Raw genomic sequence first — 56,199 nt, 5'->3', positions numbered from 1 at the left:
TCCTGCTCACATGCCTGGATTAATCAATATGATATCTGATAATAAGCTTGTTATTATGAATTACAAGCATGTACAAATGTATGTGTGTGAGCATAAGAACATTGCATGATCTTTGGAAGGAGTTTGCTTTAGGAGAGGAGTAGATAAAATCTGTATGGTATTTATGGCCACCTTTCTGTGTATGAAGGCTAGTCTTATCCTACTGTTTATCAAGAAACTATCTCATAGTTTGTCAAAAGACTTGAACCTAGCTATCTCCACTTATTTGTCGAAGAGACTTCCTTAAGGTTTATAACACCTTAGGGATTCAAGGATAGGAAAGCCATGGTGGTAAGAGTGAGTGTAATGATCTTTGGTCAGGACATTCCTTACAATTAGTGAGCTTTGGAAATCAAGTAATACGGGCAAAGCCTAATTTATATCATAGCCCATGGTTTCAATAAGAGGAAATAAGGAGGTTATAAGGAGGAATCGATCATGTATATGTTTATCTGACATATCACATGGTTGTTAAGTTTATGGCGAGTCATGATAGTTAATTGTGCCATTGTCATATTATTATTTGTATTGTGGCAGTATGCATTATTATTATTGATTGTATTGTTTTCTCATGATTGTTTGTATTGTGGCAACATGTCTTACAATGTGATTATGTGGAAAATTTGATAATAGATTAATACTGAAATTATAATATACAAGTGTTAATATGATTTTGTGAAATTGAGCATGTAACTTTCTTTTAGACTTACACTTTACTATTGTTTGTGATTTTGGAAAGTATTTTAGGCTCTAGAATATTATATGTGAGTTGATCATATATTGATAGTGCCAAAATACTAGTGCAAATATAAGGGATATTGTTATGTTGTTGAAATTAGAATTTAATTATTTCTGTGATGGTAGCACCTTCCCCTTCTATTTTTGGTATTTAAAGGGTTAAGTTAAGGATGAAATTTAATATTGTTGAGATTATGTGCAAGTGGTATGTTTATAGGTAGTTCTTAGTCTATTAAGTGTATATATGGTGTTAGTTGTAGCTTTTTGCCACATGCGTGAGGTTTTAGACATTCTTGAGTTGTGAAAAGTGTGAAAAGTTATGAGAATATGTTTGGGTGTCCAACTTTCTTATGAAAAAAATTTTGGAAGTAAAACCCATACCATTAACTAATTTATAAAAGAGCTTTATGTAGATAGCTAGATCACCTTATTTAGATATTAGACGGAGAAATAGGGCAAGTCAAAAGTTGCCTTGGGTTGCTGTCATTTGACAACCAAAATGCTTTCTAATTTGTGCAACACACCATGATGTGTGGCACAAAGAGGGGTATCTGTGACGTAAGTGCACATGCAGTAGTGTGCCACCCTGTTTTCCACTTCTTATTATTTTTCAACTAATTTGGGACCTTTTCACTCCCTTGAGGTATCCGATGTTTCAGAAACATAATTTTACTTTGACTTAAGATTTATTGTATGATGTTTAGGCAATTTAAAATTTATGAAAACTTGGGATTCTGTTTCTACAAATTACAAACTTGGTAATCTAAATGGCTGAGCCTATGATTGCCTTGATTTTGGAGTTAAGGGTAAATTAGTAAAGGTAACCTTACTTCTTAACCTATGGACTTTATAGCCACACAGCTTGATAAAGAGGACATAAATAAAGTATTACTATGGAACAAAGGAATCAAAGCCATGAAAGTAGAACCAATAGATGGAGTACTCCGAGAATCAGTAAACATAACTGGAAAGGAAGAATAATGCTTCTTAAAGTACAAACAACCCGGAGCCACTGCATGAAACAAGGAGTAAGGCTCCTGCACTAGCACCTAATGAAACAGTCAAGGAGGGCCACGTCATCCAAGCCATCCACATGATTAGCCAACCCCATAAAGTCCTGATAATAAGCATTAAATGAGTCAATCATAGAAAGCTTAAAAAGCTTGAGGTACGGGTAGTCCAAAGGGAAAGGACTAAAATGATCCTCAATGTCACAAGTGAGGTCAAACCAATTAGTAATCTTAAGGCCTTGACTAACACATGAAACTAAGGAACAATGGGGCCATCAAATGAACAAAGGAAATTGATAAATGGTGAGCATTTAGTGGTCATAAGAATAAAAGAATTGCTCAACATAAAAATCTAATTGAGGGGATTAGAACTATCAAAGAATGGAAATTCGAGCTTCACTTGACGGAGTTGAAATAGTTGAGGTGGTGCTGTCACAGACAAAGACTTGCCAGAAGGGTGAGTGGAAACCTATTGGGGAAGTTAGGTAAAATTCTAATTGATAGACTCCAACTACGTGTAATGGCATGCATCAAAGTCTCCAAATGGTCAAATCGAGAATCCGTGAAAGTGCATTGGTCTAGCATGTGGGAGTCATACTCATCAAGATAATTAGAGAGACATTTAAACTCAACAGCTTACTTCTTCGAATGCATGCCATTAGCCATCACTATAGGGCTTGAACCAAATTTTAAAACGATTTTTATGCATCCAACTATTTAAAACTCAAAACTTATATAATTAATCTAATTTGGGGCTTGAAATAAGTCCAATAGACTAGTATACACCTGATTAATCATTTAAATATATAATAACACACCAAACACAAAATTCGGCCACTTAATATTAGTTTCACCCAATATGGCCAACTTTACAAAATTATAATAAACATCACTTGGCCTTTGTATTACTCTATAACCTATTAAGTTTACACCACCACTATATATATACAACATTCCTTGCACTTATATTAGTATTTTAGCCCTTTACCACAAAAATCACCACATATTCATAACATATACAACCTAAGGCTAAAATACAATATAGCATGACATAATACAAGTGCAAATAATAAAATGTTATGCATTTCCAGTTGACAACATATGGTATCATATATTTAAGTTTAGTACACAACTTAAATAAATCAGGCATTACAATCAGTGTAGCTATTCAGTTAATCCTTGCCTGATTCTTTCCCTTGCTCATACTAGCGGTAGAACCTTTAAAATAATAACCATGGGGTGAGATAAAAATCTTAATAACTAAAATAATTTACATTATAAATTAACATGCTAAGTGATAAATAAGCTTTAAAATATGCATAACAAACATACAATGTACAAATCATCATAATTACAATGCATGATCAGTATTCATCTAATCCTTCAATACTCTCAACTGAACTAGTAGGCTATTTCACATAACCAAACCATGTGTCTGGTCTCCAAGCTCACTATCCATGGTAGGACTACCTAGCCAAGGCATCCTAAATCACTTCTGGACTATAGGTTCTTCCTATTATGAGTAATTAGGGTGTTATTACTGCAACATCACTTCCTTCAAATATTAAAGAGCATGGCCTCCAACTTCGCATCCTTTTGGGTACTAAGGAGAAATATAAGCTACACCTGGAGTCTTGAGGTGCTGCAATGCCATATCGATTTTATCTCTACTAACTCCACTAAGGTAACCTCCCACCTACTAACATGCTGTATTTCACTACATATCTCTGCTTGACCATGCATGACAACTTTCCTGACAAGTATAATGAATACTCTTATCACTTATTTCAAAAACATGAAGTTTCCCCAATCAATACGCTACATTTTCTAAAATACTTATCTTTTATTATATATATTTATATATATGACCAATGATACAAAATCAACTTGTGAATAACTTTTACAAGATAATAAATGATGTAAATATCTAGTTAGCTCAACCCTTTTGTTACTAAAGGATTACCCATGGTATTAAATTCCTCTTAGGTCACAGCAAGGTTTCCCATGTAAAACCTCCATTTAAACATAAATTAGCCCACATTTAACTTTAAAGTAGAACTGCCATGACATTTATAACTAATTTAATAATAAAAGATGTCATGGAAAGAAAAGAATCAACTTTGGTTATATGAAAACTCAAAAAGGCTAATTACGAAAACCCCATAGAGATAGGATCCTATAAATCATTAAATCTCAAAATTGAGTTTAAAGGTCATTTAACCATTTAAATTAGAGTAAAACTATTTGGGAAGTAAAAAACAATTAGAGTTAAAAACAAGTTAAAAATGAGGTAAAAGGGTTATTTTTGCTTAACAAAGGCACTTAACTGTAGCCAGAGCACATTAAGCCGAGGCCAACACTTCCAGAGAAGATTTGGCTATGGCTAATTCCCTTTGGCTGCGGCCAAATGGTCTTAACCACTCTTTTAGCTATGGCTAACAATCCATAAGCCACGGCCAAAGATATGATAACTACCAACTACTAACATCCAATGTGTATAACTTTTAACTCAGATCTTCGATTAAGGTGATTCAAGCACCTACACATTAAAAATTTCATAATCTAGCTAATGGTTTTATTTTTCATGTCAATCTGATATCAAATGAAGAATTTAGACACCTAAAACCATAATTTCACATTTTTTCCCTAAATTATTAACCAAGTGTCCAAATCTCAGATCATAAACATTAGCCTACACAAGGGCTTGAACCATACTCAATAATTCCTAATACACTTATCTAACTATTCACAAGTATCAAATAACTCTTAATACAAGAGTTAATCACCCAACCACTATAAGGTACATGATAAGGGTTAGAAATAAATTCTTTGCATTTAAGCTAAATAATCACTCAAAACATGTTAAACTCATCTAACTTGTAAAGATATACTTGTTCAAACTATCTTGGCACACTATCATAGTCAAATTAGCAGTTTAGGCCCTACTATGGCCAAGACAATCTAAAAATAACAAATTCAATATTTAAGGCTACAAATGCAAGTGGACTTCAAAAAACATAAGTTAATATGAAAGACCCCTAGTTGGAAAATATATATTCAAATTACACATCAAAAGATAAAACTAGAGACATTATAATTGATTACTCAATTTCTAACTTCAGAGACCTCCCTTTTGCACTTAGCTTAATCCTCGCCCGTAAACATTAAACTATAGGAGTGAGATAAATATCTCAGTACCTTAATTTAATCAAGCATATTAAAGTATGGCAATCACAATAATTAAGCATTTAACATCACATAAAGAAAACCAAAATTATTCATACATCTTTATATGTGTTTTACATGATGAAATGCAACCGCCTTAGACCACTCCTTATATCATCTGACCAAATTCATTGACTATTATTTCATATAGGTCTAGCTCATGTGACCGGACTAGCCCCACTCTCCAATTGTGAAGGGTCACCCGGCCAAAGGCTTCCACACTTACTCTTGAATCATGAATTTCCTTACTCGAATTTCAAGATGTCATAAGTGCCTGACCTGCATCATCCAATCTAGGACCAGTGATATTGAGCATCATGCCTGAACCTATGTCATACCCATAGGTTGTTGGTAATACTAAGCACATATTGTAAAGAAGTATGCCAATCATTGTGCACAAACTCAGTGAAGGCTACACCACATGGATTTTCTATCATAAACCTCTACTATGCTAGGTGAATTCCCCTTATTATGATCATGCATGTCAATCAATAAATGTGAATATAAGCTCATGCATGTCATAGTAATTTGTCATCTTTATAATTTCTAGAACTTGCATGCTTATCACAGTTTACATCATATTATAATTTACAATAGCTTATTATATAATCAACTTATAACCAATCCAGGCCCACAATTCATATTTCAAATATTAAATAACATCTATAGAAACATAATAATCAAACATGTCATCACAATATGCATGCTTACCACATCTCTTCTAACATCATCAATTATGACCACTCATGATGATACACATTTATCTCATAGGCAATCTAGCCTTCACATCTCATGTTCCAATTACATAGCATCTATATAAATATAATCACCAAACACTTCATCGCAATGAGTCATGTTTCATATTTAGTAATAGTTCAAAATCAATATCTTCATCCATAAGCTCATTTTGCCCATTCAAGCCACCCATAAGAATGCGTAAAGTATAAATGCAGACACAATAAAGATACGATACCTTAAATTCTTGGTAACCTCAACTCTTGATTTACCAATCAAAAGTACCCATGAATACAATGGAGCCTCTAATAAGCTCAATAGCACCAATAAAGGTCAATCTACAATCAAACACATCAATAGTCATTTGACTAATTATCCTTAATTAACTCTAATCAAAGCCTAAACCTAAAAATCTCATTGTGGTCATCTACCTACAACCAAATCCATTTTTAGGTTCTATTTAATTCACTTAGACTCCTATTAATCTAATTGACACCATTAATAACTCATAACCTCCTTAGCTCAACCAATTAGCTTTAGGTTTAGTCTAAACCTTACTTTAAAATCTTAAAACATCATTAGCATCATAAATCAAAGCTTAGACACCCTCAATAAACACCCATTAATCCCTTTGAAGTTAGAATTCTAGGAAAAATCACAACGCATTTTTGAATTTCCAAAGAACTCCCCAAAAAACAATGATGAAAATGCACAATAGAGGAAGAGAAGAGGTTGTAGGCACTTATCCAAGTGACTAGAAGCTCTAAATAAACTAAATTGGATGCCCATAACAAACCCTAGTAAAGTTCTCCTCGTTCACTTTCAGACTCCCACTTAACTCTCTAATTCTCTGAGCTAAAATGCGAATCTGAAGGCTTAAAAATTGAGTTTTGGCTATGACTAAAGACCAAAATAAAGGAATAAAGTCAGATTATGAGGCATACACTATAGCGTGCAATACATGCATCGTGGCATGTGGCACATGGTCACATGCCCTGACCTTCTCTGTACCATGCGTTGTGGCGTGATATGCAATGCAATGCGAGGCACAAGCCCTTTTTGCTGCTATCATTTGATAGCACACAAGACGAATTTCTGATGTATGCCATTTTCACAAATGACATCCAATCAGAGTAATTCAAGTGCCCATACAAGTAACTAATGAGACAAGTTTGGACTTGATCCAACAGTCCAATCAAAATTTGAAAACCTGAGTGCAAAGTCACTTTATAAAAAATCTCGCTCAAATCATTCGCATTGTCTCATTGTCTATTATAGGCCTTGAACTAAGTCCAAAAGGACCTTATACACCTGATTAATAACTTTATATAGCACATATACATTAAATTACAATTTTGGCTATTCAACAGCCCATTTCCACAAACACAAACATTGCAAAAACTTGGTACAAAAACATTTCTCTGGCTATTTCACTACAATATCACCACCAATTCACTTTATAATCGCCACTAGTATATTTATAACACATTCACAACTAAATCTTAGCCCCAATTACTCATTTCAACATACATTTTTATATATGGGCTAAGATTCACAAAATCACTACAATTATCAACGGATCACAACTTTAATCATGCATGCAATTCCCTATGGTAACTTATACACATAATATCCCAAAAGATTAGGTTCATTAAACACAAACTTTGATTTTACACAGCTTTAAGAACTTGAAGCCAGTTCTAACTCTTTTCCCTTGCCTTGCTCACTACTAGGACTTGTAAAATATAACCACGGGGGTAAGATAAAAATTTCAGTAATAGAATAACTCTCTACTATCACTATATTATATGCAACTACAGGCAAGTATGACATAATATATAATAAAGCATAGCATTTGGTATAGATTTCACCTCAAATCACTTTATCAATATAGTCATTTGCCATTCCCACCACTTCCACAATTCATAACATATTTCACCACTAATATAGTATATAGCATGATTACTACCAATCGAACCTCCAAATCACCCCGACTCAAATCATAAGCTCACCCTAAATTAATGCACACATTCATTGATCCTAAGCACTCTTTTAGTGATAGGATCACCCAGCTAAAGGTGTTCTATCTCACTTTTGAACTATGGTTTCCCCTATTACACATATGGGGTGTCGTTAACTTTGACATCTTATCACATTGATACTAAGGAGTCTACATCTCCAATACACCCTCAATAGGCACTAAGGAGATACAATTCTCCAACACCACACCCCGTCGAGCACTAAGGAGAATAATACTATATAGTCTTTCTCTACTTCCTATGGGTGAACTCCTACCCCTATAATCATGCTTTAGTACCAGTCACAGATTCATATTCACCATTATATATACAAATATATATATATATATATACATAATATGTATAAAGTATAGAATCACACGTTTTTACTTGTTTGTTTGATCAAAATCTATTTCCATGCAACAATCATGCCATGCCACGCCATAAACATGCTCAGTTTAAAATAGTTTCATATACTAGATAGCATACTTTTATATAGTTACAATAAATAGTCAAACAGAGGAAGTTATTTGGTTACCTCAACCCTTCTGTCACTAGAGGGTTTACTGTGGACTTTCAATTACCACTGTAGCTCTCAACAAGCTTTCTTCTTCTACAACTTATTGGATGAATACACCAATCTACACACAATTAGCACTATTAGTCAATTGATTCAATTGTTCAATAACACTTAATTGTCAGTTAAAGCTATAACTAGCTATCAATTTCTTTCCACTTAGTTAATTAATAAGGTCACTACTACTCAATTATCACTTTACATCACCTCAAACGATCCCATTTCGCTTAAACATGATTTTCACCCTAATTTTCTCTTAATTTAAGGCTAATTGAGCTTATAGGTTTAAAGCTCTATCATTCAACTCTAAACTAGTCACAAAGCTTTAATTTAACTCTCGAGAACCCTTTTATTACTATAAGGTAAGAAAACAAACCCCTTAAATTTCCCTGATTCAATTTCTCTATAACTCATACCAAGAGAAATTATAGTAGAATTGGAGACAAAGGTTTACAAAGCATACTCGATAAGTTACTGGCCAGAGATGCCTTCCAATGATCCAGAAATGCTTTCCCTAGCAACCAAAGCCTTCCTCTCCTCTCTCTTTCATGTTTCTCTTCCCTTCCCTTCTAAACTCTCATGCAAATTCATGACTTATTAAGTCACTTTCTATGCAATGCACTGCAGTGCAAGTAGCATCAGCTGCGGCACATGGCACAACAAGAAAAATTCTTATCGCTCACACATGCTTCGTTCCAAGATGCAGTTTTTCCACCCATATTTATCCATTCAATACTCCAAATAGTAAAAACATCAAGTAATCATCAAAATCTCTAATCCTTTATTAATTACTATTCACCTATAATTAGTAACTAATTACAGGATTAGAAAATCAAGATGTTACAAATGGAGTCCAATACCACCTAGGATCCAATCTAAGCACTAATTAAGGTTCGATAGACCCATTAGCCATCCGTACATTATCTTTTAATCCAAGTTAACTTTTAATTAACTAATTTGTCCTTAATAACCCAATTAGCCTAAGTTAAATTTTCAAATGTTACAACCCACACCTCAATTTACAATAACAAGTACTATATGTTAATTTTCAATTAACACAAGCACTATTAACTACCTATACCACCCCATTTCTCTTTCTTTTCTTTTCACTCCTATTCTCAACAAAGAAGCTAGTCAAAGTTACAACTAATTCACACAATCCTTCAAGCTTCCCTCTAACTCTATCATAACATATCACTTAATATCCTAAATTGTCACACTTCAAAAGAAGCTTGATCTAACTCATTCCAATTAACATCTAGCTTCATATTAATACTTATCCAAGGTTAAGAAACTTAAATCAACTTTTAGAGGCACTTGAAATCTTTAAAAATATAGATTCATAGCTTCATCAATTTAGAGCAAATTTACCCAATTCCAAAATCCATGAAAAATGAGATGTAGAGATAGTAAAGAGAAGTGGGAAACTTACCCAAGAGTTTAAAAGTCCAAATTAGCTTCCAAATTTCCTTAAATTGAAGCCCTAGTAGTGGTCAAACTTTTCTCCTTTGAGCTTGTGTTTTCCCTTAACCAATTCTGCCTCTTTCTAATGATTTTACAACTTTAACTGTCAGGGTTGTGCCATGTGCCATAGCGTAGGGCACACATGATGTAGAGAGCAAAATCTCACTTTTTCTCCCCTCGATCCATCCCGATCTAATCTAACTTCCATGTTAGCCTAATTTAGAGTCATATATGACTTAAAAGCCAATTAACAACTTAAAAATAGAATTAACTTAATTAATCTTTTTTAATAAATTTCTCCCTTAATTAGTAATAAATTTCAAACTAAAAACTTCAGATGTTACATTACTTGAGGCAACTTATAACATAGGATGTCTTTGTGTGCCAATCCTATGATAGGATTTCTAGTGCACAAACATCCAAATCAAATATGCCATGCCCACATAGTCACGACAAAGTGCCAAGTATGAAGCAAAGGAGATAAAGTTTGCATGATGGTAGTCCCATCAAATGTGAGTGGGAGATGTTGGAATTTATAGATCTACCCTTAATGGGAATCAATCCATTATGTTAGAGTAATTAGGGGATCTAATATTATTCCAAAAATCATGAATATTGATCGAAATCAAGAATTAATGCGAGATTGATTTTTGATTGAATTTTAAAATAAGAAATATTCCTTGGAAATCATAGTGATTATTCCAATAAGTTATTCCAACAAGGCGATTTAATGTCGATTAGGTTTTTTTTCCTATGGTGGCCTCTCTTTACTATAAATAAAGGAGGATAGTTGAAGGAAGAACTCAACCTAGAGTTTTTTCATGGGTTCTCTCTTAGTGTTTATTCTTCCTTTCCCTCTCTCTCTTCGATACATTTGTTGTACACTTTAATTTAAACTCTAGTAGTCTAAACTCTTGTGGGTATTTGAGTAGATTCTACTGTGCCCACATTTAGTAAGATTCTAACCTGAGTCCATTATTTGATTTATTATATATGTTTAATATTCCTTCAACCCTAGCACAACAACTAAATGTATGGGGGTTTTAGAAGGTCTTAATCTTTATTGTGGCACTAAGCTCTCTAAATCAATGTCTACTCTGATTTCATATAAGATTTAACACTCATTGAGCATAACAACTCAAATAGGAACCTACTCTTCGAAATTATTAGGAAAATCAAAGATCTCATTATAAAAGACTGAGTGACCACCTTTGACTTGTCTATAGAGAAGCAAATAAATACACTGACCTGCTTGCTTAGTAGGCATCTTAAGATAACTTTGGTATTATGATTTTAGACTATCCATCACTAGACTATAGAAACATTATGGTTTCAGACATGACTTGATTTTTGTCTTTTTACACGAAATTTTCATGATCTTGTATTAAAAAAATATTTTCAAAAACATTTTCATATGTTAGAAGATAGGTTGATGCATTAAAAAGCTTCTAGAGCCAAAAATAACTTGGGAATGAGATATTTTCACATGTTGAAAAGGTTATGGAGTTACCAACAGGGGTTAATCTAGTGAAAAATGTTAATCCCTCATAAGGTGGCAAGTTAAGGTTCAAATCTCCTGCTAAAAAAAGTACCAACATTTAGTGCTCTACTATATCTCAAATAAGATTACTCCCAATAAGAGTATACCTATAAGCAATTAAAAAGTTGAAAGGCTAAGGAGTTTGGAAAAACATTGTGATATGTTTTAAAACTATTTTTAAATCCAACTATGTTTTAAACCACGTTATAAAAAAAATTTATATAACTACAAAGCTCTCAATCTCAATTATTCATTTACTAGGGATGATTCTAATTGATAAATTAAATTAAAAGACCTCTTCATAGCAAAGTGTTATTGACTAGCTTTTCCATTGTTGGATTTAAGGTGGCCTTGTCTTAAAATAAAAAATTGCAACGATCAACCACATATATTCAAAGCACATAGTTGTCCTCACCCACTCCGGCCCAAAAAAAAAAGCAAAAAATAAACACAAGATTGCCAAAACTTCACTTATGCCATATCTCTTATAAATGTCCTTTCCTCATTTGTCAAAGATGCATGACAAAATGTTGTTCATGGAAGATTGTCTTTTATACGTTAAATTGAAAATGTTAGCAATTCATGATTTGTATAGTCCAACCAGTAAGTGGTGGAGCCACATGCATGTGAGCAATGGAGAAAATTGCATGGTGTGTAAAATTTACAATCTTATACCATAGTTTTATAATTTTAAATAATAAAATCCAACTACATTAAATTAAGCCATATTTTTGGGTAAAAGATTTCTTTTCTTTCAAACTAAAACTCTATCAACTTTTTTAACACAATTTCGCCCAAACAAATCCTCAATATATTTTTCCTATATAAAAATATGCATAATTTTACTTATGTTATTATATTTTTTGTCTAATGTAATTATTTTTAAAAATTATTATATTATTTTTTAAATGATTGATTTTTAAATTAAGTTGCCTTACACCCCTTGAATCCAGGTCTTGGCTTCGCTATTACAACAAGTTGGACTTACAGTTAAACTGATGACGTAATAATTAAATTAAAAAAATTATATATAATAACATAAATTGAAGAAATAAATATAAAATTGCTACATAACTTAAAAACAAAACTAAATATTCTAAGTTAATTCTAAGTTAATAAGTTTCATGATACAACATAATATCAAATGATTTAATATCAATGCTCACAATAGATATTCCTATACTAATTTAGATTTTTTTTTTACTTGAATATTTATTTAGATTAAGACATATAAAAAGAATGAAAATGATTTATCAAAAAAGGTGCCCCAAAAATGAAAACGAAGGTATTATTTTGATATAGGATTAAAATTGAAACAAAATTCATCTTTACTTTCTTAAAGTATTTGAAAATTGAGGGAGGGTTTTTTAGGGTTAAAATTGGAACAAAGTGAAAAAAATTGAGCCATTTAGTTTTCATAAAACTGCTCCATTTCATGATTTTTTAACAGATCCCAGTCTAACCACTAGCTTAGAGCAGCCCGATCTAGTTCAAAAGCTAAAACAATTGGGGTTCAAATCAAGCCAAAACAAGGATTGGCCAGCAGTCCAAACTAGTTAAACTGTTCAGTCTGATTTTAAAATCATTGCTTTAAATAGAAAAACTCCTTAATTCCCTTTTGTGGATTAAGTTGATATAAACCAATATTTTATTATTACTTTAAGGAGTCTTGCTCTTAGTTCTCTTTTGTGGATTAAGTTGATATAAATCAATAATAAAATAAAATATAAAATTTATTATTAGCTTAAGGAGTCTTGCTTTTTTAAATATTAAAGCAAGACTCCTTAATTCCCTTTTGTGGATTAAGTTGATATAAATCAGTAATAAGATCTAAGGTAGTATTCTAATTAAAAATTAAGAAGTCAATATAAAAATTATACAATAAATGAGTTATAAATATACTATCAATAATTAAAATAAATTCTTGCTCATTCCCTAGCACCAATTGTTCTCTTTCCTAGTAATTTTTTCCTTGCTTCTAATAAAAGAACTCAAATTTAATAGACAACGAAATGAATGTCAAAGCCAGAAAATAATTATCCACGTTTCTTTTATTTAGATTATTCTTGAAAAATTGGAATTCAAATTTGCTCCCTCAAAATTATGAGCTAGAGTATTTAATATATAATGCTTAGCCAGTCATGGTAAATAAAAAGTACAGTACATTTATTGAATCTTTTCCTTTCTAGAATTATTGATTCTTAATAGTAGAGTAAAAAATAAAGACTTAGTTTAAAAGCCCTTTTTAAATAAAAATTTAAATTTTAAAAAGAATTTTTTTAAAGTAACTGAGCTTGAGGGCTTAATCCTTTAAACCCTTACAAAAAAAGATTCGAGTTCAGGTGACCCTTCAAATCGTATTATATTATTATTAATTTTTTTGTGGAACACACATTTGAAGTCAAGAACTTACTTACCTGAAGCCCTGATCCTACACGCATTTTATTATTATTAATTTTAATTTATTTTAAAATTAATTTAATATAATTTAATAAATATCAGTATAAAATTTTTAATATTTTTTATTTTTTTATGATTATTATGTTTGTGTATTTATAAAAAATGAACTGCTTTTTTTAATTAAGATTTAAATTTTATTACTAAATTTTTAAATGTGTGGTGTTAAATTTTTAAAGATTATAATGGTTTTAATTTTAAAATATTTTAATTAATTTTTAATATTTAATTTTATTTTAATTTTTTTAAAATATGGCTTGCAGGCCGATACTCAATCTTCTAAATAAAAATTAAACCTAAAAATAATAGAAAAATAAAAAATTAGATTTAAGAGCTCTAGTTTGTATGGATCAGGCCATGTGGAGCCCTCAGCGGATTCATTATCCAACTCTATTTGGCAGGGACACCGTGTCGTCAGCAGGTAACGTTGAGTCATCCATCAGCTGTTCATTGATTTTGTCTTTTTGTTATATTTGTTGTTATCTTGTCATTGATCTATTGGAACGTTATAATACTATTATATTAGAAAAGTCAGATTTTTTCCTATTTCTTCTTTTTAATTTTTAATTAATTTGTGAAGGCTATGTCGAACTTGATGGATGATAAATATTCCTTCCGCTCAAATAAATTTGGTTTTCTTGATCCCAGTTCCACAGAAGGTTTTCTTTTTCTGCTCTTGTTTGGTTATGGATTCATGAATCAAGTAGATTTGGCAAGAACACATGGCTCTGGTGAAGATTTGCTGGGTTGTTGTAGTTTCAGCTTTAATTCTTCTGTTTCATCATGCTTCCCCTGTGATAGCTGGGGACATAGTTCATGAAGATGATTCAACTCCGAAGAAGCCTGGATGCGAGAATCAGTTTGTGCTGGTATATCCAAATTATTCTTTTCTCTATGTGACTGTTTCTGATTTTAACCGAAAGACTGCTGGTGCTGCTTAATTTGCTTGTTTTTTTAAAGGATTGACTGGGTTAATGTTTCTGATGAATTGAGAATTATGAAAATGTGCATGTTTAATACGTTGAATCGCGAGCAGTATCATATGGAGAAAGGAGAAGAAAACGTGATCTGCAATCATGAAAACAAATGTTTGGAATCACGGATTGTACACTGGGAAATGAGCTGCCGTTTGTTCCTTTCTCCCTTTTTTTTTTTTTAACTTTTTTCCTTTTTCCCTAATTTTGGTCAGTGAGACACTTCTTAGCATGGATTCAACTTCACTGGTTGTGCTTTACGCTTTCTGTGTTGAGCAGTAATCTTGTAATCGCTTTTTGAGCTGCTTGTCTATTTTGTCCAATTTGATATTTGAGACCAAATAGTTTACTGATTATGTTTATGGTTCAAGTAGTTATTATGGTGAACTACATTCTCTACTTGCCGCAGGTAAAAGTGCAAACTTGGGTCAATGGTATAGAGGATGCCGAATTTGTTGGTGTGGGTGCCAGATTTGGCACAACCATTGTTTCAAAAGAGAAAAATGCTCGGCACACTCGCCTTATTCTTTCAGACCCTCGAGATTGTTGCAGTCCACCAAAGAATAAGGTTTTTCTTCCCCATATATAACATGACCATTTGTACATTGGTCACACATGTTGCACAGTACTAAGTGTTATCAATTTTACTCTTTGCATAATCTGTTAGCTTGCAGGAGATGTCATCATGGTGGATAGAGGCAACTGTAAATTCACAACAAAAGCAAATAATGCTGAAAATGCTAATGCTTCAGCTATCCTCATTAGAAACAACCAAAAAGGTGCAGCTTTTTTTTCCCCCTTTTCCTTTTCCCTTTTTTTTCGAATGTCCAAGTGGCATTTGTTGATCAGTTTTGCAGAAAATTATGGAAGTTGCTTCATGGGCACATTGAGTATACCATATCTGTTATGGTTTTCTTACTAGCCCAGTATCTTTTTTAGCCAAAAATAATTCAGTCCACATTGTCATGGCTCAATGGGGTTCACCAAAAAAATAAAATACAAGGAATAACTCCAGGTAGCCCTGGTGGGTTGACAAAAGCTGCCATGGATTGCTAAGTATGAAAGGAAAAATGATGGTTAAGCTGGGCACATTCATCACCCAACAAGAATTCATTCTTACCAAAAATGTCACCTTACAGTGTCAGCTACACGCTTCTGGTAGGAGCTCAGGACAAATATCAAGAGGAAAAATCTATTAAATTAACTAGGGCAAGAATCTCACTCTAATGAACTTAATAGTCAAATAGGAGAATCTCCAAGGGAAAATAGGGTTTATTTCTCAATGATATCATGCTGTTATAGAAGCTAGGATATTTATAATAGAATTTACATGTAAACAAATCAAATAATGCAGAATAATAGCCTAAAAATCAGGGAATAACTGACTAGTATGTTGGTCCCTCACTAACAGAGTTGAGGTCCTATTATTCAGCTACTAACAGCAAAACAAAACAACAATTAATTAAAATAACAGCAAATAATTAATTTAAATCAGATAAATCCCTCATAATTTAAATGACAGCATCAGTTTCTGTTATCTTCCTCCTCTTTCTGCGCTGATAAGTGATTAGGGGTCTGTTATGCTGACTTGGACCCTTATCATTACCCCCCTGGAAAAATGACTTGTCCTCAAGGTGAAAACTGGGAAATTGCTGTGCAAACAAGTCATAATCTTCCAACTTGATTCTTCCTCAGGTCTAGACCCCCATTTGATTAACAGCTCCAATTGGGGTCCCTTCCAGTGGTGAGATAGAACAATTTCAGGCTCCAAAACAAGCTCAAAATCAGCTGACAATGGCAAATCTGCTGGAGGATCAAGGGGAGGCATCCTGTGAGCTGGTCACAATAATGAAACATGAATGACTGGATGAATTTTAGCTGTTGAAGGTAGCTGCAATTCATAGGCCACTGATCCAATTTTGCGAATGATGGTGTAAGGTCTGAAGAAAACAAGGTGAAAGCTTATCACACTTCTTATAGGACAATGAATGCTGCCTGGAAGGTTGTATTCTCAAGCAAGCCACATCCCGCACCTTAAAATAGAGCTCACGCCGATGTTGATCTGCATGAATCTTCATTTTGTTTTGGGCTTTGTTCAAATTATCCCTGCGAAGTTGCAGCATATGGTCTCTAGTTTCCAATTGGTGAGCAAGCTCAACAATGTGAGTGAAGAATTTGGGCAAAAAGATGATTATTCTATTCACAACTAGGGTTTTTATCTAGGTTTAACCACACAGCACTTTTGGTTAATCCCTAGAATCAAGGTAAAATCAAAAAGATATTTACAAGATCAATTAGAATCTTATCTAATTAATAAGATATAATAGGAAAGAAATAAGAGTCTAAGATGGCAGACTTGTGCTTCTTCAACCCTAATTATTCTTAAACCCTAACATGTTTGGGCTTAACCTAATGGGCCCAAGATGTCATATTCCAACACTCCCCCTCAAGTTGATGAATAGATATTAGTCATTCCCAGCTTGTCACTTAGTTCTTCAAAACGTTCTCTTGCAAGTGGCTTGGTCATGATGTTGGCAATCTGATCTTTTGAAGGTATATAGGCCAAGTCAATGACTTTTGTTTCAACTTTCTTAGTTATAAAATGGCGATCGATCTCCACATGTTTGGTTCTATCGTGATGTACCAGATCATGCGAAATCTTTACTGCTGACATGTTATCACACCATACCTTGTAAGGTCCCTTTATTTCAATGTGTAGCTCCTTTACGAGTCTTATGATCCACATTCCTTCACGTATGTCTAGAGCTAGAGATTTGTACTTTGATTCTGCTGAGCTTCCCTCCAAGTCACAAGATTGCCCCAAACAAAGGTACAATATCGAGTAGTAGAGCGTTTGTTAACTACAGAGCCACCCCAATCTGCATCAGTGTAGACATCTGCATTCTTGTCTCCTTTTCTAAAGAATAGTCCTTTTCCAGGTGTCTTCTTTAAGTATCTTAGAATCTTGAAAGCTACTTCCATGTGATCTTTACATGGGTCAGTTAAGAATTGACTGACCACACCAACTGCAAAACTCATGTCTGGCCTCGTGTGGGATAAATCAATGAGTTTTCCCACTAGTCTCTGGTACCTCCCTTTGCCTACAAGTGATCCTTCTTTTCCTTTCTTTCTTTTCAAGTTCTTTTTGTAATTGGTCTCCATAGGTATATCCATAGGCTTTGACCCTAACAACCTTGTTTCCATCAATAAATCAAGTGTATATTTTCTTTCTGAGACACTGATCCCCTTTTCTAGTCTTGCTACTTCTAGACCCAAGAAGTATCTTAGGTTTCCAAGGTTTTTAACTTCAAATTCCTTGGCCAGATTTGCCTTCAATTTTTCAATCTCTTCTAAGTCATTTTCTGTCAATACAATATCATCTACGTACACAACTAGGGTAGCAACTTTATCACAGTTATGTTTCACAAACAAAGTATGATCTGGTTGACACTGAGTATAACAACAACAACAAGCCTTTATCCCACTAGGTGGGGTCGGTTACATGGATTGCAAGACGCCATTGTGCTCTATCGTTTATCAAGCTTTTAGGAATATTATTAATTAAGAGATCGCGTTCAACAACTTCCAAGAGTGTTCTCTTAGGCCTTCCTCTACCTCTCTTAATCGGACTCAAAGTTATATGTTCCACTCTTCTCATTGGTGCCTCCCTTGGTCTTCGTTGTACATGCCCAAACCATCTCAACCGATTTTCTACCATTTTTTCCTCAATAGGTGCCACCCTCACTTTTTCGCGTATGTGCTCATTTCGAATTTTATCTTTACGTGTATGTCCGCACATCCATCGTAACATTCTCATCTCTGCTACTCTAACTTTATGCTCTTGCTGTCCCGTTAGAGCCCAGCATTCACTACTATATAACATTGTCAGTCTGATAGCAGTGCGATAAAAGTTTCCTTTAAGTTTATTAGGCACCTTACGGTCACAAATAAATCCTTTAGCTTTTCTCCAATTAAACCACCCAGCTTGAATTCTATGTGAAATATCTCCACTGATTTCGCCATCATTTTGAATAATGGCTCCCAAATATCTAAACTTTTCCACTTGAGGTATAATTTGATCTCCCAATTTCACTTCCAAATTATTTTCAAATAGTCCTTTACCAAATTTACAGTATAAATATTCCGTCTTACTTCTACTCAGACGAAAACCTTTCGATTCCAATGTCCTCCTCCATAACTCAAGTTTGCAATTAACCTCTTCTCTTGTCTCTGCTATAAGAACTATATCATTCGCGAAGAGCATACATTTCGGGATTTCCTCTTGAATATGTTCTGTCAAAACATTTAAAATCAAGTTGAACAAATAAGGACTCAGAGATGATCCCTGATGTAGTCCAATCTTTATAGGAAAATCCTTTGTTTGACCACTAGGCGTTCTTATACTAGTTTTTACCCCCTCATACATATCTTGTATGGCTTTAATATAAGCAATCCGTACTCCCTTTTTTTTCAATGCTTTCCAAAGCACTTCTCTTGGTATACGGTCATAAGCTTTTTCCAAATCAATAAAAACCATGTGTAGATCTTTATCTTTACAACGATACTTTTTCATTAATACCCTTAGTAGATAAATCGCCTCTGTAGTTGATCTACCTGGCATAAAACCAAATTGATTCTCAGAAATACTTGTCTCCAATCTCAACCTGTGCTCAATTACTTTCTCCCACAATTTCATTGTGTGGCTCATGAGTTTAATCCCTCTATAGTTAGTACAATTCTGAATATCTCCTTTATTTTTATAAATAGGAATTAATGTACTTCTCCTCCACTCATCAGGCATTTTCTCGGACCGTAAAATCACATTAAATAACTTAATTAACCATCTCACCCCTTCTTCACCTAAACATTTCCACGCTTCGATAGATATACAATCAGGTCAGTTGGCTCTATCATTTGCCATTTTCTTAAGAGCTTCCTTTACCTCCTTATCACGTATTATTCGATAGAATGACAAATTTTGTTCTCCTTCACCAGTTTTCTAAATCCTCCAAGTTACTAGATGAATCCTCTCCATCATTGAAAAGTTTGGAAAAGTAAGTCTCCCATCTATTTTTAATTTCATCATCTGTAATTAAAATTCTTCCCTCTTCATCCTTAATACACCTTACCTGTTCTAGATCTCTTGATTTTCTTTCCTTACTCTTGGCAATCTTATAAATATTTTGCTCTCCTTCCTTCGTCTCAAGGTTCTTATAAAATTCTTCAAAAGCTTTAGAACGAGCTTCACCCACAGCTCTCTTAGTTTCTTTCTTAGCCATACGGTACCTCTCCCAATTTTCCTCATGGTTACACAAATATATGGCTTTAAAACAGTTCTTTTTATACTTGATTTTGTCCTGTACACTATTATTCCACCACCAAGACTCCTTATCTCTCGGACCAGAACCTTTCGATTCGCCCAAAACTACTTTTGCAACCTTCCGTATCTTTTTAGCCATATCCTCCCATATGATGTTAGCACTTTCCTGAGATTCCCAAATTCCTTTATCTAAAAGATTTCGCTTGAAAATATCTTGCTTCTCACCTTTTAATTGCCACCACCTAATCCTTGGTGTTACTACTTGTCGACGTTTTTGGATTTTACTCATAATACACACATCAAGGACTAGGACCCTATGTTGTGTCGTTACAGCATCTCCGGGGATCACCTTACAATTTTTACAAAGTCTTCTATCTGTGTTCCTAACCAAAAGAAAATCAACCTGTGACCTTGAGGCTCCACTTTTGTAAGTGATGAGATGCTCATCTCTCTTCTTGAAACAAGTGTTGGCAATCTTAAAATCATACGCCAATGAGAAATCAAGAAGAGTTTGTCCTTCATTGTTTAGCTCTCCAAAACCAAAACCACCATACACCCTCGCATACTGACCAGCTTCCCTCCCGACATGCCCATTAAAGTCTCCTCCAATAAAAATCTTTTCATTCTGTGGTATGTGTCGAATCAACCCCTCCAGATCCTCCCAAAATAATTCCTTAAGACTGGCTTCTGTCCCGACTTGTTGCGCATAAGCGCTAACAATATTAACAGTCTCACGTCCAATTATCATTTTTAAAGAAATAATTCTGTCTCCAATTCTGTTAACTTCTACAATGTTCTTCTTCCAGTCCTTATCTATAATGATGCCTACTCCATTGCGAGCACTTACTTTCTCTGTATACCAAAGTTTGAAACCTTGAATATCCTTAGCTTCTTCTCCACGTCATTTTGTTTCTTGCAGGCAAAAGATATTGATTTTTCTTTGAATCATAACCCCTACAACCTCTACAGATTTACAATTTAATGTCCCAACATTCCAAGTACCAAATCTAATTTTGCTCTTATGGACTAACTTCTTTAGCCGCGTGCGTCCAGAATGACGCGGTAGCCCTTGCTCATTTAACACTACATCCGGGCGCCGATGCAGCGGCTCGGTTGACACTGAGTATAACCATACTCTTTGACTACTCGTGTAAAACGCCCAAACTAGGCCTAAGGGGATTGTTTTAGAACATATAAAGATTTTTGCAATTTACAAACTTGTCTAGGTCTTCCACTTCCCTTTAGCCCAAGTGGTAATTCCATGTAAACTTCCTCCTCTAGGTCACCATTTAAGAATGCATTTTTCACATCTAGTTGTAGTAACGGCCAATCAAGCTTTGCAGCTAGTGATAAAAGAACCTTAATGGTGTTGAACTTGGCAACTGGAGCAAATGTCTCTTTGTAATTTATGCCTTGAGTTTGGGTGTATCCTTTGGCTACGAGTCTTGCTTTGTACTTGTTGACAGTCCCATTAAGGTTGTATTTGATGGTGAACACCCACTTACAACCCACAGTAGTTTTCCCTTTGGGTAGATTGGTAACACTCCAAGTTTGATTCTTTTTTAATGCTCGCAACTCCTCTTGTATTGCTGCTGTCCATTTAGGATCTTCTTTTGCTTCCTCAAAGGTTTCTGGTATTTTTTCATTAGTCATGTTAGCCATAAAGGATTCCATAGGACGAGAGAGTTTCTTATAAGAAACATACTTATAAATAGGATGCTGAGTGCATGTTCGTTTGCCTTTCCTTAAGGCAATTGGCCAACATAAGTCTTCAAAACTTGCCTCCGGTTTGGATCTTGGACTTGCATAGGAATATTTTGGTCACTACCTTCACTCACATTCTGTTTAGTGCCCATGTTCTGCCTAGATTGTGATTGATCCTCCAATATAGTGCCCTTATTTCACTTGATGTAAGGTTCTTTCTCTTGCATACAAGGTTGTTCCACCCTTGTCTCATTAGTACCAGAATTTTCCAGAATATCTTCCTCTATATTAGGTTTAGATGAGGTGATATTAGGTTTGGATGGTACAATTTGAGGTGATTGAGGGTCATTTGATATTGTAGGAAGAGGAGGTGGTGTTGTAATTGGTGCAGGGTCAAGAGGGGGTTCAGGTGGCATTTGGGACCTACTAGATTCAATACTGAGGCTACTAGATGCAAGTTTATCAAAATTACTATTTTCAAAACAAATTAACCATTCATTATTGGTCTCACTCTTCCCTTGAATGGGGAATTTTTGAAAAGATGGTTGATCTTCACAAAACCGAGCATTCATAGTGATATAAAATTTATGAGTGGAAGGTGAATAACACTCGTAACCCTGTTGAGAGGCTGCATACCCTAAAAAAATGCATTTGATAGCTCTTGGGTCCAATTTTCCTTTATGCTCATCATACACAAAAACAGTGCAGCCAAAAATTCTGAGGTATGTTTAGCAATAGGTGAGAGTTTTGAAAAACTTCTTGAAAACTTTGTACAGGGGTTTGAAATTTTAAAATTCTCTGGGGCATTTGATTTATTAAATATGCTGCAGTTAAGACAGCTTCACCCCAAAACATTTTTGGAACATTATTGGTAAGCATTAAAGCCCTTGAAACTTCTAAAAGGTGTCTGTTTTTCCTTTCAACTATACCATTTTGTTGTGGAGTGTTAACAGAAGAGGTTTGATGATGAATCCCTTTTTCAAACAAGTATTTTTGAAAGGTTGTACTAGTGTACTCACAGCCATTATCACTTCTCAATATTTGAATTGAAGATTTAAATTGATTTTGTACAAAAACATGAAAGCGTTGAAAAGTATCAAGTGCTTCATATTTGTTTTTCATCAACAATACCCAAGTTAGGCGAGTGTGATCATCAATAAAAGTGATAAACCATCTAGCATTATTTTTAGTTGAAATTCTAGAAGGTTCCCATATGTCACTGTGTATCAGTGCAAAAGGTTGGGATGGTTTATAAGGATGAGGTAGATACTAGTTTTGGATTTGTTTGGCAAAGTAGCAAAAATCACAGTGGAAAGAGGAGGGATTTATTTTATTAAAAAAAATCTAGAAATAACAATTTCATATAATTGAGACTTGGGTGGCCTAACCTATAATGCCACAACATCAACTCATTATCTGATGAAGTAGAGCAAGCAACAGCATTTGCTACTTTATTTCTCTCTCCCTTTCCTCTCAAGCATTAGAGACCATCCCATTCTTTAGCATTGTCAATCATCCTCTCCGAAGCCAAATCCTGAAAAATACAATGAGTGTCAAAGAATGTAGCACTACAACCAAGCTCCTTAGAAATTTGTTTCACAGAAACCAAATTGCATTCAATTTCAGGCACATAAAATACATTTCCTAGTTTAATATCTTGTGAAATTATCACAGTTCCAGCCCCTTCAACCTTGGCATACTTCCCAATAGGAACTTTGACATGAGGATATGCAAATTCAGTTTTAAACTCACTGAATAATTCCTTAAAACCAGTAATATGGTGAGTGGCACTAGAATCGACTATCCAAATGTTCTTGGATGTTGTGTGGGTGCTAAGTGCAGCTATGAGAGACATACCTGCCTGTGCAAGAGTAACGAATGGGTTAGAATTCTCATTGGATTGAGGAGTACAACAACAACAACAACAACAAGCCTTTATCCCACTAGGTGGGGTCGGCTACATGGATTGCAAGACGCCATTGTGCTCTATCATTTATTAAGCTTTTAGAAATATTATTAATTAAGAGATCACGTTCAACAACTTCTAAGAGTGTTCTCTTAGGCCTTTCTCTACCTCTCTTAATCGGACTCAAAGTTATATGTTCCACTCTTCTCACTGGTGCCTCCCTTGGTCTTCTTTATACATGCCCAAACCATCTCAACCGATTTTCTACCATTTTTTCCTCAATAGGTGCCACCCTCACTTTTTCGCGTATGTGCTCATTTCGAATTTTATCTTTACGTGTATGTCCGCACATCCATCGTAACATTCTCATCTCTGCTACTCCAACTTTATGCTCTTGCTGTCCCGTTAGAGCCCAGCATTCACTACTATATAACATTGCCGGTCTGATAGCAGTACGATAAAACTTTCCTTTAAGTTTATTAGGCACCTTACGGTTACAAATAACTCCTTTAGCTTTTCTCCAATTAAACCACCCAGCTTGAATTCTATGTGAAATATCTCCACTGATTTCGCCATCATTTTGAATAATGGCTCCCAAATATCTAAACTTTTCCACTTGAGGTATAATTTGATCTCCCAATTTCACTTCCAAATTATTTTCAAATAGTCCTTTACTAAATTTACAATATAAATATTCCGTCTTACTTGACGAAAACCTTTCGATTCCAATGTCCTCCTCCATAACTCAAGTTTGCAATTAACCTCTTCTCTTGTCTCTGCTATAAGAACTATATCATCCGCGAAGAGCATACATTTCGGGATTTCCTCTTGAATATGTTCTGTCAAAACATTTAAAATCAAGTTGAACAAATAAGGACTCAGAGATGATCCCTGATGTAGTCCAATCTTTATAGGAAAATCCTTTGTTTGACCACTAGGCGTTCTTATACTAGTTTTTACCCCCTCATACATATCTTGTATGGCTTTAATATAAGCAATCCGTACTCCCTTTTTTTCCAACACTTTCCAAAGCACTTCTCTTGGTATACGGTCATAAGCTTTTTCCAAATCAATAAAAACCATGTGTAGATCTTTATCTTTACAACGATACTTTTCCATTAATCCCCTTAGTAGATAAATCGCCTCTGTAGTTGATCTACCTGGCATAAAACCAAATTGATTCTCAGAAATACTTGTCTCCAATCTCAACCTGTGCTCAATTACTTTCTCCCACAATTTCATTGTGTGGCTCATGAGTTTAATCCCTCTATAGTTAGTACAATTCTGAATATCTCCTTTATTTTTATAAATAGGAATTAATGTACTCCTCCTCCACTCATCAGGCATTTTCTTGGATCGTAAAATCACATTAAATAACTTAGTTAACCATCTCACCCCTTCTTCACCTAAACATTTCCACGCTTCGATAGATATACAATCAGGTCCGTTGGCTCTACCATTTGCCATTTTCTTAAGAGCTTCCTTTACCTCCTTATCACGTATTATTCGATAGAATGACAAATTTTGTTCTCCTTCACCAGTTACTAAATCCTCCAAGTTACTAGATGAATCCTTTCCATCATTGAAAAGTTTAGAAAAATAAGTCTCCCATCTATTTTTAATTTTATCATCTGTAACTAAAATTCTTCCCTCTTCATCCTTAATACACCTTACCTGTTCTAGATCTCTTGATTTTCTTTCCCTACTCTTGGCAATCTTATAAATATTTTGCTCTCCTTCCTTCGTCTCAAGGTTCTTATAAAATTCTTCAAAATCTTATAATTTTATCATTGGATTGAGGAGTAACTTCATGTTTTTCTAAAAGCCTCTTGAGTATTGTGATTTCCTCTTGGCTTAATGGCTGTTATTCAGATGTAGGACCAGTATATAGTCCTCGAGCTTCACCTCTATCTTTTTGCTTATTGAGGTTGGGCAATTTCTCGTGAAGTTTCCAGCATTTATCCTTAGTGTGACCACTCTTGTTGCAGTGATCACACCAAAGTGGAGAGCGTTTACCCTTGGCTATCATAGCAGAAGATTCCGAGTTAGTACTAGGAGTAGAGGAAGAATTAAGGTTTGTACCTTGCACTAATTCTTTCCAACTTTCCTCAAATTTGATGGTGTTGACAGTATCTTTAAGGGAAGGTAAAGGTTTCTGTCCCTTGATCCTCCCCTGTACATCTTTAAATTTGTCATTCAACCCCAAGAGAAATTTATACGTGTGTTCCCATTCTACAATTTGACGATAGAGTGTTGCATTAGCATGACTGGTCTGTTGATAGACTTCATAGAGATCTATCTGCTGCCAGATTCGCATAAGGGTGCTATAAAATTGAGTGACTGATTTATCTCCTTGCCTCAGGTCTTTTAGGGCTTGTTTCAATTGAAACATTGCTGTTGGGTTCTCCTTGACAGCATAAGTGCGTTTCACTAAGTCCTATATCTCCTGTGCTGTTGAGGCAAGCATGTAGTTGCTGCTAACTTCCATAGTCATGGAGTTCACAAGCCAACTCATCACCATATTATTTTCTGGTATCCACATGCAGTAGGTAGGATCGCTTGATTTTGGTTCTTTTGCTTCTCCAGTCAGGTACTTTTCCTTTCCTTTCCCTTGGATGAACATCAGAATATTGTGGGACCATAGTAGGTAGTTGTTTTCAGTCAATTTGTGAGTGACCATAACATGTGGGAAGCCATCACTACTTGTCATGGCTTGTTGTTTTCGAATTGATGCACTTTCTATGTGCGATATCTTGGATGTGAACTCACACTGCCGAATTGCATTGGCCCAGGAAGTCAAGAGTCAAACGCACTGATAACATGAAGAATGTGGGCACAAAGATGATTATTCTATTCACAACTAGGGTATTTATCTAGGTTTAACCACAGCACTTTCAGTTAATCCCTAGAATCAACGTAAAAATCAAAGAGATATTTGCAAGATCAATTAGAATCTTGTCTAATTAATAAGATATAATAGGAAAGAAATAAGAGTCTAAGACGGCAAACTTGTGCTTCTTCAACCCTAACAAGTTTGGGCTTAACCTAATGGGCCCAAGATGTTGTATTCCAGCAGTGAGTTTCACCCTTAATGAAAGGACGAAGTGGAGGCGGGTTCCTACCTTATAAAACTTTAAAGGGGGTAGTATTGGCATAAACATGGAAACTAGTGTTGAATGAGAATTCAGCCCAACATAAGAATTTACTCCAAGAACGTGGTTGCTCGTGCGCAAAACACCGTAGATATGTCTCAAGGCAACAGTTTACCACTTTGGTCTAGCCATTAGTCTAAGGGTGGTATACAGCACTCATCCAAAGGCAAAGACTTAGCTTAAATAACTCCTTCCAAAAAGAACCCAAGAAAAGCGGGTCTCGATCTAAGAGAATAGAATTAGGCATGCCTTACAACTGAACAATTTCCTCACAAAAATGAGCAGCCACTGATTTTGCAGTATAGGGATGTGAAAGGGGAATAAAATGATAATATTTACTCAACCTATCAACTACCACAAGAATAGTATCATAACCACCAGATTTGGGTAACCCAAGAATAAAATCAAGAGAGATATTCTCCCAAATATGCTTAGGAACCAGTAAAGGTAGCAGCAGATTAGCTAGAGATAGAGTTTCATATTTGTTCTTTGGGCAAGTAAAGCATTGTTCAACTGAAGCTTTTACATCATATTTCATTTTAGGCCAGTAATGAATGCTTGAGAGTTTTTAAGAAGCCACCATGACCCCTAGAAGGTGTCACATGTGCCTCTTGCAGTAGCTTGGCGTGAAGAAAGGAGCTCCGGGGAATGACCAAGCGCCCATTAAAATATAATTGTGCTCAACCAGATTGTTACCAGGACAAGAACTGGGATTATCTTTCAAAGCAGCAACAATAAGAGCTGTGAAAGAGTCTGTTGTCAATGCCTCTTGTAATTCTAAGAAATCCAAAGACATAGGAGCCACCATGTTAAGAAAATATGCATGTTGTGGCCTTCTAGATAGTGCATCAGCCCCAATATTCTCCTTACCAGCCTTGTACACAATGGAGAACTTAAATGGAAGGAGCTTAAGGATGAGACACTGTTGAGTATTTGTTAAAGTTCTTTGCTGCAATAGCTGCTATGATCAGTTTTTACTGTAAAATGCCTCCCTAACAAATAATGACACCATTTTCGAAGTGCTGACACTAAAGCTAACAATTCCCTATCATAAGCAGATTGAAACTTGTTAGAGAAAGATAACCCCTTGTTGTAAAAGGCAATGGGATGGTCCTACTGCATGAGGATAGCCCCTACACCTTCCATTGAAGCATCACACTCTACAACAAACTCCTTTGTGAACTCAAGAAGTTTTAAAACAGGGGCTGTAATAAGATAAAGCTTAAGCTTTTCAAAAGCTCTTTGAGCTTTCGGGGTCCAGCAAAAAACATTCTTCTTAGTTAATTTAGTGAGGGGATGAGCAATAATGCCATAGTTCTTGAAAAGCCTCCGGTAATAATGGTGAGCCAAAGAAAGCCTCAAAGCTCAATAACATTTGTAGGTACTAGCCATTCACTTATGGTACTGATCTTTTCAAAGTTCGTTTCCACTCCCTGTGCTAAAACTTTATCTCCTAAGAAGGACACACGAGTCTGCCTAAACTCACAATTCTTGAAGTTGACATAATACGATTGTTGCTACAAAGTAGTAAACACCAATCGGAGGTGATCTTCATGCTGTTTGGAGTGGGACTGTAAAATAGGATGTCATCAAAGACCAACACAAATTTTTGAAGAGAAGGATGGAAAAGATCATTCATGCTGCTTGAAAAGTTGCTAGTGCGTTTCTCAGTTTGAAGGGCATTATGATGAATTCATATTGTCCGCTTTAAGCTCAAAATGCTGTTTTATAAATATTAGCTGGCCAGACTCGTATTTGGTAATACCCGGAGCAGAGGTCAATCTTCGAAAAATAAGTTGCTATGTGTAACTCATCTAGTAAGTTCATCAATGTTGGGAATCGAGTATTTGTTTGGGACCATGATCTAGTTCAAGGTCTTGTAGTCCACACAAAACCTCCAAGAGTCATCGTTTTTCTTTACTAATAAAGTCAGACTGGCGAAAGGGCTTGAATTCGGTTGTGTGAAACCTTTCTATAATAATTCATCCACCTTCTGCTCAATCTCAGTCTTCTAGAAATAAGGATAGCGATAAGGACACAAGTTAGGAGGTTGAGCTCCCTGTAGAAGATGGATGGCATGAAAGTGATCTCTGAAAGGTGGCAGAGTGGTTGGTTAGCAGACAAACCATCAAATTCAACCATGAGCTAGTCCACATCCAATGACTTGGCATTGGGAGACCTAACATGAGTTCAGTAGAAAACATGGAATGAAGACTAGCTTTCTAGTTTAAGGTTGGAAGTACTCCTTGAAGCTTATTCCTCTTGCCATCAACGTAGAAAATTAAAAACATCTCATTCCAGTTAGCTTGAATTGTGTTTAGCGAGGCCAACCATTTGATTCCCAGAACTAAATCAGTGCCGGCAAGAGAAAAGGGGAAAAAATCCTATTTAAGTGACAAACCTAGTAATTTTACTTCAACATCTTTGCACACCTTAGTGCATAAAATGACCTGGGTATCTCCAATTTGAACCCAAAGGTAGACATAGACTCTGTGGTTATACTCATTTCTTCCACCAAGGAGTCAGAGATGAAATTATGTGTGGAGCCACTATCCACTAAGAGCAACATGTGATAGGTTTGAACCAACCCACTAAGCTTCATGGTGGTAATTGTTGAATTACCCAATATCGCTAAAAGATATCTTAGCTACCTTAGAAATCTCGCCCTCTGTTGCTAGTAAATCTTCGATGGTCTTTGAAATGTGTTGCCCATCTTCATCAATCTCCATGAGTGAGAGAGAAGTTGACTTGCAGTGGTGCCCGGGCAGAAAGAGCTTCCCACAATGAAAACAAAGTTCCTTATCCTTGTAGTGCTACTGTTCGGTGTTTGAGAGAAAATGGCATGGCGTGGTGGTGTTAGCTGGTTGCAAAATCAAAGAAGACGCGACATAGCTCTTGATCGCATTCGGCAAGAAAGCTGTGGCAAAACCCTGTTGGTTAGGTGCGAGCATGCTGGAGGCATTAGTGAACTGAGTTTGGGTCAAAGAAGAGTTGGGCTTGGGCCTATGATGCAGTTGTGCCTTTTTCTCATATTCTAGGGCTAAACTAGTAGCCTTATACACTGTGCGAGGCTTCTGAAGATGCACATCAGATTTCAAGTCATCTCTGAGACCTCCGAAAAAGATGCCTAAGAGGCAGTGCTCTGGCCAATTATGAACTTGTGCAACTCGCTTAGCAAATTCCTAACGATATTCTCACACTGATCTGGTCTGCTTAATGGTGGCAAGGTGTTCATTAGAATTTTGATGCTCTAAAAGACCATAGTGTTCTAACTAACTCATAAATAAACCAAGGTGCACTTTAAATTTATCCATGAGAATAAATTCAAAGCACCTCCTTCTAAATACATGGAACCCACATGAACCTGAGTCTTCCAATGTCTGATAATACCTGAAATATTTCTTAGCCTTTAGAATCCAACCACGTGGGTCATCTCCATTGAATTTTGGAAATTCAATTTTGGTGTGTGGTGGACGTGGACCTCTTCTATAGTCTGACTCTTCATCATTGTCTTCGTCCTAGTGTGAGCGTCTATGATAGCTTCCCTCTGGTCTTTTACCTTTGCTAGTAAATACCTCAAGTGCCTCAACCTTCTCTTATAATAAGTCAAGTGTTTCTAGTCTGGAGGCAATGATGGCTAAAGGGTCGGATGCAAACGGGTTTTCATTAGGCTGACCATAGGGTGGGTTGTTAAAGGAGTTGGCAAGGTCAGTTTTATTTTTGGAGTGTGTGGTCACCATATTGATCAAATGAGGCTTGGATACTAATTTGGTAGAAGCTTAGGACAAATATGAAGAAAGGGGAAAACTCTATTAAATTAACTAGAGCAAGACTCTCACTCTAATGAACTTAATGGCCAAATAGGAGAATCTCCAAGGGAAAATAGGGTTTATTTCTCAATGATATCATGTTGTTGCAGAAGCTAGGATATTTATAATAGAATTTACAACTAAACAAATCAAATAATGCAGAATAATAGCCTAAAAATCAGGGAATAACTGACTAGTGTGTTGGTACCTCACTAACAGTGTTGAGGTCCTATTATTCAGCTACTAACAACAAAATAAAACCACAGTTAATTAAAATAACAGCAAATAATTAATTTAAATCAGATAAATCCCTCATAATCTGCATGACAGCATCAGTTTCTGTTATCTTCCTCCTCTTTCTGCGTTGATAAGTCATTAGGGGTCTGTTATGCTGACTTGGACCCTTATCACTTTCTTTCCCCTGAGCTCACAGAGAAAAGAACTTGTATCCCAAATGCTCTAAGCAATCCATTGTCTTCTTAAATGAAGTTAAAACATTTTAAAAATATTTAAAATATTAAACTTCAATTCTGATGAAAATGCTGAGGCCCACAGTTTATTTTCATTAATTATTTTATCAAAATTTTTTCTGTTGTATGCAGAGCTTTACAAGATGGTTTGTGAACCAGATGAAACTGATTTAGATATACACATACCCGCTGTAATGCTCCCACAAGATGCAGGTACAAGGTTGGAGAAAATGCTGATGACTACTTCATATGGTGAGGATTTTTTTTAGTTTTCATTTTGGATGGTGATAGTATGCTTTTGGCATCTTCACATGCAAAATCTTTGTATCTAATGCTATTTCTGTTTCCTCTTTTAACCTCCTGTGGGAGTGGGAAGATGGATTCTCAGAATAATGTACAGAAAGCTTTCTAAACCTTTTCCTTTCTACAGTGTCCGTGCAGCTATACTCTCCACCTCGACCAGCTGTTGACATAGCAGAAGTATTTCTATGGTTGATGGCAGTTGGTACCATACTATGTGCATCTTGTTGGTCAGCATGGAGGGTCAGAGAAGCAGCTATTGATCAGGACAAGCTACTAAAGGTCAGTTATGTTTTCATATAACTTCAGTCTTTCTCTTTTCCATATACTGTTGCTGATCTAACTACTTAACAACAATTTTTTTTCCCTAGGATGCAGCAGATGAAATCCCAAACACTGAAGATCGGGGTGTCAGTGGAGTTGTGTATATAAATGCAAAAACTGCTGTTCTTTTTGTAGTGGTTGCTTCATGTTTCCTGTTTATGCTATACAAACTCATGTCATCATGGTTCATTGAAGTCTTGGTTGTTCTCTTCTGTATTGGTGGGATTGAGGTACATAACATCCCTGCTTTCAAAATCAGTTTAATGTTCCAAAAGTATTCTTCTATATGAAAAGAAATTCCGTATTTGCATGTTATATCCATGTAATTTATGAGTGCACTTTAGTTGCCTGCTATATCCTTGATGTCCTTCTCCTAATCATCTCTAACCTCATAGTTTCTTGTATCCGCAGGGCTTGCAAACTTGCTTGGCCGCTTTATTGTCAAGGTGTGATAACTTGTTATCTAGCCTATGGCTCTCAATTGTTTCTTCAATCTTAGCATCCAGAAAGTAATATACTGGGCTTTAATTTTGGAAACAATTCCTGTGTCTTTATCTGAAAAGTTGACTTTTTGTTGCATAGAGAATTAATGTCCTTTTTCCAGATGAAGTTCTATTTGTTAATTTCATCTGGGCGGACATGTGAATGGTGCTGCCTACCTTTTTTTCCTCCTCATTTTGGCCTTGTTTTCCCCATATCATATGGACTTTGTACATTTCTTCATTTAATATAAGATGATTTTACCTAGGAAAACCAAGATTGACCTCTGAATAATGAAGCATGGCCTGTTAATGAGCTGAAGATTTCGTGTGAAAAAGAATAAATGAAAAATATTACTCATTTGTTTTGACATAAGGTCAGATGGTATATTTTCGACTGAAGACAATTCCTATGAACAGGACTGAATTGCTGGGAATTGGTTTCCTATGTGACTTGCAAACTTATTCAATTCTTTGCTGAATTTAGTCCAATCGGTATTTAATTTTATGATATGCAGGGAGTGGGATAATATTGCATGAAGTAAACAATCATGGAGTAGGATTGCAGTTCTTATTATCATATGCAGAATGACATCAAAAGTGGATGGTCTTACTGCATTTTGAACCAAAGAAGTGTCATATCAGTATTTTAAAATTGAAATGATTAATTGTTAAAGGAGTGATAAATTATTAAAGGGTTTACTTGCTATTGTGAGAGAGATTGTGAATATGAAAGTTGAGAATGCTTTGCTCTTTTGTTAGAAGCATCAGTTCATGAATGCTTTTTCATCTTCTAAATTACATGTTCTTTTAATTTAATCCTCCACTTTAGTACTGCTTGTTTCCAATTTTTACCTTTTGTTTCCCATTCAGGTGGTTCAAACATGCTAGCGAGTCATATATCAAAGTACCTTTGTTTGGAGCTATCTCATACCTGACATTGGCTATTTCTCCATTCTGCATAGCATATGCTGTTCTCTGGGCAGTTTATCGCAGTGTCTCTTTTGCCTGGATAGGCCAAGATATACTTGTAAGGAAACTTCTCTTCTCTAGCTGTTATTCCCCGTCATATTCCCCCTCGTCAGTCATCTTGCAGATAATGAACTATTGATGTTTAACTTTTCTCACTTTTTTTATTTACTTGTGGACCAGAATTTCTTTAAGTACCATATATATATATATATAATATTGAGTTTCTTCCAATTGTTAATACAGAGTTGAGAAGCTATCATCTTGTCTTTACTATGGCTTTCGTTTAATTGCCTCTTTTCTTTCCTTGGTTGTACAAACAGGGCATTGCACTAATAATTGCGGTTCTCCAGATTGTTCATATACCTAACCTCAAGGTAATAATTGAGCTCAAACTTACCCCTGAGCTGTGGCCATTCCTGAACTTCATGCTTTTAAGTAACATCTTTGGATATGCATGTTGATGTGAACTAGATGTTTTGGCAATTTTAGAGATACATTTATTCTAAATATCAGTGAAGCTAGCCATGCATTTATTTGCTCTATGTATCTGGTGTTTTGTTGTTTCTATTTCTCAAGACCTGTTCGTATGGTCAATCAAGAAAGTTAAATAGGCAAAGTAGAGTTAGTATGAAATATATGAGGATATGATATTGTTTCTTTATTGTCTTCCTCTCAGTCGATTGATTCAATTAATGTGCGAAGACTGAAACAAAGGTTTTTCACATTTAATCTTCCTTTGTTTTAATTAGAATGCCTTATCATCATTTACCAGTCTGGCTTGTAATTAATATTTTGTTGTTATAAACACTGGTTAAAGTCAATGTTCGACTATCATGTTAGATTTGAGGATAATGATCTTCCCACATGTCAAGTGTTTGAACCGATATTGAGATAAACACTGGTTAAATGTTGTGCTTGTTGACATAACTGAAGATAGCTTGTCCTATATTGAAGATGGGAGTTTAGGAGATAACGCAATGGTATTGAGCTATACAGGACCAAAATGTTAAGATGAATGCTGTTTTCTTTGTAATTGTCAATCAATACTAATACATCTTACTCGTCCTAATGTGTTGATTTTTTTAGGGTATATAAAATGTTCCTTGATGGAAAATAAAATTCTTATTTCTACGCTTGATTGTTTTATGAACTAGGTTGGCACAGTTCTTCTTGGTTGTGCCTTTCTGTATGACCTCTTTTGGGTGTTTGTGTCCAAGAAGTTGTTCAGTGAAAGTGTGATGATTGTGGTTAGTCTTCTAACTCTTATTTACTCTAAATTGTGACAATCACTAATACCATAATGGCATAGTAATTTGAGTTGTTTATATTACTTTCAATAGGTAGCTCGAGGAGATAAAAGTGGAGAAGATGGTATTCCAATGCTCCTGAAGTTCCCACGCATATTTGATCCATGGGGCGGTTACAGCATAATAGGATTTGGAGACATCCTTTTGCCAGGAACACTAGTAGCATTCGCACTCAGGTTATACCTCCTCCCTAGTTGGATTTGGATTCTCTTCATACCCTCTTTTAATTCCTACCTCCATGCTCCATCACATCCATCCATTTAATTATTTGTTTGATTTAATGGTATAAGATTGCTAGTTATGGCATTTAAATAAATATGTTATTCATTTAATAAATATCATAAAGAAACATTATGATCTTATTTTTAAAAGCATTTAAGTGATCATAATAAATAATATATTTATTCTAATGCCATAATTAGTAATCTTATACCATTAAACCAAATAAATAATTAATACTGACGGATCATATTAAGTATGGAAATGTGTTGAGGGAGGGTATGGAGAAAATCCAAATCTCCCTTTTCTGTTGCAAATTTCAAGCATATCTCATCATCAACGTCGATCTACACTAGATGTGATACATGGGAATTAGGAATAACAGGGATAAGTAGGGGAATTTGGCATAAAAGGGTAGTTTTGGTGTTTGGCTATATTCTCTATAAATAGGGTCTTACGAATGTAATGGGGTCTTGTGAATGAAACTACTATTTTCTGTCTTTATTTCCCTAATCACCCTTATTATTCCTAATTCACGTCTCAAATAATAGATATAAAAAGGAAATAGAGACAGCAAATAGTAATTTCATTCACAAGATCCCATTGCATTCTTAAGGTTAAGACCCTATTTATAAAGAATATAACCAAATACCCAAACTACCACTTTAGCCCAAATTCTCCTAATTACCCCTAATTCCCATGTATAATGATGGCTAATGACTTGTACTATTAAGAAGAACTGCAGTCTGTTTAAAACTCATTTTAATCTTGAAATTAGTTGATTGTAACACACAACAATGCCATGGCCATAACAAAAATATGCGCACGCACAACAATGCCCAAATATTATGAATTGAAAACTGACATGTCTTCTGCGCATTTTCAGAAATTTTACTTTGAGAGTAGGCTAACCTTGAAAGGAAGGAAATGGATTGTTGTTGTTTTCTTAACAGGTCCTTTTCCTGCATTGTAATTACCGGGAAAAAAAAGGTTATATTTCTTTTGTGTACTTATATCCGTAAATTCTTTCTTTACAATTACTGCAATTGCATGGATTACATCTGTTTGCACAAATACCTCCATGATCCCCTCCCATTAATATGTAAAAGCCCAATAATTATATCTTCAGTTGATATGGAAAGGGGTTCACCATCATCAATAGCAAAAGACGAGATTCGAAGATAAGTAAATGAGCTTCTACTTGAACCTTCAAAATAAAGGCACATGAACTGTCACTTGATACTATCAAAGTCTTCATTGAATCTCTTACAAACCACCGGATGTAAACATATAGCACACTCTTCTCCTAAATGGGTTGGAATGCCTATGTGCCTAATCTGTGCAGAGTAGGCACTCTATTCATCAATATGGATGGTTTTTACATAGTATAGCAATTCAGGTCAACCAATCTGGTTGAACCAATAAAATGTTAAATTGGTGTCTTGACTGAAATAAAATACTTTGTTTATAATCAGTTTGATTATGGTTTGACTGCGATTTTGACCATTAATCATTGAATCAGTGCCTTGACTGGTCTGAAAAGTCTATGGATAAAAAACAGGTAGTGATCACTGGCTTTATGGGCCATTCTTGCAGGTATGATTGGCTGGCAAACAGGAGCCTCCGAGGTGGATACTTCTTGTGGGCAATGTTTGCATATGGCTTTGGTGAGAATTGCTGGACCCACCTCGCTTGACTATTATTGACTTGAATAACTGATTTTCAAATATTGGAAACAAATTATTGTTTTCTTATTTGATGATTGATTCGCTGTGCAAATTGGCAGGTCTACTGACTACTTATGTGGCACTGAACTTGATGGACGGACATGGCCAACCAGCTCTGCTCTATATTGTTCCATTCACTCTTGGTAGAATAAATAGTTTTGGATCTACATTCATTTATGAAATTGCTGAACAGATTTGGCTTTTGCACTCACTCTGTCCTAAATATAAGTCAATTTGAGACACTATTACATATATCAATAAAGCACAATGATGACACTTTACAAATTTAATTTTTCAAAACAAAAATTATAAATTTTTAAAAATGCCCTTCATTTAAATATAACTTTAAATCTATACACTTAATCATTTTATTTTATTTTTTTCACTTGAAGGGTAATATTAGAAAAACATTATTAATGGAATCATATTTTTTATCAAATTGTCTTGTATTTTGAGACAATAAAATACTTCCAAAGTTGTCATATAATTTTAGATAAAGAGAGTAATTATGAATCATATGGTATGCTCATAGTTTCACATATCAATGCAGGGACCTTTTTGACATTGGGAAGGAGGAGAGGAGATCTGAGGAATTTGTGGACCAGAGGGGAACCAGAAATACCTTGTCCACATGTCAGACTCCAACAGATTGATGAAGTAAACAATGGATGATGTTTGAACCTTGAATTGTGTGTAATATATTAAATCTACGTAATGCATCACTAATCATCATAACATTGGGACCAAAACCAGCTTGTCAAGGCCTAGTATCAGGTAATTGTATGGAATCATTCCTTTAAAGGAAGTCAGGGCTCTCACATAACAGATCAACAATCTGCTTGTGTTTGAGAAATTTTGACTCACTGGGTTGCTTAGAGCTTAGTGTACTATCACTCCTACCTCAATTGTCGTTGACTATCGAAATTGTATTTCGGTCATTTCAACCATGGCGAAAGTCCCAGAACATTAAGTTAATATCATATGTTGAAAAATGAGTTGAAAATATCAATATAAATAATTGCAAATAGGAGCTTCAACTGAAAATGAGTATTTAAGTATTAAGTGTAACTTTTAGATTGTAATAACATGGTTATAACTATCTAAATTGATATTTATAATTTATTTTTTTAAAAATTCTGTAGGGTATTTTTTTGTTATTAATTTTTTGGGACTTAACTATCATTTTTTTTAAAACATAAGAAGTAAATTTTGCCCAGTAAGTAATGGCCAATTCTCTTCCAATTAAATAGCTGCATACATGAGCTGGGGTTTAAAATTAAATCTCTAATTACTTGTTTAAGTAATAATTTTTTATCATTCATGCTAATTTTAGTTGATAATATTTTTCTTTAGTGCAATTAACATGAGAATGAAAACGAAAGGGGGAAAGCAAATGATGCTAAAAATAATGCCAGGCCAAATGCCAATGGTTTTCATGAGTTCCAGAATCATGTTCCTGGCAGTTTTCACGTACTTGTAAAAGTATATAGAAGTATTTACCCAAAAAAGAAAAAAAGGATATTGAAGACCCTGTTCGTGAAGAATAGAGTAGTAGGGAACAAAAATTGAAAATGTCAATTAACGGTGTGTAGCTGGTAGTTCCATTTTGCCTTCTTTTTTTTTCATTCTTTTGGTCATGAACATTAATCGTTTATAGTCTCTGTGTCATTAACATCAATCAAATGTTGCTAATACAATGACTCGTTGGTCAGATAAATCTGGAAGGGAAAATCACTGTCAAGCCTCACACAATAGAGGAAATTTTAAGAAATTACAAATGGTTCTGAAGTTCATGTCTTTAATGATAATTGTCAATTATTATTAAAAAATTGTTAATTATTGTTGTTTAGCTGTCAACTGAACAACTCTACTAACAACTATTCAGCGCTAATTAACAATTTTAATATAACGAATTGATAATTTTAGCAAAGGAATGGGATTTTAAAGTAATTTTATGATGTCATGATTTTTTTTTTTTTTAAATTTAGATTGCTTGTGTGACATCTGACAATAATTTTCTCAATCTAGAATGAGATGGAAGCAGAAAGGAAAATGCAGTGAATAAAGAGCCTAGCCTCACATGAAATGGAAAGCTTAAAATGCAGCCTTTTCCTTCAGTGTCACATGTGAAATGATCAGGCCAAAATAGTCACACGTGAAATGAATGGAGAATGTTAGAAAATATGCTTTGTGTTTGTGTCGCACTTGGAAATGCGACGTGGACGGTGCGAGAGCGGAGGTTCCGACTTTCGGAAGGAAGACCGAAAAAAATGGGAGTCGCCACCAAAATTTTAAGGGAAATCTTGAGAAACCATTTAAAGGAGGATAAGGGTGGTTTGCAAAAATAGAGAACAGGTTCGAGAGTCAGTTGAGTGTGGGAAAGGTGTTAGGCACCCCACAACACCCGTTCGTCAGAACGGTTACCCGAAGTTTGTTGTGCTATATTAATATGGTTTTAAAATTATTCTAATTATCTTTTTTATATTCATGTGTTTGATATAAAAATGATAAGAATTAAGTGAGAAATATTTATTTATTTACGGGGAGGACTTAACTCAGAATCTGACTCTAAGGTCTACGTACCCTGTGATGGGATCAAAGTCCACGTAGTTCGGGCTTTATAAGTTGTTGGTGAAAATATTTTTTAAAGAGAAATTAATTAAAAATAATTTACCATTTTGCAAATAAAATAATTTTTGAAAATTCGGTGTGTGTGTTTTAAATTGTAAAAAGTGATTTAATTTTAATCATTTTCTCAATTTTTGATTTTTTTGAAATAAAGAAAAGAGTTTTAAAATTATTTTTTATTTCTATTTTTTGATTGAACATTTAATTGTTATACCTGCAGAGCCTTATTGGCTCACACGATAATACAATTATTCTAAATATCTGCGGAGATTTTAAAATCTCTCACAATAAAAGAATTAAATTTATTTATATGTTAATAATAATTTATTCAAGCATGCATATATATATATATATATGTATATATATTTTAGAGAATTTTAATCATCATACCTGCAAAGCCTTATTAGCTTTTACGGTAATACGATTATCCTAAATATCTGCGGGGATTCAAAATCCTCACACCATAAAGGATTAAATATTATATATTTAAGAAAAATATTTTAATATGTAATTATATAATTTGTATTTTTTTTATAAAAAATCTTAATCGCTATACCTACGAAGTCTTATTGACTTTCACGGTAAGATAATTATTCTAGAGGTCTATGGATATTTAAAAATCTCATATGACTAAAAGATTTAATGCATTAATTTAATTAATTAATTATATTATAAAAAAATTTATAATTTTATTTACAAAATTTATTTATTTATTTATTTTGTGAGTTAATGACCACGACATTTGCAAGGACTTATTATCCTTCACAACGAGGCAATTAAGCTGAATATCTATGAAGTTTTTTTTAAAATCTCTCATGATATCATTCAAATGTTTTAATTGATTATATATGTGAAATAATAGGAACAAACTCCTTCATTTAACCACACATTTAAAATCTCCATATGTAAATGATGTCATGCAAAATCAAAATTATCTTCAAGAATTAATCAATTATTATTAAATGGAAATTAAACACAAAATAATGTATGACTTTGAGAAATAAAGAAATTTAAGTTAGAAAACAAACTTGAATCTACTTATCACTTAGCTCAACAATAAAATTTTTGTTCAAAATGTTAGAATAAAAAAAAAACATCATGCGAAAATATTATAACTAAATCAACCTCATTTGTAAAAGCATAGAAATACATGTTAGAGCATATTTAAGGTATGCAACATAATTTAGAGAAAAAAAAAACATAGTGATACAAAACTATTTTCTTTTCAAGTATTTTCTTAAATATTCCCTATCCATATGTAAACTTTCAAAATTCCAAAATTCTTTATTTCAAATACAAGAAAGTATCATCAAGGATCTAATATATTTATTCTTCTAACATGTTTAAAATAAAAATTCTATATATAATTAAAATATTGAAAATAAATTTTAACACAAGTTGATTAAAATTCTCCTTCACACACGCCCCAAACAAACCTTCTGAAACCGAAAACGGGAGTAAACCTAACGCTCAATTTTGTACATGTAAAAGGTCAGGAAGTTATTAACCTTTCTCAAATGTCTGCTACTGTCCTTGTGATGATGGGAAACTCAGGCGGATATCATTCTCATTCTCCTTCCCTCTTGAACTTTGCTGTCCTCGGCGTACTTGTCTGGTTGGTGAAGATCTTCGTTGAGGTAAGGAGCTCCAACTTTGCTCTGCAGCTTTTCGTCGATGGAAACGACTAGTTAGCTCCCAGTCACGATTCTGAAATGGAATGTTTCTCTTTCGGTCAGCTCCGGTCTCTGTTTCTTGTTCCCAACTCTCTCCGTCCTCCTCTAGCTTTGTTTTCTTCTTCTTTTCTTCTCCCTCTCTTCTCCTCTTTTCGTTCGTTCCCCTGCCCCTGTTTTCTTCTTCTTTTTCTCCCCTCCTCGGTGCTCTTGTTTTCTGCATTTTTATACTCTAAGTCTCTCCCTCTTGGTCTCCTCTTTTCTTCCTTTTCTGCCTTTTCTTTTAATGCTCTGTTTTTCTGCACCTTTTTTCTGTGCATGCGTGTGCCGAAAGCTCCCTCATTTCTGGCTTTTTTGCATGAGTGGTGCTTCCTCCTTTTTCTCTGCTCTACATTCCATTTTTTTACAGTAGCTCTCCACGTCTCCCGGTCGCGTGTTTCATGTGCAAACGTTAGCCTCTGTTTTTTTTTGCTTTTTTTCTGCTGCTACTCTCTCTTCTTTTTCATACGTGTGCCCTCTTACTCTGCCTCTAACTTCTGCTGCGTTCCTGCTGTGCGTGTGTTCTTTGTGTCTGTCCGGTCTATCTCGCGTGTGTGTGTGTTCTCTGTGTCTGTCTGATCTCGCGTTTGTTGTGTGCTTCCTTCTTTTTTTTTTGTTTTGTCACGTCTCCTCTGATCCTGCTGAAAAGGCTTGAGTCTTTTGGCTATGTGTGTATGCTTCCTTCGCTTGTCTGGTGTTTCTGGAATGAAGGACTAGAATGGATGGTTAAACGCTGGTTCTAGCATTTAACCTTCAGTGAACACACACACACACACGTTCCAGCGTTTAGCCTTCGGTTTACACACACACAAACACACACACATACACACACATGTATATATAAATATATTATATATTTAATCACAATTTTAGTTGTTTATTTATATATATATATATTTTTTTTTTTTTGAAAAATAATCCTTAAAGGATTGAATTTTTATTTTTTCATATTTATTATATTTTTAGTTTTTTTTTCTTATGAGCTAAAGAAATAAAATCCTAATCAGCAGATTATAATATTAAACCCTATTAATTAAAATTTTTTTTTTTGAAAATATAATCCTAAAAATGATTAAATTTTATTTTTTTATTATTTTTTTGGTTATTTATTATTAAATTTTAAAAAAAATGCTCGGACAAAATACAGTGTTCGCAATTGCCCCTCTTTACTTGTTTCTTATGTAAGCATATGAAAAGGTATATTTTTAAATTCTTACATAAGCAGCAAGTAAAGATAGAACATGTATTTTGGCTAGCCATGAAATACTTATGAAAAGACTTAATTACCCCTGACACGACAAGATATGATTAAATGCACGACCATTGGGTAATAAACACAATGATGATTTTGATTTGATTGATTTTTTTTAAACAATGTGATGAGGTGATGTGATGCAAATGAGAATGATTAACTGACATAGAAAGATGCCGTAAACCAATGACCATGACTCAGACCAAATATGTGTTGGCTAGATGCTTATATCCATTTGCTTTTCTAAGTGAGGATTTTATGAGATAACATTCTTATGAATGAAGAAAGAAACATATGCTTGATCATCTACTCAAGAATACCTTTCTCTATAGGGCACTGAGCGGTAAGGAAGTGCCTATCTATGTAGGACTTTTGATGGGTGCCTATCTTTCAGGGCTTTGAATAATAAGGAAGTGCCTAGTCATGTAGGGCTTTTAGTAAGTGCCTGTCTTTACAGGGCTTTGAATGGAAAGAAAGTGCCTAGCTATGTAGGGCTTTTGGTGAGTGCCTGTCTTTACAGGGCTTTGAACGAAAAGGAAGTACCTAGCTATGTAGGGCTTTTGGTGAGTGCCTGTCTTTACAGGGCTTTGAATGGTAAGGAAGTGCCTAGCCATGTAGGGCTTTTGGTGAGTGCCTGTCTTTACAAGACTTTGAACGGAAAGGAAGTGCCTAGCCATGTTGGGCTTTTGGTGAGTGCCTGTCTTTACAAGGCTTTGAACGGTAAGGAAGTGCCTAGCCATGTAGGGCTTTTGGTGAGTGCCTGTCTTTACAGGGCTTTGAACGGTAAGAAAGTGCCTAACCATGTAGGGCTTTTGGTGAGTGCCTGTCTTTACAGGGCTTTGAGTTATAAATTGATATACTATTTGCAATGATAATTTTATTGTGTATCCTCTCTCTTTCACTTCCTTCTTTCATCATTTTTTTCTTGTTTTTCCTTATTATTTTTTTATTAAATTTCTTGTAAATAAATAATAATAATAATAAAGACAATAATAAAAACGGTGCTAACATATGCCCTTATGCTAGGTAGAAGATATCATTGCTTTATGTGATCATTTCGTTTAACCAACTCGTTCTCAAGATTTAGTGGCATCACATAGGATAGGTGGATAAAGGAATCTAGTGCAACTCAAAGAAGGTACGTGCCTTTGATTTCATCCAACATCCCAAGAATAGAACCTTTATTGTTGAAACTTGTGAGAATAAGGGAGAGAGTCTTGTATCACATGTAAAAAGTATAATATAAAGTGTTGTGTCCCTAATAAGGCTGATTTTACAAACAAGAAAGGATGCAATGAGGATCATGTAAGTAAGAGATTATACTTCATGAAAAGCTAGTTTATCGACTGAATAAACTATTTGGAGTCACAAGAAAGAGAGAAATTTAATAGGAGGAATCTCAAAGGAATAATAAAAAGAATCGGGACGACAAAAGTTTCTTCAGTGGATCCTTTACAACATTTGCAACGAACTTCTATGTCACTATGAATATACGTAGTAAGAATTGATTATGTGAAGTATCTGTCCACCTTATTCCAGCAAAACACCAGTCTTTCAAACCCCCTTAATACAATATTTCAGTTTGCCATAGATTTGCTTAAACCTCCCTTCTTTTGCCTTATCTTTTGCCTAGGTGCCCTTTCTAGGTTTCCAACCTAGCAGGCATCTTTGTTTGATCTCTCTCTCTCTCTCTCTCGCTTTTTTTTTTGCCTAGGTGCCCTTTTCGGGTTTTCAACCAAAATTTTGATAGGAAATTAGTCGCTTATCCTCAAAATTACACTAAAGCTAACCCTAATGCAATACAGGGCCAACCCTAGGTCATCTCCCAAGGAATGGTTTTAAGTCTAATTGAAAGTTATCTAGTGAAATAAATCAACCAAAGTTTGTAGGAATTTAGTTACCTAGCTAATTACCTAATATGCAAGTAATTAAAATGCTAGTGAAAGTGAGTAAAATGAACTTCCCTTTTCACAATAATGGAACCCTAGAGATTAGTTGATTTTGGACTCATTATCTTCTCATGATTAGGCTAAGTTTAGCTTCCCTTTCCTCTTGACTAAAGCTGTCATGACTTAAGAAAATTATCCTAAGCCAATTAACCTAATTAGCTAACCTCCCTAGGTCTTAGATTAAAGTCCTTAGTTCAATTAACCAATTGGTGAAGACATTAGCCAAGTGATTCACTCAAAATCCTCTCTCAACAGCCATGGTCAAACATATAAATTGAGCAACCACAAGATTATGTCAAGCTACTCAACAACACAAGCATTAACACCACAAGATTATGCAATATTAACACAAGAAATTCACTAATTGAAAAACACAAGATTATGTGCCAAACAAAGAGTGGCAAAATTCAGTCATGGCTGTCAAAGGGAGAAATAAATGAAACAATCCTCTCTCTTTACATCAACATCAAATTCAAATTAGAATTTATAAGCTAAGATGATTAAACCCTAGATTAAGAAATCTAACCATCTAGTAAAAAGAGAAGAGGATAGGAAACAAAAGAACTTAGCCAATTTGAAGCTCAAGACTCATCCTCCATCTTCATTCTCTAGGATTCCACAAAGAAACTTAGCCAATCTTCATCTTCAAGAACCCTAGTGATTGCTTGTGAAGGCCAAACTCCATAGCTCTTGAATGATGGAAATGAGCTTCAATCCTTGTGAAAATGGAAGGGATGGAACGAAAATGAAGAGAGGAGAAGAATGGTACGAGTTTTGTGGAGGTTTGGTGGCTGAAAATGGAGGTTAGGGTGCTGGAAAAATGAAGAACAAAAGAGAGAAAATGAAGAACACTATGAACAAGAGAGAGAGAATGTGGAAGATGAATGAGATATGTGTTGGATCCCATTTGGGGCTTAAAATGGCATGCTCCTTGGTGTCTCCCATCAGCTGAAGCTTAATTAAAATAAGGAAAAGAAATTAAAATGTAAATGGGAGCCTTGTCACACTTGCAAGGTGGCAACTTCCTATTGGTTTGTAGATGATTCCAATGTGTGCCTAATTTTCCATGTGTCATCCACATCATTTTAGCTGATTAATCCCTCAAAATAATCATAATTCACGTGCAAACCATCAGCCATTGACCTCAAGGAGTGTTGACCTCAATTGCCCAATTGATGCACAAGTCACATGCCACCTATGTCACATAAATCACATAATTCAATTAAATAGCATATGATATAATAAAATCTAATTCATGTCCAGAATTAAATTCATAATTAGAAGGGAGAATTTATTAAATTAACCAAGTTTCAGGCTGCACAAAATTATATAAAAATTTTCACACAAAGGCAAACCAAAAACTAGGACAAACTAAGACACTTAAGAAAGTGTTGACTTTTTTATTTAATTACTCCCAAACTAAAATGAATTTTAAAAATATAATTTCACCATTCATCAACTGGACATAAAATGCACTTTGTCAATTTTTCTTGTACATTTTCTCAAAAGTTCATTTTTTGGACCAAAATGCCCCTAGTGCACTGATCTTAGAAACTTAGGCAAAGTTCCAAATCTAATGCAATGTGTGCACTTGAAGGTGATAAATCATTAATAAAATGGTCCTAATTGACAAATAAAAGTGGGTAACAAATGTGTTCTATCAATTCCCCCACACTTAGCTTTTGCACTCCGGGCAAAATCAAGTGAAAAAGGTCCCAAAAGAAACTATAAGACAAAGAAATAAGAGAAAAACATTGTTTCAAGTCACTAAAATACTAGCTCATGAACTTCTACAAATTATCAATCAATGTGGCAATAATTACGAAAGAATTATGCACATCACAAACAAACCCTTACCAAGAATCAATGTCAAAGAGTAAGCCTCTCTAGGTTAAGTGTTTGCTCTCATCACTCAAAGTGTATAAGGTATTAAATTTCACTCAAAATTTCTTAGGATAAACCCTACTATGAATTTGTAACCCTTCTACATCTCCATCACTAAATAGCACTTGCAATCAAGAATCAAATGGACTTTATTAGGTTGTGATATAGGTAATGAAAGGATGTCTAAGAAATGCATGTATATAAAAAAAAAATAGGGTTAGCATCAAAATAATGCTAAATCAAGATATATCCCCTTAATATGCAAAGCATAACCTAACTCAATTGAGTGAACACCTTAACACAATGAGGATGGAAAGAAATGATAAGAAATAATAAAACAAATGGAATGGATGAGCTAGGCAACTTTTTATTTTTATTTTTATTTTTTTTTTCTTTCTTCTTTTTTCTTCTTTTTTTTTTTTTATTTTTCTAGCAACTTTATTTCTTTTCTTTTTGACTATATTTTTTTTTTCAAATCTATCTTTGTTGTTTTTTTTTTGGTTGCCCCTAACTCTTTGAAAACAATGGAAGTAATGGATAGAGAAATAATAATAAGCATCCACTCATTTGATCTAGGACATGCAATGAATATTAAAAAGACATATAAAAGTGTAACATGCATTCCTTGGGAAAAATAGGGTGAATATTTTTTTTAAAGAATCAAACCAAAGGCTCAAAGTGGCTAACAAAGGATAATAAATAATAATAGGTTGGCTATTTGGCTCTTGGCTATTTTTTATGAATGCCATCTCTCATCTCCTATCAAACAAGTGCAAGATATATGGTCTTAATTAAGAAGTGAAACAAATTCTAGAGGGTAACATCACTAAGGAATTAATCACACATGAGTGTTTAGCCTCTTCCATGAAAGGGTAATATGCCACTCTAATCCATTAATTCAAGGTAAAAGAATGTTCACTTCACACCTATTCAATCCTAAAAATTACCACATCTCAAGAATCAAAATATCCATTTAAGAGCTAGGTAATTAAGTAACCTCAAACAAAACAAAACAAAGAAATTTTTTTTTTGAATTTTTTTTTTGCAAAACCAAACAAACAAAACAAAATGTTTATTTCTCTCCCCCACACTTAAATCATGCATTGTCCTCAATGTATGTATAGACTAGTGATAAAATAAGGTGAGATCAATAATGAATGCATAACAAAAGTGTGGTGCAGATATTTTTTTTTCAAACTAAAACACAAAACAAAGAAGTCAAATAAAGCAAATAAACTCTAATTTTCCTACTAGGTTCATCTCCCCCACACTTGAACTATACCTATCATTAAATATATCAATTAAAGGAAGGTAAAAGCTCAAGGTTAGAGAGATACAACCTTATCATGGTGGTTCAAAAACATGTTGAGAGAAGTCCTCCTCCTTTTGAAGTGATTTGGCATCTTTGTAGAGCTTGCATAGGTGACCATTGATTTGCATAGTGGAACCCGTGGCTTTATTCAAGAGTTGCAAAACCCCATAGGGAAACACCTTGGTCACTAGATATGGTCCCTCCCACTTAGACTTCAACTTGGCATGCTTATGAATAAACCTTGTTTGGAACAAGAGGACTTGATCTCCTTCTTGGAACTTTTTCCTCAAGATTAGCTTGTCATGAAGGATCCTTGTTTTCTCCTTATAGATTCTAGAAGACTCATAGGCATCCAACCTAAGCTCCTCAAGTTCTTGCATTTGAAGAAATCTCTCCTTAGCCGAAAGATGGAAATCCAAGTTTAGTTTCTTGATGGCCCAATAGGCCCTATGCTCTATCTCCACAGGGAGGTGGCAAGCCTTTCCATACACCAATCGAAAAGGAGACATGCCAATGGGAGTCTTATAAGCGGTCCGATAAGCCCACAAAGCATCCTCAAGTGTAAAGACCAATCCTTCCTATTTGTGTTCACCACCTTGGTTAGGATTTTCTTGACTTCTCTATTTGATACTTCGGCTTGGCCATTAGTTTGGGGATGATATGGTGTAGAGATTTTGTGATGCACCCCATATTTAGCCAAGAGAGCCTTCATCATCTTATTGCAAAAGTGGGATCCTTGGTCACTTACCAAGGCCTTAGGAACTCCATACCTACAAAAAATATTAGATTTGAGAAACTTCAAAACAATCTTAGCATCACAAGTTCTAGTAGGAATGGCTTCAATCCACTTTGAAACATAATCAACACCAAGTAATATGTACTCAAAACTAAAGGATGGTGGAAAGGGACCCATGAAGTCAATGCCCCAAACATCAAAAATCTCACAAAATAAAATAGGTTGTTGAGGCATTTCATGTCTCTTACCCCAACTACTAACCTTTTGACATTTCAAGCATGCTTTACAAAATTCATAAGAGTCTTTAAACAAGCTAGGCCAATACAATCCACAATCTAAAACCTTCTAGCTGTCTTATTTGAGCTAAAATGACCACCACATGCATGAGAGTGACAAAATTCAAGAACAGAAGGCACATCAACATCATCAACACACCTCCTAATCACTTTATCACTACAAATCTTCCACATCAAAGGTGGTTCCCAAATGTAAAATCTAGACTCTCTTTTCAATTTTTCAATGGCAAAACGTGAAGCACAAGGAGGCAAGACTCCACACTCAATATAGTTAGCAAAAGAGGCATACCATGGAGGCTTAGATGAAATGGCACACAATGCCTCATCAGGAAATGAATCACAAGGAATAACAGGGTTAGAGTTTACCATAGTAGCTTTTAAATGAGGTAGTCTAGACAAATGATCCGCTACTTGATTGGTAGAACCACTCCTATCCCTTATCTCCATATCAAATTCTTGCATCAAGATCACCCATCGAATCAAGCGAGGCTTAGAATCTGTCTTCTTAAACAAGTACCTCACAGCAGCATGGTCAGTGTACACAACAACTTTAGAGTTAAGAAGATATGATCTAAACTTATCAAGTGCAAAAACAATAGCAAACAACTCTTTCTCAGTTGTGGTGTAATTAACCTGAGCTGAATCTAGGGTCCTAGATGCATAAGCAATCACATATGATAACTTGCCCTCTCTTTGACCAAGCATAGCTCCCACAGCAAAATTAGAAGCATCACATGACAACTCAAAAGGCAAAGACCAATTTGGGGCTTTAAGAATGGGAGGGGAAATGAGCATGCTTTTCAAAGTGTCAAAACTCCTTTTGCAAGCATCATCAAAAACAAAATCAACATCTTTTTGTAAGAGTTTAGACATAGGCAAAGCAATTTCACTAAACCCCTTTATAAATCTCCTATAAAAGCCTGCATGTCCCAAAAATGATCTCAAATCTTTCAAACAAACAGGATATGGCAAAGAAGCAATCACATCTACTTTGGCCTTATCCACCTCTATGCCATTGGAAGAAATCAAATGGCCTAAAACAATTCCTTTATCTACCATGAAATGGCATTTTTCAAAGTTAAGCACAAGCTTCTTTTCAATGCACCTACCAAGCACTTTATCTAAAGAATGCAAGCATGAATCAAAGGACTCACCATACACAGTAAAATCATCCATAAAGACTTCCATGCAATGTTCAATAAAATCACAAAATATGGACATCATGCATCTTTGAAAAGTACCAGGTGCATTGCAAAGACCAAAGGCATCCTCCTATAGGCAAATGTACCAAAGGGGCATGTAAAGGTAGTCTTATCTTGGTCACTAGGAGCTATAGGAATCTGAAAATACCCACTAAACCCATCTAGGAAGCAATAATGGGACTTGGAAGCCAATCTCTCAAGCATTTGATCAATAAAAGGCAAAGGAAAATGGTCCTTCCTAGTCACATTATTGAGCTTCCTATAGTCTATGCACACTCTCCAAGCATTTTGAACTCTAGTTGGAACAAGCTCTCCTTTCTCATTTTTTACCACAGTAATCCCCCCTTTCTTAGGTACAACTTGGGTTGGAGACACCCACTCACTGTCAGCTATAGGATAGATGATCCCAGCACTAAGTAGCTTAACAACCTCTTTCTTTACCACATCTAAAATCAATGGGTTAAGTCTCCTTTGTGGTTGCCTAATGGGCTTAGCATTGTCCTCAAGAAAAATTTTATGTGTGCACACAATAGGGTCAATACCAGGAATGTCAGCCAAAGTCCAACCAATAGCATGTATGTTCTTTCTCAACACATCAAGTAATGCATTTTTTTCTTCCTCAAGAGATAAAGAGTTAGAAATTATTACCGGAAGCTTCTCATTCTCAATGAGATATGCATACTTGAGATTGGATGGTAAAGGCTTCAACTCCAAGGTAGGTGGCTCTACACAAGAGGGAATGAGCTTCTTCAAGTCTAATTTGGTGGAATATTCCATGGTACTATCTTGTCTTTTAGGCTTCTCACTTGTTTTTGATTTCTCCTCTTCTTTCTTTACAGCCTCCCCCTTTTCTTGCAACTTGTCCTCAAGTGCTTGGACTTGAGCCACGGCCTCGACATGTGAAAGTGTAGAATTTTCCTCCAATAGCTTGGGAATCCTAAGAACATCAAGCTCGAGTGGAGAAAAACTCATAGATTCGGCCTTAATGGCTTTAGTACCTACAACACAAGAAGATATACCCTTCTCAAGCATTTCAAGATCAAGCATAGGAGATATTTTAAACAAATCATGAGAAGAAGTAGTTGCATCATTCAAGCATGCATCAATCTCTAAACAAATAGGACAACTACATCCATCAATACATGTAGTAGTAACAAGAGACAAATCATCATCAACATGTGAGAAAGAATCAAGCATGTGAGACTCACAAGCATCATGAAGCAATAACTCAATGGAACTTACACCTAACAAAGAATAATCCTCAAAAGGATGTTTCATTGCTTCATATATATTAAAAATAACATGATCCTCTCCACATTTCAAAATCAAACTACCTTTTTTCATGTCAATCAATGTACGGGCAGTCCTCATAAATGGCCTTCCTAAAATCAAAATATCATCCCCACTCCCTTCTTTTGACATATCAAGCACATAGAAATCCACAGGAAATAATAGACCTTTAACACAAACCAACAAGTCTTCTACTACTCCATGTGGTCTTCTAACACTTCTATCCGCTAATTGGCATATCATAGGTGTCTTATGCATGCAATCAAGACTCAAGGCATGATAAATTGAAAGAGGCATAACATTAATGGCTGCACCTAAGTCTATCAATGCATGAGAAAAATGTGTGTTGCCAATCTTGCATGGAATTGTGAAGGAACCGGGTCCTCACATTTTATAGGGAGTTGAGGCTTCATGATAGCACTCACAGATGAGGGTAATTGTACCCTTGCATTAGGCCTAAATTTTCTTTTATTTGTACAACAATCTTTCAAAAATTTGGCATACTTAGGAAAGTTCTTAACTACATCCATCAAGGGTACATTAACATGAATCTTGTGGAAGAAATCATATACCTCTTGATCAAATTGTCCCTTCACTTGCTTAGGGACCACTTGTGCTTGTGGAAAAGGAAGCTTCTTCATAATCTCTTGACTTTGCTTTCCTTCTTCCTTCCTTGAACTCTCCTTTCTTGTTTCACTTTGCTCGGCCTCTCCCTCTTTTTCCTTACTAAACAACTCGGCCATAGTCCCCTTTTCCACCTTAGATGGTGGTTGCTCACATATGATCTCCTCAATGTTTTCATCCTCATCATCTCTACAAAAAGATGCATCATTAGGAGCAAAGAAGAACTAGAAACATTAACATCAATTGAAGAATTTAAAGAGGGCTTCTCGGCCTTCCCTTGTCTTTTGTCTTCTTGTACTCTTTCTCCCAACTCCTTGCCACTCCTCAATGTGATAGCATTAAGATTAGCTTTAGGATTAGCAACGGTGTTGGATGGTAATGTAGAGGCTTGAGCATTGGCTGCACTTAATTGGTTAGCAAGCATATTCATTTGAGAAGTAAGGGCATCAATTTTAGAGTTCATGTTCTCACACTTGTTACCCATACTCTCTACCTTGTTCCCTAAGCCATCATACATGTTTTTATACAAAGAGTTCATTTCAATCAACTGCTTACGTAACACATTCACATCATTAGAAGAGTTTGAATTAGAAGAACTCTCAATTGGAACAAGCCTCCTATCACTATAAGAATTAGAAGAAGGTGCAAGAGAATTACCACTTGGATTGTAGCTTTGAGAAGAGCTACCTTGAGACAAATGAGGTGGAGGGTCACGGCCAAAGGTGTTTTGATAGGATCCTCTTTGTTGATTGTCTTGTAAAGCCACATTTGGATTTGAATAGGAGAAATTAGGATGGTCTCTCCATGAAGGGTTGTAAGTATTAGAATAAGCTCCTTGCCCTTGCCTCCCACCATAGGATTGTTTTCCATTGTAGATAGCATTTACTTGTTCAAACTTAATAGGACAATTGCTTTCTACATGCATAGGTGAGTCACAAAAAGTACAAGAATAAGGGACAAGTGCTTGAGAAGTACTTACATTGCTCACTTGAGATATTTGTGGAGCCAACATTCTCCCAATCTTGGCAGCTAGCAAGTCCACATATGAATCATTAAGAACTGAAGAACCTACCATATTCACATTTCTCTTTTCCCTTGTAGAGTATTGAGCACCACTTGAAGCCATCTTGTCAATTAGTTCCCAAGCCTTTAAGGAAGTGAGGTCAATCAAGCATCCACCACTAGCGGCATCAATGTTAACTTTGTCTCTTGGAATCAAGCCCTCATAGAAATATTGGACTAAATTCTCACTAGAAATTTGATGGTGTGGGCATTTAGCCAAAAGGCCTTGGAATCTAGTCCAATACTCATAGAGACTCTCATCCTCTCCTTGTTGGACCCCATAGATTTGCTTCCTCAAATTGGTGACCTTGGAATTTGGAAAGAATTTATCTAAGAAGAGTCTTCTTAGCTCGGCCCATGTGCTCACTTTCACATAAGAGGGGTAGTTGAAATACCACTCCTTTGCTAAACCTTCAAGAGAAAATACAAAAGCCTTAGCTTGAACATCATCAACATTTACATGCATAGGCTTCATAGTATCACAAACCAATAGGAAAGTATGCAAAAACCTATGGCAATCCTCTCCTGGTAACCCATGAAATTTAGGCAATGCATTAATCAAAGAGGATTTAATTTCAAATTGAACATTAGTAGGAGGAACATATAAGCCATAAGGATTATCATGCCAATTAGGTTGAGTTAATTGCCTAATGCTCCTCTCCTCTCTAGGGTTATGCAAGCCTTCAAATTCATTATTAACATGGCCATCATCATGCAAATTCTCATTCCCATTCCCATGGCCCTCATTATGCACATGCTCATGTCCTAAGATACCTTCCATTGTTGAATTACAAACCAAATGAGAATCAAGAATAGGTTGTGATCTTCTCAATCTCTAGAAATAGTTTTCAATTTCTGGATCTAATTCAACAAAAGAGGTATGTTTTCTTCGGGTCATGCACTAATCAAGCTCAAGAAAATTAAGAACAAAGAACAACTAAACTAAAATGCAAATCAACATGAAACAATTCAAAACACACAAAAGCAAGAGAAATAATTTTTTTTTATTTTTTATAAACTCAATAGCAACAAAATGAAAAAAAAAAATAACACCAAACAAGTAGAAAGAGAGTTAGAAATGCTCAATCAAGAAGCTTTGGCAATTCTGGAATTCGCACAGTAGGCTCTCTGGAGACAGTGAACTTGTGAATTTTCTATCAGCAAATCCACATGATAAATTCCCCTGAAACTTTTATGAGAAACACAAGAGATATACAGGAAAATTATATAAAACTTTTAGATTAAAAATCCTTCCCAATCGTTCCCAGAATTTTTCACAAGTTGGTCCTCAAGTCTGGAGAAACAGGATTTCGTCCAGAAGACCTTCAGAGCTTCTAACAAACTTTCAAATAGGAAAATGGAAAAATTGAAGAAAATCCTAAACACAAGAAACAAAGATAAGACAGCGATAAGAAAAATGAAACTGGAATCAATCAATTTGAACGCACAAAGAGGAAGATATGCTAACTCAAATTGAAACAGGGTTTTGGGAATCCTCTGTAATGGCTCCCTGGACCTTGTTAGATTGTAAAATTTCCACAGGACACTTCCCACGTCCAAATTGACCAAACCAATTTTAAAGTGAAGCTAGGGGATATAGAGCTTTCAATGAAATAAATTCCAAGTTCAAATTCCCTCAGACTCATTCCCAGTTAATTTTTCAATTTCAGACAGAGACACTAGAAACAGAGTATTTTCAGCTCTACACCAAACCAACGAAAATTGCACTAATTTTTTTTTCTTTTTCAAAACAGAATAAAAACACTCAAAACACACAAAAAAACACTAAACAAAACACAAAAAACAAATTTTTATAATTTTTCAAAAAAATTTTCAGGAACACTAAAAATGTAAATTAAGTACTAAACAACCTTAGAATTAAACTTAAACCATTCCCCGGCAACGGCGCCAAAATTTTGATAGGAAATTAGTCGCTTATCCTCAAAATTACACTAAAGCTAACCCTAATGCAATATAGGGCCAACCCTAGGTCATCTCCCAAGGAATGGTTTTAAGTCTAATTGAAAGTTATCTAGTGAAATAAATCAACCAAAGTTTGTAGGAATTTAGTTACTCTAGCTAATTACCTAATATGCAAGTAATTAAAATGCTAGTGAAAGTGAGTGAAATGAACTTCCCTTTTACAATAATGGAACCCTAGAGATTAGTTGATTTTGGACTCATTATCTTCTCATGATTAGGCTAAGTTTAGCTTCCCTTTCCTCTTGACTAAAGCTGTCATGACTTAAGAAAATTATCCTAAGCCAATTAACCTAATTAGCTAACCTCCCTAGGTCTTAGATTAAAGTCCCTAGTTCAATTAACCAATTGGTGAAGACATTAGCCAAGTGATTCACTCAAAATCCTCTCTCAACAGCCATGGTCAAACACATAAATTGAGCAACCACAAGATTATGTCAAGCTACTCAACAACACAAGCATTAACACCACAAGATTATGCAATATTAACACAAGAAATTCACTAATTGAAAAACACAAGATTATGTGCCAAACAAAGAGTGGCAAAATTCAGTCATGGCTGTCCAAGGAAGAAATAAATGAAACAATCCTCTCTCTTTACATCAACATCAAATTCAAATTAGAATTTATAAGCTAAGATGATTAAACCCTAGATTAAGGAATCTAACCATCTAGTAAAAAGAGAAGAGGATAGGAAACAAAAAAAAGAACTTAGCCAATTTGAAGCTCAAGACTCATCCTCCATCTTCATCTCTCTAGGATTCCACAAAGAAACTTAGCCAATCTTCATCTTCAAGAACCCTAGTGATTGCTTGTGAAGGCCAAACTCCATAGCTCTTGAATGATGGAAATGAGCTTCAATCCTTGTGAAAATGGAAGGGATGGAACGAAAATGAAGAGAGGAGAAGAATGGTATGAGTTTTGTGGAGGTTTGGTGGCTGAAAATGGAGGTTAGGGTGCTGGAAAATGAAGAACAAAAGAGAGAAAATGAAGAACACTATGAACAAGAGAGAGAGAATGTGGAAGAGATGAATGAGATATGTGTTGGATCCCATTTGGGGCTTAAAATGGCGTGCTCCTTGGTGTCTCCCATCAGCTGAAGCTTAATTAAAATAAGGAAAAAGAAATTAAAATGTAAATGGGAGCCTTGTCACACTTGCAAGGTGGCAACTTCCTATTGGTTTGTAGATGATTCCAATGTGTGCCTAATTTCCCATGTGTCATCCACATCATTTTAGCTGATTAATCCCTCAAAATAATCATAATTCACGTGCAAACCATCAGCCATTGACCTCAAGGAGTGTTGACCTCAATTGCCCAATTGATGCACAAGTCACATGCCACCTATGTCACATAAATCACATAATTCAATTAAATAGCATATGATATAATAAAATCTAATTCATGTCCAGAATTAAATTCTATTAGAAGGGAGAATTTATTAAATTAACCAAGTTTCAGGCTGCACAAAATTATATAAAAATTTTCACACAAAGGCAAACCAAAAACTAGGACAAACTAAGACACTTAAGAAAGTGTTGACTTTTTTATTTAATTACTCCCAAACTAAAATGAATTTTAAAAATATAATTTCACCATTCATCAACTGGACATAAAATGCACTTTGTCAATTTTTCTTGTACATTTTCTCAAAAGTTCATTTTTTGGACCAAAATGCCCCTAGTGCACTGATCTTAGAAACTTAGGCAAAGTTCCAAATCTAATGCAATGTGTGCACTTGAAGGTGATAAATCATTAATAAAATGGTCCTAATTGACAAATAAAAGTGGGTAACAAATGTGTTCTATC

The 56,199-nt window shown here is 34.9% G+C and overlaps 1 protein-coding gene and 1 non-coding gene across 4 annotated transcripts; both read left to right on the top strand.

Moving 5' to 3' along the window:
* The first annotated feature begins 14,399 nt into the window (after positions 1-14,399).
* Positions 14,400-37,329, top strand: LOC129296332 (signal peptide peptidase-like 2). Of its 3 annotated transcripts, none has more exons than XR_008589762.1 (14): positions 14,400-14,672; positions 15,187-15,345; positions 15,445-15,556; positions 31,271-31,390; positions 31,569-31,720; positions 31,810-31,992; positions 32,174-32,271; positions 33,115-33,271; positions 33,534-33,587; positions 34,368-34,460; positions 34,554-34,696; positions 35,626-35,729; positions 36,336-36,406; positions 36,526-36,592. XR_008589762.1 is itself a non-coding variant. In XM_054934921.1 (14 exons), the coding sequence occupies exons 1-14, from the start codon at positions 14,526-14,528 to the stop codon at positions 37,136-37,138; spliced, it is 1,695 nt and encodes a 564-aa protein (XP_054790896.1). In that variant the 5' UTR covers positions 14,411-14,525; the 3' UTR covers positions 37,139-37,329. The 3 variants fall into 3 exon arrangements, 2 of the variants coding, with proteins under 2 accessions (XP_054790896.1, XP_054790897.1); XM_054934921.1 differs by lacking the exon at positions 35,626-35,729 and adding an exon at positions 37,017-37,329 and having other exon boundaries at positions 14,411-14,672; positions 36,526-36,609; XM_054934922.1 differs by lacking the exon at positions 35,626-35,729 and adding an exon at positions 37,017-37,329 and having other exon boundaries at positions 14,415-14,672; positions 32,174-32,208; positions 36,526-36,609.
* Positions 37,330-52,604: 15,275 nt separating this feature from the next.
* Positions 52,605-52,711, top strand: LOC129296333 (small nucleolar RNA R71). Its single transcript, XR_008589763.1, has one exon. It is a non-coding gene; the product is annotated as a small nucleolar RNA R71 (small nucleolar RNA).
* The last annotated feature ends 3,488 nt before the right edge of the window (positions 52,712-56,199 follow it).

Source organism: Prosopis cineraria, unplaced genomic scaffold (assembly GCF_029017545.1).
Source record: "Prosopis cineraria cultivar Desert tree isolate PC_DT_omini unplaced genomic scaffold, ASM2901754v1 PC307, whole genome shotgun sequence".
Lineage (NCBI taxonomy): Eukaryota > Viridiplantae > Streptophyta > Magnoliopsida > Fabales > Fabaceae > Prosopis > Prosopis cineraria.
This window is presented reverse-complemented; position numbering and strand designations above follow the sequence as displayed.

Bases quoted from the DNA above. Each gene is read 5' to 3' on its own strand.
- LOC129296332 (XM_054934921.1), top strand. From the start codon at position 14,526: ATGGCTCTGGTGAAGATTTGCTGGGTTGTTGTAGTTTCAGCTTTAATT. The intron at 15,346-15,444 runs GTTTTTCTTCCC...ATAATCTGTTAG, and splicing joins GCAGTCCACCAAAGAATAAG to CTTGCAGGAGATGTCATCAT. The intron at 34,461-34,553 runs GTTAGTCTTCTA...TACTTTCAATAG, and splicing joins GTGAAAGTGTGATGATTGTG to GTAGCTCGAGGAGATAAAAG.